The sequence below is a fragment of the Urtica dioica genome, chromosome 9 (genome assembly GCF_054948205.1).
Source record: "Urtica dioica subsp. dioica isolate 48M chromosome 9, U.dioica_male_clone48M_v1_H2, whole genome shotgun sequence".
Taxonomy (NCBI): domain Eukaryota; kingdom Viridiplantae; phylum Streptophyta; class Magnoliopsida; order Rosales; family Urticaceae; genus Urtica; species Urtica dioica.
Genome location: NC_142764.1, coordinates 5169011 through 5240729, shown reverse-complemented (window position 1 = coordinate 5240729; position 71719 = coordinate 5169011). Strand labels below are relative to the sequence as shown.

The 71719-nt window shown below is 39.7% G+C and overlaps 5 protein-coding genes and 2 long non-coding RNA genes across 8 annotated transcripts; 6 read left to right on the top strand and 1 right to left on the bottom strand.

Annotated features, from left to right (window-relative positions):
- Positions 1–27572: 27572 nt before the first annotated feature.
- On the top strand, positions 27573–27923 carry LOC149384667 (uncharacterized). The gene has a single exon (XM_089625410.1). It carries the CDS (start codon positions 27573–27575, stop codon positions 27921–27923), a length of 351 nt encoding a protein of 116 aa, XP_089481536.1.
- Positions 27924–30752: 2829 nt separating this feature from the next.
- Positions 30753–33493, top strand: LOC149384666 (uncharacterized). The gene is made up of 4 exons (XR_016301465.1): positions 30753–30980; positions 31668–31772; positions 32164–32273; positions 33238–33493. It is a non-coding gene; the product is annotated as an uncharacterized LOC149384666 (long non-coding RNA).
- Positions 33494–36054: 2561 nt separating this feature from the next.
- Positions 36055–36795, top strand: LOC149384665 (uncharacterized). The gene has a single exon (XM_089625409.1). It carries the CDS (start codon positions 36055–36057, stop codon positions 36793–36795), a length of 741 nt encoding a protein of 246 aa, XP_089481535.1.
- A 714-nt stretch (positions 36796–37509) lies between these two features.
- LOC149384664 (uncharacterized) lies at positions 37510–38127 on the top strand. Its single transcript, XM_089625408.1, has one exon. It carries the CDS (start codon positions 37510–37512, stop codon positions 38125–38127), a length of 618 nt encoding a protein of 205 aa, XP_089481534.1.
- A 620-nt stretch (positions 38128–38747) lies between these two features.
- On the top strand, positions 38748–41511 carry LOC149384663 (uncharacterized). The gene is made up of 4 exons (XR_016301462.1): positions 38748–38998; positions 39686–39790; positions 40182–40291; positions 41256–41511. It is a non-coding gene; the product is annotated as an uncharacterized LOC149384663 (long non-coding RNA).
- Positions 41512–47584: 6073 nt separating this feature from the next.
- Positions 47585–50301, top strand: IQD9 (IQ-domain 9). Of its 2 annotated transcripts, none has more exons than XM_089627106.1 (6): positions 47585–47704; positions 48397–48512; positions 48852–48983; positions 49085–49312; positions 49423–49536; positions 49614–50301. In XM_089627106.1, the coding sequence occupies exons 2-6, from the start codon at positions 48438–48440 to the stop codon at positions 49941–49943; spliced, it is 879 nt and encodes a 292-aa protein (XP_089483232.1). In that variant the 5' UTR covers positions 47585–47704; positions 48397–48437; the 3' UTR covers positions 49944–50301. The 2 variants fall into 2 exon arrangements, with proteins under 2 accessions (XP_089483232.1, XP_089483231.1); XM_089627105.1 differs by lacking the exon at positions 47585–47704 and adding an exon at positions 47820–48048.
- Positions 50302–51790: 1489 nt separating this feature from the next.
- LOC149384661 (uncharacterized) lies at positions 51791–53389 on the bottom strand. The gene is made up of 3 exons (XM_089626797.1): positions 53137–53389; positions 52230–52988; positions 51791–51818 (listed from the first exon to the last, which is right to left on the bottom strand). Exon 2 carries the CDS (start codon positions 52964–52966, stop codon positions 52451–52453), a length of 516 nt encoding a protein of 171 aa, XP_089482923.1. The 5' UTR covers positions 52967–52988; positions 53137–53389; the 3' UTR covers positions 51791–51818; positions 52230–52450.
- Positions 53390–71719: the final 18330 nt, after the last annotated feature.

Here is a 71719-nt window from a genome sequence, read left to right as displayed (position 1 = left end):
ACTTCTAGAGACAAGATAAGAACAAACCATTTAACCTCTTATATCTCGAAGTCACTACGTATGAATTGCATCGTGCTTACCTTAATCCTGAAATGAGACATGTCATTTCACACCTTAGTATTCTCATTTGAGAAAGTCAGAGTTCGGACTCACTATGTGATTTCGAACAAGGCCTATTGGTGAAGTACTAAGTTGTGAGAATGTCATGAGTAACTTTGTGAAGTTCTCATAGATATGGAATTCATGTACAAGATTGCTGAAATGCAATGTATATCACATCATGCTTTGTTCCTTGGAGTGTGAATAAATGAACTGGCCAGTGTCCAAATTAAGTCCTGACTCTTTTGGATTAAACAATGTGACTTGTTAGCTCCTCGTCAATACATTGTTTCTAACTTATTCACAAGCGACAAAGGAGTTGAGGAAATAACAGCTAGAAGGGTAAAATGGTAATTTTGTAAATCCCGACTAGCTGATGATATTCATGAAGGGTAAACACAGATAATATTCAGTGGATCCGCTCATCATAATTAGGTTAAATTCTTCAGTAGAAAATAAATTCATTTGAACCGACAGATTTTCAGTGTCAACTCTTTAGTGGAGTCAGTTGGCATTAAGCTAAACTTGGAAAAGGTTTGTGAACTTTTGAGTCGAAGTATTTAGCTCAAGCTTTGTTCATTTGGATCCATGAGGTCACTGTCACGAATCACATCGAATAGGAATAGTTAAACTGGAAGCTAAGTCAAAACAAGAACGAAAATTGTCAAAAGGGTATTTTTGTCTTTTGAGACATAGGATGAAATGAATGTCAATAAATTTTTTGACATGGTCATTTAATGACAAGTAACACTCGGCCATAATAATATTAATTGGGCCTTGTGGATTAATTTCATTTCATAAGAATTTTATTGAAAATTCTTAATGAGCCTTTTTCATGTTGTTATGAACAAATAGAAAAGCTTCTAGAAGACTTTTCTAGATGGTATAGGCGCTCAACATACCCAAATAAAGAGAGAATATTTTGTGCATGAATGTATGAAGATACTTGCCAAAAGAAAAAGAGGAAACAAATTTCCCCTAAGGGGAAACCAAGGTGGGCGCCCAAATGAGTCAAGAGAGAAGCAAATAAAAGAGGAAACAAATCCAAGGACTTGCTTGGCAAGTCTTGGCCGTGTGACTCTTTGAAGGAAAAGGGAAATTGGCTCATGAATATGTGATATTCTATAGAAGAGGAAACTACCTTATTGAAGGTGAGACCTCTCCTATAAATAGGAGCCTCATTCCACACTTTTCATTCATCCAAGTTTTAGAGATTTGAGAGCTTCTCTCTCTAGAACTTTGGCCGCCCCTCTCCTCTCTCTCTCTAGTCAATTTCGTTTTATTGTTTTGGCACCTAGGTCCTCATTTGACCTAGAGTTTAGCTCTGCGACTTCAAGACTCGTTCTTAAGTCGTAGTGTTTAAAAGTGCCCACTCGCTAATTCCTTTTATTTCGAGTGATTTAGTGATAGAAACCATCGTGGTTGCTCGAGTTGCCGAGGAAAGAAAGAGAGACGTGCTGCGAGGAGACGAGCGTTGCAAACTTTCCAAAAGCTTCTCAAAGTTCAAGCTTAAATAAAGGTTAGTAAACCTCATATACTCATAATAGTTTTTAATTACATGTACTTGCTCTTTGTCTAGGTTAGTAAAAAACCGTTTTCACTTGTAAAGAAAATTTTTAAAATTCCGCCGCTTTGCGAAGCGTTAAACTTTTTCTTAAACCCTAGATCAATTCCAACAAATGGTATCAGAGCTATGGTCAAAGATTAGCATGTACATGTTTTTAAAATTATGAGCTTGAAAATCGCTTTCGAAAGTTTACTAATTTTGTGACAAGTTAGAATTGTTATCTTAGATTTTTTTAATTTATTGCTCATGCCTTTAAATTAAAAATCATGTTGATTTTCTATGAGTTTGGGATGTTTTTAAAACACATTAGAATCAGTTCTAAAAGTTTTTAATTTTTTATATTGAAAAACGTGTTTTAAAGGTTTGAGAAATTTCGAGTAAAATTTTGTGACTAGTTTTATTATCTTGCTAGTTTCTTATTTTTACTTGAATCGTAATGCTTGTTGCTATTTCTTTTATATCATGTTATTACCTTGCTAATAAAACACAAATAAAAGCTTTGACAACTTCATAAAACGTTCCGTTACACTCGATTTTTTTTGGCACCTAAAAACGACCAAGCTTTAATTATTTCTTTTTCTTCGAGCTGGAGTAAAAGCCGCAGTAAAAGTGGCATAACTCTCTGCTCGGAAATCTAAATTTAATGATTCTTGAATCAAATTAAAGAACTGTCTGTCCTCTGTCCAATGCCACCGGTTTCAGGTCAAACAGACATTGGAGCCGCCAGTCATGGCGATTTTACTCCGAGGTGCGCGGCTGTTCCGAAACTCCAGTTTTTTAGAATTCCGGATTTTCAGCCCCACTACCATGAGTTATAGAACTCTAATGAGAAAAATTTCTTGAGCAAAATGTTTTTCATAAGATTATAAACATGATGTGTAAGATTAAAATGTTTTGATTTTTGAAAGTTTAATTGAAATTGAATTTTTACAAAACTAGTTTGAATTTTGAAAAACCGTTTTCACTTTCAAACTTGAAAAATATTTTGTCATCCAAATCAAATAAATTTTCAAAATGTTTTCAAAACTATATCTATATCACATATGTTCAAAATCTATATGCTCTTGAAAATTTGAGTGGGAGGTCTCCTTGTAGACAAGCCGAAAAATAAAAAGATGTGTAATCTCAAACTTTCAAGTGTTCGAGTGAGTTGAAGTTCACACTTCCCTCACGCAATTTCCCGAAATAGAAAATAGGAAAAGATCGAGTATGTCCCTTGTGCCTTTATGCACTAACACTGCTCTGAACATGTCGATCTAGGATTCTTTTCTAGTTGTCCGCTCTGTCGCTCTCTAACTAGGAAATCTGTTTCCGAACATAAAAGAGTCGATGAACCAACTCCAAAAACTAAGTGGGAGGGTTATACTTGTTGTTTGTAACCCACGATCTCCAACACTAATGAAAAGTGCAAGTGTCGCCAGACTAAGAGTCACCCTCGTGACCCTCTCTTAAATGAGAGTACTCAAGGGTGCTTTGCTCTGATCATTGCTCAATGAGCTAAGTCCGAGAGTGAGACGATGAGACAAGACCTCCCCTCGGCGGATTGTTTTTCAAAGTCGATCTCTTGGACTAAGTGGTTGGTTACACACTTAGACTCAATCCCTAGTAATCCTCCCTCGAGGCCCTGCGAAAGGATGTGAGTGATCAAACCAATTTACAAGGTGGCTAGTCAAAATATGGTGTATTGACATCTTGGCTAAGCATTAATGATGTGTCATTTACTTATAAATGGAGATTTTTTTGCGGCCTTCCCTCGAAGGAGTAAATTATCGTTTGGTTTATAACACCTTTGGATTTTATAAAAGTCTTAAATAAAACTTAAATCCTAAACCAAAGACTAAATCATAAACTTGTTTCAACTTTTATAGGCATAATGTCTCCCAACTCTCTCTCTTTCATCCTTTCCTCGAACAAACTCGAAAACGAAAACTACGTAGATTCGAAACTTAACCTCGACATAGTCCTTACTGTCGACAAGCACAAATGGGTTCTCACCACCCCCTGTCCTCAAACGAATGAAGATTCGATGCAAGAGGACAAAGACGCCTTGGCGGCCTGGCTCTGCTCCGATGAGATTATGAGGTGCTATAACTTAGCATCAATGAACAATATGTTGCAACAACAACATCTTGACATCGAGACTGCCGCCGACATGCTCACCAATCTCCATGAGATGTTTGGAGGACAAAGGCGTCAAGCAAGGCAAAAAGCAGTCCGACAATTTATGAGCTGTCGCATGAAGGCTAGGACTCCTATTGGAGACTTTATGATATTGATCAATAGTCATCTGAGTAAAATGGAAATCCTAGGATCTGAGATTGATGGGAAGAATGTCATAGATGTGATCTTAGAAACTCTCCCCGCATCTCTTGATACCTCCAAGATAAACTACTCCATTAACAAGCTAGAGTACACTGTTACCAAGCTTATGGAGGAACTTCACACTGCTGTAGGTCTCACTAAGAGAAAGAGGAATCAAGGAGAGGCACATGCTACTGAGCAAAAAGCCTCCACATCTGGAACTGTGAAGAGACCTTACAAGGCCGATAAAAAGAACTGTCTTGCCTATCTCAAAGCAAAGGAACATAGTATTGTACTAGTTACTGAAGCATGCTTAGTAGCTGATAATGTATCAACGTGGATTCTTCACTCCGCTGCTACTAACTATATTTGTTGTTCCTTGAATGGTTTCAAGAAAACCAAAAGCTTAGAGGAAGGCGAGTTCTGTTTCAAATGGGGTGATGGGAGCCTGGTGTCTGCAAAGGCTGTGGGATCCGTGACGTTTTCTTTTGAAGACTACACTTTAAACTTGAATAATGTTTATTTTGTTCCTACCTTTGGGAAGAACTTAATATCTGTTGCTCGTCTTCGTGAGCAAGATTATTGTTTAAAGTTCATTAAGAATGGAATTCGTATTTCGTTTCCTGATAATTCTTTTGTCACTGATGCATGTATGAAGAATGCTCTTTTCTACATCTATCCCACTCAACCTTCTCTTTTAGACACCGAAATAGATAATGATCTAATTAGGGAGCCAAAGAGGATCAAACTTTCTGAATCCTCCGATCTAACAAAATCAACACACCTATGGCACTTAAGACTTGGTCATATCAGTCTAGAAAGGATTAAGAGACTTGTGAGGGATGGTCCACTCCAAGCCTCTGCAATAGGTTCACTACCTACTTGTGAATCCTGCATAGAAGGAAAAATGACTAAGCGACCTTTCTCCGATAAGGGTCGAAGAGCCACTGAGTTGCTGGAACTAATACATTCTGATGTATATGGTCCGCTCAGCCAACAGGCACGTGGAGGATACGAATACTTCATTACCTTCACCGATGATTACTCGCGATATGGTTTTTTCTATTTGCTCAAACACAAATCCGAGACCTTTAACGTATTTAAGGTCTTTAGGGCTTTAGTGGAAAAGCAAACTGGCAAAGTGATCAAAACCCTTCGATCTGATCGAGGTGGTGAGTATATGTCTGGAGAGTTCGATGACTTTCTTAAAGAAGAAGGTATCACTTCTCAGCTTACCGCACCTGGCACACCTCAATAAAACGGAGTGTCAGAGAGAAGAAACCGAACTCTTATGGAGATGGTTAGATCAATGATGAGTTACTCATCACTCCCGCTTTCCTTTTGGGGATATGCCCTCGAAACAGCAGCTTATATTCTGAACCAAGTTCCATCTAAAACGGTTCCTGGTACTCCTTATGAAAGATGGACTGGCCGTAAAGTAAGTTTGGGCCACATCCGAATTTGGGGTTGCCCTGCACATGTGCTAAGGCAAAAGACTAGCAAGTTGGCTAGTAGGTCAGAATTGTGCCTGTTTGTGGGATATCCAAAGGAAACCAAAGGTTTCATTTTCTATAGTCCCGAGGACGATAAGACTTACGTTAGCACGAATGCTCGTTTCCTTGAGGAGGACTTTATGAAGGATGCAAAACCTAGAAACAAAATTATGCTTGAAGAAAAGTTGGGTGAGGAAGCTTCTACCTCATCTGTAAGAACTGTTCTTACCCCAACTGAAACACAACTTAACTCATCAGAATCTCGTCAAGTAGTACTTCGACGTAGCGGGAGGGCTACTCAAAAGCCTGACAGGTACATGTCCTATGGAGACTCTCTCGTAGCCGTCTCTGACATGGATGATCCTGTTTCCTATAGCCAAGCGATGGCTTGTTCTGAATCAAACATTTGGCTTGACGCCATGAAAGTTGAAATGCACTCGATGTATGTCAACAAAGTCTGGAAACTTGTAGACCTTCCTGAAAGGATTAAACCCGTAGGGTGTAAGTGGATATACAAGAAGAAAAGGGGTCCTGATGGGAACGTCGAGACGTTCAAAGCACGACTTGTGGCGAAGGTTTATACCCAACAAGAAGGGATTGACTATGAAGAAACCTTCTCGCCAGTCGCGATGCTTAAATCCATCCGCATACTCCTATCCATAGCTGCAGCTCTCGACTATGAGATCTGGCAAATGGATGTCAAGACAACCTTCCTGAATGGCAATCTTGACGAGCGCATTTACATGGCTCAACCAGACGGTTTCGTGGAAGAAGGTCAAGAGCCCAAGGTTTGTGAGTTACTTAAGTCCATTTATGGACTAAAGCAAGCATCTAGGTCATGGAATATTAGATTCGATGAAACTGTAAAGAGCTTTGGCTTTGAACAGTCAATAGATGAGCCTTGTGTTTACAAGTTAATACACGAAGGCAAAGTTGCGTTTCTGGTGCTATATGTCGATGATATACTACTCATTGGTAATGACGTGGGTAAGTTATCTGAGGTTAAGGTCTGGCTAGCAAAGCAATTCGATATGAAGGATCTAGGAGAAGCCGCGTACATTCTGGGAATCCAAATCTTTCGAGATAGGAAAAACCGGACCCTGTCGCTCTCTCAAGCATCTTATATTGATAAGGTAATGAATCGCTTCTCGATGCAAGACTCCAAGAAGGGCCAAACACCCTTTAGGCATGGAGTTTCACTCTCTAAGGACCAGTCTCCCAAGACTGCACAAGAGATTGAAGACATGAAGAAAATTCCTTACGCCTCTGCCGTAGGAAGCCTTATGTATGCTATGCTTTGCACTAGACCTGACATCTGTTTCACCGTTGGCGTAGTTAGCCGTTTCCAATCCAACACTGGACCCGAGCACTGGATTGTTGTTAAGCATGTTCTTAAGTATCTTCGAAGAACTAGGAACTTGATGCTTACATACTCAGGTACTGACCTGACTATGACGGGATATACCGACTCCGATTTTCAAGCGGATAAGGATTCCAGGAAATCCACTTCGGGATCTGTGTTCATCCTTAATGGTGGAGCTGTTGTGTGGAGGAGTATTAAGCAATCTTGCATTGCTAACTCCACAATGGAAGCAGAATATGTGGCTGCTTGTGAAGCATCCAAAGAGGCTGTATGGCTTAGAAAATTACTTAAGTATTTGGAAGTTGTTCCAAACGTCGACGAGCCCATGACCCTTTATTGTGATAATAGTGGGGCTGTCGCTAACTCAAAGGAACCTCGAAGCCATAAACGCTCTAAGCATATTGAGAGGAAATACCATTTGATTCGAAAGATCGTGCAGCGCGGAGACGTGGAAGTGAAGAAGATCTCAACGGTGGACAACCTAGCAGATCCATTCACAAAGGCCCTATCGAAAGAGGTCTTCGACCAACATCAAGAGGGATTAGGCATGAAAGACTACACACATCTTCTTTGAGTCAAGTGGGAGTTTGTCGTCAATGGTGCCCACAAGAAGAGTTGTAATCTTTATATTATACATTGAGGTAATAAAGTCTCATGAAGACTCTTGCTTGTAATTGCTTATTCATTAATAAAAAGTTGAAACGTTCATTCAATCTTCCTTGTTTGAAACTTTATGATAAAACCTTAGTCTTTAGTCCATAAACAAACTAAACAACTTACGAAGAGACAAATGTAGATTTGCATCAACAAACTCTTCGTAGTTTGCTTAAAACGATATATTCGCAATCTAACGGTCAAGGACTATTGACCTCAGTATGATTGTTAGAAGAATCTATGATGTCTGGTTATGAGGCATTGAGAGTTGGAGACTCTATAGTTCTTCTAGGTATCTTCCGAAGGTACTGAATTGACCAGTGCACTTCTAGAGACAAGATAAGAACAAACCATTTAACCTCTTATGTCTCGAAGTCACTACGTATGAATTGCATCGTGCTTACCTTAATCCTGAAATGAGACATGTCATTTCACACCTTAGTATTCTCATTTGAGAAAGTCAGAGTTCGGACTCACTATGTGATTCCGAACAAGGCCTATTGGTGAAGTACTAAGTTGTGAGAATGTCATGAGTAACTTTGTGAAGTTCTCATAGATATGGAATTCATGTACAAGATTGTTGAAATGCAATGTATATCACCTCATGCTTTGTTCCTTGGAGTGTGAATAAATGAACTGGCCAGTGTCCAAATTGAGGTCTGACTCTTTTGGATGAAACAATGTGACTTGTTAGCTCCTCGTCGATACATTGTTTCTAACTTATTCACAAGCGACAAAGGAGTTGAGGAAATAACAGCTAGAAGGGTAAAATGGTAATTTAGTAAATCCCGACTAGCTGATGATATTCATGAAGGGTAAACACAGATAATATTCAGTGGATCCGCTCATCATAATTAGGTTGAATTCTTGAGTAGAAAATAAATTCATTTGAACCGAGAGATTTTCAGTGTCAACTCTTTAGTGGAGTCAGTTGGCATTAAGCTAAACTTGGAAAAGGTTTGTGAACTTTTTAGTCCAAGTATTTAGCTCAAGCTTTGTTCATTTGGATCCATGAGGTCACTGTCACGAACCACATCGAATAGGAATAGTTAAACTGGAAGCTAAGTCAAAACAAGAACGAAAATTGTCAAAAGGGTATTTTTGTCTTTTGAGACATAGGATGAAATGAATGTCAATAAATTTTTTGACATGGTCATTTAATGACAAGTAACACTCGGCCATAATAAGATTAATTGGGCCTTGTGGATTAATTTCATTTCATAAGAATTTTATTGAAAATTCTTAATTGGCCTTTTTCATGTTGTTATGAACAAATGGAAAAGCTTCTAGAAGCCTTTTCTAGATGGTATAGGCGCCCAACATACCCAAATAAAGAGAGAATATTTTGTGCATGAATGTATGAAGATACTTGCTAAAAGAAAAAGAGGAAACAAATTTCCCCTAAGGGGAAACCAAGGTGGGCGCCCAAATGTGTCAAGAGAGAAGCAAATAAAAGAGGAAACAAATCCAAGGACTTGCTTGGCAAGTCTTGGCCGTGTGACTCTTTGAAGGAAAAGGGAAATTGGCTCATGAATATGTGATATTCTATAGAAGAGGAAACTACCTTATTGAAGGTGAGACCTCTCCTATAAATAGGAGCCTCATTCCACACTTTTCATTCATCCAAGTTTTAGAGATTTAAGAGCTTCTCTCTCTAGAACTTTGGCCGCCCCTCTCCTCTCTCCCTCTAGTCAATTTCGTTTTATTGTTTTGGCACCTAGATCCTCATTTGACCTAGAGTTTAGCTCTGCGACTTCAAGACTCGTTCTTAAGTCGTAGTGTTTAAAAGTGCCCACTCGCTAATTCCTTTTATTTCGAGTGATTTAGTGATAGAAACCATCGTGGTTGCTCGAGTTGCCGAGGAAAGAAAGAGAGACGTGCTGCGAGGAGACGAGCGTTGCAAACTTTCCAAAAGCTTCTCAAAGTTCAAGCTTCAAGAAAGGTTAGTAAACGTCATATACTCATAATAGTTTTTAATTACATGTACTTGCTCTTTGTCTAGGTTAGTAAAAAACCGTTTTTACTTGTAAAGAAAATTTTTAAAATTCCGCCGCTTTGCGAAGCGTTAAACTTTTTCTTAAACCCTAAATCAATTCCAACAATTACTGTGTTTTATTTGTGTGTTTGAGACTTCAGTCTTTGTTTGAGACTCGTTTGGTGTGTTTTATTTCATATATGTTTGAAACTTGATGTTATATGTTTAAGACTAGATTGGTTTGTTTTATTGATTGTAGAAATTTTAATTGAATGATCATTTTTAGTTGGAGAACAGGTTAAATATTGGAAAAAAAGTGAATGATTAGGTGGTAGAGTGCTTCTTCGCCGCGGCTAGGTACCTTTCTCGCCGCGGCGTGACTATTCTCGCAGTGGCACCGTATAGTCCCCGCCGCGGCGAGTGCTCTACACCGCGGCTAAAATATTACTTCGCCGCGGCGAGATTTTGATTTTTTTAATACCAAGAGTCTGTGTTTTTTAAGAACTTGTCTCGCCGCGGCGAGGTGATATTCCCGCCACGGCGAACTACCCTCGCCGCGGCATGGAATATACGTTGCCGCGGCGAGGTTTGTACAACGCTTGTTTAAGCGTTGTAGAAAGGTTCTCGCCGCGGCAGAATTTGTATACTGCCGCGGCGAGATTTTGATTTTTTGAATACCGAGAGTCTGTGGTTTTTAAGAACTTGTCTCGCCGCGGCGAGGTGATATTCCCGCCGCGGCGAACTACCCTCTTCGTGGCATGGAATATACGTTGCCGCGGCGAAGTTTCTACAACGCTTGTTTAAGCGTTGTAGAAAGGTTCTCGCAGCGGTAGAATTTGTATACTGCCGCGGTGAGATTTTGATTTTTTTAATACCGAGAGTCTGTGTTTTTTAAGAACTTGTCTCGCCGCGGCGTGGTGATATTCCCGCCGCGGCGAACTACCCTCGCCGCGGCATGGAATAAACGTTGCCGCGGCGAGGTTTCTACAACGCTTGTTTAAGCGTTGTAGAAAGGTTCTCGCCGCGGCAGGATTTGTATACTGCCGCGGCGAGATTATCCTGCCACGGCGAGAGTTGTACTCAGCTGCGGCGAAGTCGGAGAAATGTAATTTTAATGTAAATGACATTGTATAGAGAAATTTTGAATGAAAAATAACGTTGTCCACAGGAGAATAACATAAAATCCAAAATGAAAATACATTATCTAAATGTTCAATATCAAACAAAAATAGGATCTATATCCTAACGAAGTAGATGTGAAACATCGTCATCATCAAAATCATCCATCTCTTGATCAATTGGCGGTAATCCTGATGTGAACGGAGGAATGCTAGACATGTCTTCGTCTTCTTCTTCGTTACCGTTTCTCGCTTTCATATGAACCACTAACGATAACTCAGGATTTGCTGGATCCGAAACATAAAACACTTGACTTGCTTGCGAAGCCAAAATAAATGAATCATTCTCGTAGCCAATCCGTCTAAAGTCGAAAATTGTAACTCCTTCATTATCAACTTTAACGTGATTATTGTTTGCCCATTTGCACTTGAATAATGCGACTCGCAACCCGCAATAATCAAGTTCCCAAATATCTTCAATGTATCCGTAATACTTCATAAAAGCATGTTTTGGATTCTTATCTTTTGCCGACGAAACATGTAAAGCTTCGGCAAACAATGTAACACCACTATTTTGTACGGGATGCTTGTTGTCTCGTTCTCTTGTGTAAAATGTAAAACCATTAACAGACCAAGCAGTGTACCTTGTAACCATTGAGGAAGGCCCGCCAGATAGTTTACTCAACGTAGATGAATGTCCTGCCTCTTTAAATAACCCAATTTCGATAGAGGTTTAGATAGAGGTTTTGAATCAAAATTGGTATTCTTGGGTAACCCAATTTCGTCTGTTTTAGCTAAATACTCAGAACAAAACTCAACCGACTCTTCTGCTATGTAATTTTCAACTATGCTTCCTTCCGGCCTATTGTAGTTCTTCACGTAGCTTTTCAACACTTTCATATAACGTTCGATTGGATACATCCACCGTAAAAACACGGGCCCTCCTAATTTCACTTCACGTACCAAGTGGACGGTTAAGTGGATCATTATGTCGAAAAACGAAGGTGGAAAGATCTTTTCGAGCAAGCACAGAGTTTTCACCAATTCTGACTGCATTAAATCCAATCGAGTTGGATCGATGACCTTCGAGCAAATCGAGTTAAAGAATACACATATCTTTGATATTGCAAACCTCACATCTTTTGGCACAATTCCTCGCAAAGCAAGAGGCAACATTTGTTGTAGCAGCACATGACAGTCGTGCGTCTTCATTCCAATAAGTCTCAAATCTTTCAAAGACACGAACCTCTTATAGTTTGGCGAATGACCTTCGGGGACTTTAATAGAAGCAAACCAGTTACACAATTTCTTTTTCTCCTTTCGATCTAGAGTGTACTTTGCCGGTGGTAATTTTGTTTTTTTCCCACCCCCCTCCTCAGGATGCAAAATGCTTCTTATATTCATCTCTTTGAGATCCAATCGAGATTTTATTCCGTCTTTCGATTTATTTGGATGATCAAGAAGTGTACCAATAAGCGATTCGCAAACATTTTTCTCGATGTGCATAACATCCAGACAATGCCGGACGTAGTGTGTCTTCCAATAAGGAAGGTCGTAGAAAATCGATTTCTTCTTCCCAGGATTCTCTTTGAACGATTCTTTAGTACTAGCACTCCGCTTTCTTTTCCCAAGCACTTCATTGACGTTTTTAACCATCTCATTGACATCTTCACCAGAAAAAATTCTAGGAGGGGGTCGTTCTTCTGAATTTCCATCAAATGCTTGTTTCAATCTTCTATACGAGTGATCTCTTGGTGAGAATCTTCTATGACCCAGAAAAACAGTTTTCTTACCATGCTTCAAATGGATGGAAGATGTGTCTTTCATGCAAATCGGACAACCAATCGAGCATTTCACAGAGTATCCTGACAAGTTTCCATAGGCCGGAAAATCGTTAATAGTCCACATTAACATTGCCCTTAAGTTGAACGAATCTCCACGGTAAGCGTCTTTAACTTCCATCCCTTTCTCCCATAACATCTTCAAATCATCGACTAACGGTGCCAAATAGACATCAATATCATTTCCTGGTTGATTCGGTCCTAAAATCAAAAGCGTTAACATCAAGAACTTTCTCTTCATACATAGCTTTGGAGGGAGATTGTAGTTCACAAGTATAACCGGCCAAACACTGTATTTACTGCTCATCATGCTGAACGGGTTCATTCCATCAGAAGCTAGACCAAGGCGCAAATTTCGAATATCAACACTGAAATCCTTATACTCTAAATCGAAAGATTTCCACTGTGCAGCATCAGCAGGATGTCTCAACATACCATCATCGATACGCTTTTCGGAGTGCCAAACCATGTTCTTCGCGTGTTTGACACTATTAAACATTCGACAAAAGCGCGGCATTGGAGGAATGTACCATAACGACTGAAATATATTTAACGAAAATCAGTAATAAATAATGAATATGAGCTCCTAATCAAGTGATGAAAATGTACGTACCTTACCTGGAACTCCTTTGACCCCGTTACATGAAATTTTACCCTTCTTCCACCGTGACTCTTTGCACGTCGGACATTCATCTAGATCTTCATACTCGTGTCTATATAAAACACAATCATTTGGGCACGCATGGAATTTCTCGTACTTCATGCCTAATGTACCCAAAGTCTTCTTTGCTTCATACATACTTAAAGGTACTTTATTGTCTTTCGGAAATGCTTCTTTCAGTGTTTCCAACAATAGAGTAAAACTAGTGTTTGTCCAACCCCCCGACGCCTTCAAATGAAATAATGTAACTAAAAATGACAACTTCGAATAGCTTGTACACCCTTCATATAATGGTGTCTCCGCATCATTCATCATGGACTCAAACAATTCCGGTTGCTCAACAAAATCGTCCTCCAAATCATTCATCATTCCGCACATATCATCAATATCATCTTCAACATCATCCTCATTTGCCGTAGAACGAAAAACCTCACCATGGTAGAACCATCTTTGATACGAGGTCATTATTCCAAATGCAAACAAATGGGTCCGAACAACATCAATCGAAAAATGTCTATGATCTCCACATTTAATACAAGGACAACGAATAGATTTCACATCTACCATGTTCTCTCTAGCAAAATCACAAAACTCATCTACACCTTTCCGATATATCTCATTCAATCTATTCTCCCACATCCACTTTCTCATCTTCATAGAAAAACCCTAATTATACAAAAAAATTGCCCATTCTAATTAGTAAACTATCAAGAGAACAACAATTAGAACAAGTTAAAGAAGAACTTACAAGATTTGAATGTGTAGATGAGACTAGTAAACGAGGACGCTCTAGAATGAGTACGAAAGGTACTGGAAATTTTTTTTCGAGTGAGGTTATGAGAGAGTTCAAAGTGAAAAAGACCAGAAATGAGAATTTATATCACCAGTCTTGTGTCACTCGCCGCGGCGACATTTCTACTTCGCCGCGGCGAGAACATTCTACAATGCTTCCATAAGCGTTGTAGAATGTCCTCGCCGCGGCAAAAATATGCGTTCTCCGCAACGACAAAATCACGCCGCGGCGAGGTACAAATCTCGCCGCGGCATGAGTCCTGCGCCGCGGCGGGAACACATCGTCGCCGCGGCGAAAATCTTACCGAGAGCACCATGTTCCAGACATATAGTCTCGTCACGGCATCATACATTTTACGCCGCGGCGAATGTATTCCTCGCCGCGGCGACAATTCTCTTTCGCCGTGGCGAGGATTCTACAACGCTTGTTCAAGCGTTGTAGAAAGGTGTCGCCGCGGCGAAAATTGTATACTGCCGCGGCGAGGACATCTAGGGTTACCTCGCTGCGGCGATGACACATTTTCGCCGCGGCGAGAATTTTCTGGGTAACTCTCGTTGCAGCGAGAATTTGGTTTCGCCGCGGCGAGGCTCCTACAACGTTTATTTTAAGCGTTGTAGAAGTAGCTCGCCGCGGCGAGAAATATACATCGCCGCGGCGAGAAATATACATCGCCGCGGCGAGCTCCTACAACGCTTAGAATAAGCGTTGTAGGAGCGTTTTAAAATCTGAAAATTTCAAATTTTTTTAACTACCCGCCCATTTCATATTCTATACTTAGCGTTTTTTTTCAATTTTCCCTCATTCTCATTCCTTATTCTACTTCATTTCTTCTCATCTCTCTCTCCACTACTCATCTCTCTCTCCGCCACTCTCTTGCCGCCCCGCCCCTCTCTCGCCACCACTCTCTCTCTCTCGGCCCCTCTCTCTTCTCGCCGTCGCTCTACTCCTCTCTTATTCTACTTCTCTCTCTACTCCTCTTTCTCGCCGTCGCTCTCTCTCCGCCCCTCTCTCTTCTCGCCGTCGCTCTCTCTCCGGCCACCACCCTCTCTTCTCGCCGCCCCTCTCTCTCCGACCCTCATACTCTCTTTTCCCCGCCCCTCTCTCTCCGGTCCTCACCCTCACTCATTGCCTCCGCCTTGACCCCGCCCAGCCTCCACCTCGCCCCTGCCCCGTCTCCACATCGCCCAGCCCGGCCTCCACCTCGCCCAGCCCCGCCTCCACCTCGCCTCTCGCTCGCCACGTCCTCGCCTTCACCGGGTATGTTATTTCCCAACTTTTTTTTAATTTAATTTGATTTATGTTATTATTTAGTTAGAATTTGGTATTTATTTGAAGTTAGGAAGAATTTGTATTGGATTTTAGTATATTGGATTTGAATTCGTTGTATTTGAGTTTGATATTGATTTGAAGTTGTATTTAAGTTGGAATCGGATTGGATTTGAGTTAAAAATTGAGATTATGTTTTGAATTTTGTTTATTAGATTCAATGTCGTCCACTACTACTACTTCTAGCGATAGTGGTAAAAGAAAAATTAGAAGACAACTAGCACTAAATTCCGATGAAAAAGGAAAAAGAAGAAACACTCTTATGAGTCGGGTTAATAAGGCCAAAACTCTAGGTAAAAAAATTCCAGTACAATTTGATGAAAAGGGACAACCAATTGGTAAGGAGGGTGATGAGTTGTCGAGTTACTTTGGCGTGCTAGCTAGAGAATACGTTCCACTTTCGATGCGCGATTGGAGATCTAAAGAGAATAATCAAATTAAAGAACGGATTTGGAACGAAATGTTAGAAGGATTTACGATTCCTATTGAACAAAAGCACGACTGCCTTATGAGAGTCGGAGAAGCGGCAAGGTTATTTCGTCATGAGCTATACAACGATCTACTCAAAGATATCATCAACGATCCAATCGCCTTAAAGAGACCGGCTTGTGTTTTGAAATTCTACACAAGTGTCACCGAAGAAGATTGGATAGCATTTGTTGAGTATAGACGATCCGAAGTGTTCAAACAAGCATTGGAACATGGGAAAGCAAATACCGGAAAAAGTGTGTACAAATCTCGAACGGGCCGAAATGGATATCGAAAGCTTGATCAAGAAAAGGTTAGGTTCATTTATTTTTTTAGTTATTCCAAATATGCCATTGTTTATTAATTATTGTATAATTACTTCTTACTAGCACGAAGAAACGGGGGAATGGCCTACGAAAGAGGAACTTTGGATTGACTCGCGAATGAAAGACGTAGATAACTACAAGGATGAGAAAGACAAACTAATGGCAGAAAAAATCGTAAGTACTTTACATTTGTTATAACAATTAATCTTGTAATTTTATTTGAAAATAATTTTGTGTAGAAAACGTTATCACAACAAGCAACGCAAGGGACATGGGTGCCGGAATCGGGAAATAGCATTTTGCAAGAAGCTTTGGGAACGTCGCGAGTTTGCGGTCAATCCAAACACACTTCGCGTTTCAAGTACTTTGTTCCTCCAACGCCGAACGAAGAATTAATTAGGATGCGTCGGGAGATGAGCGAGTTGAAATCTTTGGTGATGAAAGCCTTCGGTGGAAATGGTAGCATTAATGTCGGAGATGCTAATATCGAGTCGCCTAGTGTCGAGCGTGTGGAAGAGAATCTCAAGGACAAGGTTGTTGATGATGAAGAGATGGCAAACGTTGAAGAACACGTTAATGACGCGGTCTCTTTAGGTATGTTCATTATTTTTTTTATCTATAAAGCTAACTATTTTGGTATTAAGATATTGATATATATTCGTGATTTGCTTAGAACACGACGATGTTGGCGATCGTCCGAAGATCGATCCTAACATCGTTGATGATTGTCCGAAGATCGATCATGTCGTTGTGGAAAAACCAAATAGTGTTCGTGCTAGTTGCTCTTTGAATCCAACCACGCCGGTGACACCGAGTTCGGATGAAAGCGTCGAGTGTCTTCTTTTCATTGATGATGTTGTGAAAGGAAGCACAATTCATGTTGCAAATGGGCGAGCGTACATGAATGGAGGCGTAGTTCATTTCTCACCTTTGGAGGAAGGAAATTTACGCGTGGTTGTTTTGGGGGTTTTGATTAAAAAAGCAAAATTGCCAATTCCCACCGAAGAAGCTCAAACCATTGAAGATGCTATAGGCGGGTTTGTCTCGTGGCCGAAGAGACTCATAGAAATGGACACGGGAATAGAGAGTCGCGGTCCGGTTGTCAAACAACTCTCAAAGCTCGGTTTTGAGAGTGAAGCTAGCATCGATGATGCAAAGAAGATTTCGTACAAGGTGATTAATCACAAGTATCGATTGCTCGCTCAACATGCCAACAAAGTAATGTTACCGGAAGGGGATGTGATTATGGTCAATGTTAGTCCAAGTCTCGCGGCTATCCCGATTCCGGTGTCATTTGAAGACGTTTCCGATTTTTTGCAATACTTGGAAATTGGCGCGGGGAGCATAACGGTTTATATGGAGTAAGAGTTTTCTTTATATGCGTTTTTTAATATCAATATTCAATATTTAGTGTTTTGATCAACTAAATATTTGTTTGTCATAGCTATCTACGCTCGAGGCTAGAAAAGGCGAAGAAGACTCGAAATTATTGTTTTATAAATCCGAGCTTAAGTTCGTACATCGAAAATGACGACGAGGAGGCTTATTTGTCAAAACGAGTAAAGGACGTTGGAAACGTGGTACGACATTGCAGATTTGGTGAACTAGTTTTGATGTCGTATAACAAAGGTGCACATTGGATGCTCGTTGTCCTCGACCTTTGGAGAAATAGCGCTATGTTCTTTGACCCGTTGAGAAATAAAATCCCAATCGATTTAAATCGATTGATACAAAGGTAATATTTTGATTTCTTAAATAATTTTTATTATAAATCGTTCTAGATGTTTTTTATCTTATAATCTCCGTGTTATATAGGGTTCTTGTTGATTTCAAGCTCGAGCATCAACACGCCCATAGTAACGGGCAATCAACGTACATCAAGGCTTGGGACGCTCCGAGACAAACGGGAAACACGGAATGCGGGTATTTTGTGATTTCTTATATGCGTGATATAGTCGTAGGAGGTGTAGGAAAATTAGAAAATAAGAAATCCTATACAAAGGAGGATTTAGAGAGAGTTAGGGAAGAATGAGTAAGTTATGTACAAACATTTATTAACTGTGATGATTAGCTAGTTTTTTTATTGAATTATGGATTGGTTGTAGATGTATATATTAGATTTTGAATGTTTTGAAGATGAGGATATTATTTTTGGTATTGAAGATTATTTTCAGGTGCTGGTATATCGTGTAAAAACAGATTTTGAATTGAAAAAAAAATACTCTCGCCGCGGCGAACTATACTTCTCGCCGCGGCAAGTAATTCGAGCCGCGGCGAGAAATATTATTCGCCGCGGCGAGAAAAGATACCGAGAGCAGGCAAATTAGAAATCTTAGTCTCGCCGCGGCGAGATTTTTTCTTCGCCACGGCGAGTTTTTAAAAAAAAATTCACCACCTTCCTACAACGCATAATTATCGGTTGTAGAATCATGTCGCCGCGGCTAAGATTTGACGTCGCCGCGGCGACGTGTAATATTTGCCGCGGCGAGTTGATTCTACAACGGATATAATATCCGTTGTATAAAAATCTCGCCGCGGCGAAAATTATATGTCGCCGCGGCGGGGATTTTTTAATTATTTAGAAATTTCACAATGGATGTATACCGTTGTAGGAGGTTCCACAACGCTTAGATATCCGTTGTAGAAAGTTGAATTCTACAACGGATATTTAAGCGTTGTAGAAACCTCTTGGATTCTACAACAGATATTGAAGCGTTGCAGAAGCCCCTTGGATTCTACAATGGATATTTAAGCGTTGTAGAAGCTTCTACAACGCAGGATTCTACAACGCTTGACAAGCGTTGTAGAATCATTCCACAACGGTTTTTAAGCGTTGTAGAATCCTTGTTTTGTAGTAGTGATACTTTGATCTGTCTATATCGACTCTCTTGTACACCGTGTCGACTAACTCCGTGTACATTGTCTCTTTCGAACTTCAAGCGGAAATGTTCTCGCGTTTTTGAACACGTATAAGTGTCCATTTCTCTCTCACGTGTCGTTAACCATCAATAAAACTGCAAGAAATATAACAAAAATACATTATATTACATTAAACTTCGATCTTTCCCAACTCATCGGAATTGGTCGGAGAGGTCGGAAACTGTCGGAACGGTCGGAATCCATCGGATTCGATCGGAAACTGTCGGAACGGTCAGACTGGTCGGAATCTTTCGGAATCTGTCGGAATTGGTCGGAATTTATGCTTAAATTTCATAGGAATTTTTACATGAATTTCATCCGAAAAGGTCGGATTTCATCGGAAATAACGTCAAATTCCAAAAAATTTAACCTACATCTACCAACTTTATTTATTCTACACAAACTATATGACTAAAGCTATAAGTCGGAATATGTCGGAATTGGTCAGAATTTCTGCTTGAATTTCATCGGAATTTTTACATGAATTTCATCCGAAAAGGTCGGATTTCATCGAAAATAACGTCAAATTCCGAAAAGTTTAACCTACATCTACCAACTTTATTTAATCTACACAAACTATATGACTAAAGCTATAAAAGATTAATAAAGAAGCATACTTACCCATTTTGAAGGAATTCAACTAATTGGATACGCGAAATGATGAGAAAATGAGAGAAAATGAGAGATTTTGAATAAGTAGAGAATGATTTTTTTTAGTAGTGCTATATGGTCTTGCAAGAGTATTTTCGTTCAAAATTGGTACGAAAGTCCAATTTTGAATATTTTTAAAGTAGCGGGTTTAATTGAGTTATTTTTATTACTTTCGGGTTTAGATAATGAAATTTATCGCGAGAGAGAGAGGATAACTGAGTGTCTTTAGAGATTTCGAACTCAAATTGTGTACGATAACCGAGTCAACACTTCGTTACTTATAGCCACACATAAAACGTGTTTAGGTATCTTTTGATTCATCAAGTATTGAGTAAGAAATTACACATTACTATGGCCGAAATCCATATTCTCTTATTGAGTCACACCACCAAAAATTTTAATCATGTGAAATGAATTGAACCAATGAGAATTAAACACACCTTTTACTCATTTTAATTTTTATTAAGAAAAATCAACAAAATGACATGTGTCTTTTATTTCTTTTGACCAAAATCACAATGCCATATATGGTAGGCACGAACAACCTTGATCATTGTGATGTGTTCAACAACCCTATCACAATTTTATATTTCATCTAATTTATTAGTTCTAGCGACTAATAGGAAAATGTGTGAAATCAAAGATTAAACTTGCATTTACGTTATTAAATAGAGACATATATAATATAAATTTATACCTATGCTATTAATTGTCATCGCACGAAAATGAACAACGATTTAAAGCTTTGAGTGGTTCGACCAAAAGTCGAACCAAGTGATCGCACTCGAGTCAAATGTGGGAACTCGAAAGTCTCGAGTTGTGGTTCCCCCAGTCGGAGGCGTTCTCTGAGGAGAGAAGGGGTGAACGACTACGCTTCTTATGAGCTGTCTACGTACCCGAGCAAATCAGAATCAAATCATAACGTAGTTCAATGCGTGTCTATATGCTATTTGAGGCGCGGAGCCTGAAGGGTTTACTCGACAGAGGAAACGGATTTCTAAATAAATATAAAAAAACGCACATATGCGTTCTTGAAAGAGAAAAACACGGAGTAGCACTGACTGTTTGTTGCGTTGTTGAAATAATTTTTTTTAAGAGAGTGAGAGAAAGAGGTTAGATTTTTTATTTTCGGCATTAATTTACATAATATCATATAATACATATAATAAATAAATAAAATAAATCATTTTGGTGGTAGTTATACAATCATTATAAATATCATATAATACAATATCCTGAAAATGATGACTATGTAACAGTAAACAGTCTACTCATACTTTTAACTATATTTATTTGACGATATATAATTACAGTGAGATACTGATGATTGAGATGACCTAGTTTGCTGAGTCGTTGGGATCAATCTTGGTGTAGTCTAGAGTCTTCTTGCCTTCAAGCTTGTTTCACTACTACAAACTGGGGATTCCACAACGGTACAGAACCGTTGTGGAAAGCTTCCACAACGGTTCTGTACCGTTGTGGAATTCTCCGATGTGGAATGTTTCCACAACGGTCCCGTTGTGGAAATGTCCATGATTTCACAACGGGACAGTCCCGTTGTGAAAAAATTTAACAGATTTTAACACTTCGCCGCGGCAACGTGTATAGATCGCCGCGGCGAATCTTTCCAGAACGGTACAATCGTACCGTTGTGTAAAGTTTCGCCGCGGCGAAATATACACGTTGCCGCGGCGAAATTGTTCCTGAGAGTTATTTTTACAGTTTTCTAATTAAAAAAACCTGAAATGAAATTATATATCCAAAACCAAATATCCATAACATCCAAAACATATCCATTACATCCAAAACCAAATATATATCCAAAAACACCAAAACAAATATATATATCATCCAAAATCAAACTAATATTCTCATTCTATAAAAGTTTGTACGTAAAATACCCACTCCTCTTGAACGTTTTCTAAGTTATCTGGTGTATATGACTTCTTCAATTGTACGTAAAGTTTGGTTGACGTTACTTCGAGCTCCTTGGTTGTCAAGCTTGAAATCCGAAAAAAAAAAATCCTTAACGCACAACAACAAAAAACATTAGAAAACAAATATTCGCGTAAATGAAATACTTCAAATAACATGTAATTAATTTACCTTTTTATCAACTTCCTTGGTTGTAGTAGACATAATCTATGAAAAAACAAAATTAAATATAATCTCAATTCAAACCAATTCCAATACAACTCAAACCGAAATTCAATTTCAATTCAAACTAATTCCGACATAAACTTAAACCGAAATTCAATTTTAATTCAAAACAATTCCAACACAAACTCAAACCGAAATTCAATCTAATATTCTAACTCAATTCCAACTCAAACTCAAGGTAATCAAATATTCTAATTAGAATCGAACATAAACTCAAACCAAAATTCAATTCAACACTCATTTTCTACATAAATATCAAATTCAATATTCAATTTCAATATAATTTAGACATAAATAAACAATTCTAACCTAATTTCAACATAAAAATACAAATTAAATAAAAAAAATACTTACCCGGAGTGAAGACGATGAGCATGGGGCGTGGTGAGTCAATGAAGTTGTCGGAGATGTGGGTTGTGGTCGGAGGCAAGGTTTTTGTTATTGTCTACTACAACAACAAAAAAACATTAGAAAACAAATATTCGTGTAAATGAAATACTTCAAATAACATGTAATTAATTTACCTTTTTATCATCTTCCTTGGTTGTAGTAGACATAATCTATGAAAAAACAAAATTAAACATAATCTCAATTCAAACCAATTCCAATACAAACTCAAACCAAAATTCAATTTCAATTCAAACTAATTCCGACATAAACTTAAACCGAAATTCAATTTCAATTCAAAACAATTCCAACACAAACTAAAACCGAAATTCAATCTAATATTCTAACTCAATTCCAACTCAAACTCAAGGTAATCAAATATTCTAACTCAAATACAACATAAACTCAAACCAAAATTCAATTCCAAACTCATTTTCTACATAAATATCAAATTCAATATCCAATATCTATCTAATTTAGACACAAATAAACAATTCTAACCTAATTTCAACATAAAAATACAAATTAAATAAAAAAATACTTACCTGGAGTGAAGACGACGAGCATGGGGCGTGGTGAGTCAATGAAGTTGTCGGAGATGTGGGTTGCGGTCGGAGGCAAGGTTTGTGGGTTTGTGTGGGGGTGGGTCGGAATGTTTGGTGGGTTTGTGAAGAGTGTGTTTGGTGGGTTTGGAAGAAGGAGAGGCGGAGAAGAAGAAGGAGGGCAGAGAAGAAGAAGGGGGCGGAGAAGAAAATGGAGGACGGTGGAGAAGAAATGGGCGGAGAAGAAAAAGGAGGCCGGGGAAGAAGAAGAAGGGCGGAAAAGAAGGAGAGGGTTGCGGGGAAGAAGAAGGGCGGGGAAAAAAAGGTGAGAAGAAGAGAAGGGCGGAGGAAGAAGAGAGAAGAGAGAGAGAGAGGGCGGCGACGGCGGCGGAGGAAGAAGGAGGGGCAGCGAGTGGGCGTGGGTTGGAGAGAGAGAGAGAGATAGTGGGGTTGGGTCGGGGAGAGAGAGAGAGAGAGAGAGAAGAAGAAGAGAATGAAATTTTTGAAATTTTTGAAAAAAAAAATCGAGAGGGAAGTTTTTAAGTTCAAGTCTGCGACATTTCGTCGCGGCCAAATGTTTCCACAACGGGTTATTGTACCGTTGTGGAAATATTTCGCCGCGGCCAAGGCTTAAGCTCGCCGCGGTGAAATGTTTGGTTTTACAGTTCTCCCACAACGGTACACTGTACCGTTGTGGAAGAGTTTGGCCGCGGCGAGTTTATGCCTTGGCCGCGGCGAGATTCAACAACGGGTCACCATCCCGTTGTTTAAACCTTAATTTTTTTTTGAATTCCACAACGGGACAACTGTCCCGTTGTGGAATCATCAAGATTCCACAACGGGACAGTTGTCCCGTTGTGGAAACATCAAGATTCCACAACGGGACTCTTGTCCCGTTGTGGAAACGTCATGATTCCACAACGGGACAGCGTTTCGTTGTGGAATCTAACATTTGTAGTAGTGTTTGCGAAATAGTGCTTGTCATATAACACATAACGAGTCTTTTGTTTTTTTTTTTTTGGCATTAATTTATATAATATCATATAATACATTATACGAAATAAATAAAATAAATAAATTTGGTGGTGGTTACGAGTGCCATCTTTTTCAATGATTTAGAAGCGCTTGATTTATGAATGCATTTTTTTGGTATGTTAATGTTTTGGTGGCAGTTTGAATATAATTGCCACGAAATATATAAAATAGATGGCAATCTTTCAACAAAACACCACCTTTCAAGTGCCACTAAATAGCATTTATCTAGTAGTGAAAGACTCTTGAATCGGGTGACCCAAGAGAGAATGTTTGTTTTCTCTTGGAGATGAGGGAGATTCTCAGTGGAGAATCTCGAACGCAGTCGTGCGCGGGGGATTAAGCGTTCGATCAGAAGAAATTGTGCGTAGAAAGTCTCCGGCAGCGTTTCAGAACTCTGAGAGCGAGTAATCTTGAGGAGGAATAAATGTGTCTCTAACCCTCTCTGAGAAAGGGTATTGTTAATGGATGTGGAGGCCTATGATGACGTCTGGACACACATCGTGGAGCGCACCACGGATTTGGAGCGCATGGGCGCGCCACACCTAGCGTATGGCACGGCGCACTATGTCCCTTGCGCGCCACGCGCGTGCCTGTTTCTTTTGAGGAGCGTCTGGTGCTCTTGAGCGGGCGCATGGTGCGTGGGTGAGCTCTACTTCGTTTGTGAGCTTGGGCTCGGACTTTTGGGCCATTTTGCATGAGCCTTAACCTTTGTGAGCTTTTTAGTGGCCGGCCCATTGGCTTTAGAATATCATAATTCGACGTAAGTCGCGTGGAATTTAATGTTTCGGGTTTTCTGAGAACGACCGACAATATTAACCCCCAAGTTCGTCGCTCGAGGGCCCGGGGGATGAACTTTAGTCATTTTACTCTGGGTGTTTGAGGAAAACTTCAGTTGTTATTTTTTAAACATCGTGTTTTTATGTTAAATTTACTTATAAGTTGATGATATTTTGTTTTATGTTATATATTATGTTATATTACAAAAAGTTAAATGAATTATTGTTATTAAGGTTTTAGTTATGAGATCTCTTTAGTTATTGTAGGAAAAATATGAGATTAATCTTGTTGTTATTTGTTTGTTTGTTTGTTTAATTGTATTAATATTTCATGATAATACAATACTAATCGTGTTTTAGGACAAATTGACGTTTCTATGCGACCACGACTTTGCGGGTCGAATCACATATGGTGATTCTGGATATTTGAAGGCGGTGAAAGAAAAATTCACCGTTCTTAGTCTACTTCAACGGGTCGCGGAGACTCCGTTCACCCAATTCTTCAAGGGCAGTACTATAAATTTTTCTACGGTACTTCTACACTCTCTTCTTCTCCGTAAGATCGACCCAATGAAATGGGGGGAGATTCATTTCGGAATAGGAAATAAATGCATGAGATTCGGAATACGCGTTGATAACCGGATTGAGCATGGAAGATGGTCCGTCGAAGGAGGAGCAGAACGAGCGGAGGAGCGATGGGCTCATCACAGATTACTTGAACGGCGTGTTAAATGCTAGGTTCGACATCTTGGTCAACGCGTTCAAGACATGTCAAGATCTGAACGACGCGTACAAGCTTGGTTTATGCGTGTTTGTCTTGGGATATATCCTCGGACTAGAACACAACAGAACAATCAACGACAAGTACCTCTACATGGTTGAGGACTTGTCGTTCTTCTATTCTCTGCCATGGGGGAACATCTTGTGGGCTGAGACTATGTCGTCAATCTGGGTAAATTTGTCGCGCTACTACAAACGAGTAAAGGACAAATCCGCGAAAGAGAATGTCCTACAGAAGGAGGCGAAGTATTCCTTATCCGGGAATTTGCACGCGGTGCAATATTGGGCGTTTGAGGCGATCCCGGAGATTGGTCAGCAGTTCAGGAATAATGCCGGTGTTCGAGTACCAAGGATGCATTCTTGATTAAGCACTCGAGTGGTCACACGCAAGGACGTCGAGAAGATTTTGCTAAAAAAATGGCAATTTATAATTTTTAATTTTTAAAAATATTTATAACTACACTTATCTAACTTATAAATATTCATAAATTTTGTTGTCTTGTAGCTCGGCGTTTTTCAGATGTTGAGACCACGGACCGAAGAGCGCGAGTTCTTCGAGCTACTAGATGTTTCTAACTTATTCACAAGCGACAAAGGAGTTGAGGAAATAACAGCTAGAAGGGTAAAATGGTAATTTTGTAAATCTCGACTAGCTGATGATATTCATGAAGGGTAAACATAGATAATATTCAGTGGATCCACTCATCACAATTTAGTTGAATTCTTGAGTAGAAAATAAATTCATTTGAACCGAGAGATTCTCAGTGTCAACTCTTTAGTGTAGTCAGTTGACATTAAGCTAAACTTGGAAAAGGTTTGTGAACTTTTGAGTCCATGTTTTTAGCTCAAGCTTTGTTCATTTGGATCCATGAGGTCACTGTCACAAATCATATCGAGTAGGAATAGTTAAACTAGAAGCTAAGTCAAAACAAGAACAAGACAAGTTTTACGAAAATTGTCAAAAGGGTATTTTTGTCTTTTTGGACATAGGACGAAATGAATGTCAATAAATTTTTTGACATTGTCATATGATGACAAATGAAACTTAAACCACTCGGCCATGAAGAAATTATTGGGTCTTGAGGATTAATTTCATTTCATGGAATTTTACTTGAAAATTCTTAATGGGCTTTTCTTATGTGGTCATGAACGAATAAAGAAACATCTAGAAGCATGTTTTAGAGTGCCCAAACCATCCAACCCAAGGAAAGAGAGAAGAATTATTTTGTGCATTAATGTATGAAGATACTTGCCAAAAGAAAAAGAGGAAACGAATTTTCTTCCAGAAGCAAGTATAATTTCGGCCAACTAAGGAGCAAGTAAATGAGGAAACAAATCCAAGGTGACATGTGAACATCTTGGACGTGCAACATAGTGGGAAAAGAGGAAATAACATTTTCTCATGAATATGTGATATTCTATAGAAAAGAGGAAACTACATTTTGAAGGTAATTCTCCTCCTATAAATACCCAACCTTATTCTCATTGTTTCTCATTCCACATAAGTTAGAGATTGAGAGCTTCTCTCTCTGGACCTTGTGGCCGCCAACTCCACACTATCTCTCTCTAAGTTTTCTTTCATTTTTGTTTTGGCACCTAGGTCTACATTTGACCTAGTGTTTTAGCTCTTCGACTTTGAGACTTGTTCTTGAGTCGTCGTGTTTAAAAGTGCCCACACACTAATTCCTTACGTTCTCGAGTGATTATTGTGATAGAAACTTTCGTGGTTGCTCGAGTTTCCGAGGAAAGAAGAGAGACGTGCTGCGTGGGGAGACGAACGTTTCAACCTTCCTAAGGTTTCTCAACGTTCAAGCTTCTAAAAGGTTAGTAAACATATAATGCTCATTTATAGTTTTAATTTATATGTACTTGCTCTTTGTCTAGGTTAGTAAAAATGTTTTACTTGTTTTAAAGAAAATTTATAAATTTCGCCGCTTGCTCAAAGCGTTAAATCTTTTCTTAACCCTAGATCAATTCCAACAGCCGTATAATCTCTGACCGTGAAACTCCTAAGATTGGGGTACTTTTTGCCTACTTTGAAAAAGGACGCGCACGAGTGCGCCAAAAAGTGCGATAAATGTTAAAGGTTTGCCCACGTCCCGCGCCAGGAACCCGCTCCGCTGTACCTGATCATCGTGCCTCGACCCTTTGCGAAGTGGGGGATCGACCTTATAGGCGAGTTACCCATGGCCCCGCATCAATACATGCATGCAATCGTCGCAATTGATTATTTCACCAAATGGGGGGAGGTGGAACCATTGGCAAAGATCACAAAGGCAAACATGACCAATTTCATATGAAAAACATCATTTCTGCTTTGGGATTCCCGCATCGATCATGATCGACAACGACAAGCAATTTGACAACGCGCGTGTCCGTGAGATATGCGAGCAGTTGAAGATAAGCAAGACATTCTCCTCCACTAAGCATCCGCATGCCAATGGCCAAGTGGAGACGGTGAATAGAACGATCAAAGAAAATATGAAGAAGAAGTTGGAGGAGAAGAAGGGAGAATGGGGTGACGAGCTTCCGTTGGTGTTATGGGCATACTGGGAAACCGAGCTAAATGCGACCGAGGAAACCCCATTCACCCTTGCATATGGCGTTGAGGTCGTGGTCCCAATCGAGACCAAACTCCCTACTTTCCTCGTCGAAGCTTTCGAGGAAGACAACATTAATGAGCGATAAGGCTAGAGCTCGACCTCATAGACGAAAATAGGACATACGCACTGGCTCGCCTTGCCGTACAAAATAGGAAGGTTGAGAGATACTATAACTCAAAGGTCAAGTTACGAAGGTTCGCTGGCGGAAGCCTCGTTCTCAAAAGGGTGTTCCAAAACACCAAAGTGAAAGGAGCTGAAGTCTTGGCCCCCACTTGGGAGGATCCGTATCGTGTGCGCAGAGCCAGACACGATGGCACCTAAGAGCTCGAAAACATGGAAGGCCTCGTGTTCACGCACCTGTTGAATGCCAAACACCTAAGCCAATATTATCAATGAAGCTTGCCGCATCCCTCCGCATCCTTTTTACTTCTAAGTCTTTAAATTTTATTCTTATCATGTAACAACGCCAATGGCAAAAAAAGTGTAACTTTGAGATTAAAGCAATATAAGCTCCATTTGTGCTTCATCCTTTGCCTTTCATGTTTACGGTTTTTAGGTTCTTCTACGAATACCTAAAAAACTCCCGTGGGGGGGGGGGGGGGGGGGGGGGGGGGGGGGGTTAATAGGGAAAGGACACCCGCAATTTGAAAAAATAAGACAAAATTTATTCTCAAAACTCCGCATGACGCATTCCCATGTAGAAAAAGGCAGTCAACGTGACCCGAAAAGCGAGTCCTGAAACAATAGACAAAACCCAATACGTGACACACGCACTGCTAGGTGCCACACTCGCTGGGAACCAAGTCTACGCCAGGCCCATCCCAACACACAATGTTTGCACTGACAGGCGTCACGTTCATCGGAAAAGTGGCCCCGCTTGCCGTCCAACACGTACGCCGACAAGTGACGAATCACGTTGGGTTCAACGGCTTGCATTTGCAAGATGAATAAATGGTTTGGCCAGCTTCCACGGAAAACCAAGTCACTCAACATGACACCACGGCCCCACGACGCTCGAGCTATGCAAATCGGTCAGACCTCAATCGGTAAATCGAGAAAATAAGACACACGGCAACAAAAACAAACCTGATAAGGTGGAATGCAACTCAAATAGATTCAAACAAAATACAGAGAAAAAGAATAAAAGAGAATGACCACCGAAGGTTCAAAAATGAAAAGTCAAGAAGAAGTCGCAAGCACTAAACAATGGCGCTGAAACTAAAACATAACGCAAGTGCCAAACATTGGCATAAAATAAAAGAGAGAAGGGGCGTGCTCTCGCGGAACAAGCCTGCATAGACGAAGGCCACTAGAAATTACTCGGAGCTGTAGTTGATCTTTTCCTCTTGGACGCCAATAATGGGATCGTTGGATTGGACAACCTCGTTGCCCCCGCGGGGATGGCAGGCCGGCTAAGAAATCTCGCTAACAGGTGTGGCAGGAGACATTGTTAGAATCTCGCCTGGATGTCCCCCGCCACTGGGTGGCTGGCCAGATGGCTTTTCTAGACCGGCCGAGGCCGACCCAGTCTTCGGCGAGCTCGGCAAACTGGTCGCGCCGGTCCCGGTTAGGATGGACGGGCTTCGTCGGCTGTCGGAATCCGCTGAAGGGATGGTCACTTGGCCGCTCGTCTCCACGTACACCGCTGGAATGTCGCCGACGCTGTCAAGAAGCCATCCTTGACGGTGTTCAAATCTTCCTCTCTGAAATCCATTATTTTTTATCGGGACACGCCAAAACAGAGTGGTAGGAGAATATTTGGAGAAGTAAAAGAAGAAATTTGAAGAATGGAGGGATGGTTCCACACATCCTCCATATTTGTACACGGAGTGGCAATAAGTATAGGTAATCATCAACGTGGTTATCGCAAGTGGACCCACCAAAGATGAACGTGTCGGAGGGGTCCATGAACGCATGGCAGAAGTGAAGAAACATGGAAAATAATAAAATATATAATAATGACGGCGATCGCACCACAATAAAAATACATTTCTTACGACGCCTTGGACCTTCTCGAGAAGCGTGCATGTCGAAGAAATTAGTCATGATTGGGTCCTCTGCCACACACCAAATTGGGTAACAATCATCTTGAGTTTCCACTCGACCTACGCTCGACATGAAACTCTAGGAGCTAATGTTATCCATTGATTTCGAGCTTCCGACTCGAGAGACGAATCTATCTAAAGTGGACCCACTCGGGAGGACATCGATCGAGCAACTGGGCTAAGCGACGATGCGCCACGATCGCCCAGTGACACGACTAGCCGGCCTCAGACATAGTCGATCGGCCTTCTAACGGCACAACTAACTTGTAAAGGATAAACTTTTGAATCTCGCCGTTTGTAATTTACGGTTAATAAATGAGCTTTCGTGTGTTACAAGTAAGTTCTTGAATGAATTATGGACGTTGAAGTTTATCGAGTTAATTTAAATTATCTTAAGGTGATGGAAAATCTCGGAATAAATAAAGGATTTATCGAGTTCGTCTCGAATAATAAATTATTTTCCGAGGAAATATGCCGGAATTTAATTTAAGAAATAAATTCTCAAGGACGAGAATTATTTCCGAGAAACCTTAAATATATTTAAATTAATCAAGAACGAACGAGGAAAGTCTCGGTTTGAATAACTTAATTAAAAGTTCGAGTGAGTACGGGTTTTAGTCACAAAATTTTGTGACAAGGACGTGATTGTAACATTTTTGGAGCTATTTGAAAATAAAAATGTGAGTTTGGGGGTTGATTTAAGAAGATGCAGGAAAAAATGGGTTTGATGAATAAATTCATTTTCTTTCTTCTTATCCCCTCTTTCTCTTATCTTCTTCTCCTTCTACTATGTTCTTCACGTCGCTTCTTTTTTCTTCTTCCCCTTTACTCGTGCGCGATTCTGCAGAAAACAAGAAAGGAAAAAAAAAATTCAATCGCCGCCGCTCACCACCAGCCGCGCCACTCAGCCACCACCACCTCGTCCTTCCTTCTTTCTTCCTCGTCTTCCTCTCCTTCGTCGCTCTGCCTCTCGCGCAACTCACAGCCACCGCGCGCGCGCCTCGCCGAGGAGAAGAGTCGCCGTGGCCGCTGACCGAGGAAGGACACCGAAAATCAAGTGAGAACGTGCCGAGGAGATCGATTTCATAGCAAGCAAGGTGAGGAAATTTCTTCTCCGAACTCAATTTTGAAGTTTAGGGATTTGGAATTTGATTTGGGGATTTCGAGTGCTAAGGGGATTCTTGAGGAATTTTATGTGATTTATGGATGTTTGAGCTTGATTGGTGATGTTGATAATTTGAATTGGAGTATTGAACTCGAATATCTTGGATTTAGTTTGAATTTTTGGCCGAATTTCATGGATTGGTTTGGAGATTTGAATTGTTGGGGCTCTTGAATTTCTGGAGTTGTTTGATGATTATAAGACATTTCTGTGATTGTTAAATGTTTGGGTAAGAAGTTAAAGTCATGTATTGATGTGGTTTGATTTGGAATTTGATGATGGCCGTGTGGTTCTTTGTTGTGGCCGTGAGTTTACTTGGCCGTGAGACTTGTTTTGGGTATGTGATTCATTTTGATTATCGTGATTTGATTTGGAATTGATGAAAGGGATTTGAGATGTGATATATGTAGGCTCGGTTTTTATGAGTGGTTTTTGATATAGAAATGTGAAGTTTATGTCAACTAAAGTGTTTTGTTGACAAGTTATATGGTTTATTGACATGTTTGAGAATTTATGACAAGTTGGAAATGTTGTGACGTTGAGGTTTGAGTTAGATGTTCGTTTCGAGTCGGGAACTTGATTTTGGGAATTGATCGCGATGTTTGTTTTCTGAATTTCACAGCTCAGTCACAGATCGGATAGAATCGAGCGAGAGCCGGCAGAACTGAACGCGTCGAAGCCGAAGTATAGTGAATTCAGAAAAAGTTTTTAAAGCTCGATCTCACTCGTGAGTCGTTTATCGCTTTATAGCGTTAGACTCGAGTCTTAATTTTGGATTTGAGATTTGTACTCTAGGATTATTAATTATTTATTAAGAGATGTTTGAGAATTTAATTTTTGGTTAATTCATTTAGAATTCTCGATTCGTACTATTTTCGGATTATTTCTTTAATTTATTTAAGACTCGTTAAAATAAGGATTTTGATTTTATTTCGTACTCATTCTCTGGTACGAATTCGTATGAGTCTTGAATAAGTTTAGATTCCGAAAAGCCGAGAAATAAGTGAATTAAATTCTCGAACCCCTGAACCGACTCGCAGTGAATCCCGATAACGAACCTTAAGCTTGTCATCACCTTTCGGATCATTGACTGATGAGATTTCAACTTTGGGTTTTAGTTTCTCGACGCTTCAGAACGTGTTAACGCTCCAGGACGTGTAGAGTCTCGGGAAGCGTGAAAAGCAAGGAAACTCCGGAAGTCAACCAATTTTCAGACGATCTTTTCCGGGTAAGTGTGGAGACTTAAGTCAACTACATACCAAGGGAATAACCCTGTTTACGTGCATTATTGCTTGTTAGTTAACAAGAATAGGAAAAGCTTTAAAATCGAATAATCTAAAAGATTAAGGCTTCGGCCGCTTTTCCTGAAAACTTAGCGTGAGTTCGCTCAATAAGTTCAAACGTAAGATTTGTGAAACCCAGCCTTTGATATGTGATATAATCTTTCTTTAGGATTTGTGATTGACCCGTTAGAACGGGGGAGACAGGAGAGCCATGTTTAACTCTCGAATTCAAATCGAGGGTAGAAGTACCGGGAGTCACATCCCGAGTCTTCAACCTAAAACACTAACGAGCATAAAAGGGAAATGAAATATCTTTCAGGATTTATCCTGAGTCGCTCTCCTGTAAGTAGCATAGGTGTGTACTCTGAGTGCAGCAGAGTACCCGAACCTTAAAGAATTGTTGTGTCGATGGTACCAAAATGAAATGGACCCTGAAGGGCTATGAGGGCCTGGGGGATGGCGCTGAGTACTCATTTATCGGGAAGTCGACCAAGAGTCGCACCCGATCTTGTTACCAGGTTATGAAGACCTGAAGAATGCACCTTGACGGGCTATGAGGGCCTGGGGGTTGCGCCGACGTCGAATGAAGTGGTACCATTAGTGGATCCCAGACTAACATTAAAACTCTTAGGCCGCCGGACGACTGCTGCTCGAAGTCTAAGGCTGGTCTCTTGTCGTTCTAGAGGTTATAGCGGGGGATGTGTGTAACCTTAAAGACGACAAGTACTAGTTAGAGTGTGCACACATTAGTCATGCTCTAGAACTTGTTAGATTTGCATCCATGCATTCTTATGTGCTTGTTTGCACGTCACATGATATCACATGGCATTTAGTCGCTTTATTTTTCTAAGTTAGACTCCTACTTGCTGAGTCAATCGACTCATAGTTTTATGACCCTTGGTAATGTAGAGAAGGGCAAGACGGCGATGTGAGCAAGGAAATGAAGACGAAGATCGGACGTGTATCTCTTGACCTTTGGGCTAGTGGAGACTCACCTGGGATCAACCTCTTCTATAGTTATAACTATATTCTGTTGAACCCCTTCCGTAAACTAAGCTCCTAAAACTATCTCTTGTAATTATTACGTAAACCCAGGAGCGGTTATGTAAATATTTAGAGTCGTAGTGAGACTCAAAGTTTGAATTGAGAAAAACGAAAAATTTACCCAGGTTTTTATATAACGACTTATAATACTTATATGATATCGTATTACGTTTAACATAAGTATTATGATTATTATGTTGATTTGATTCTGTTTTTGTTGATATGAGATATAGTATTATATTGATGCTGTGACTTGTGACGTAACCCACCGTCGCGGCTCGTGAACCGGCGACGAGAGGTCGCGGGTCGTGACAGGTTTTGTGGTATCAGAGCCCAGGTTTAACCTTTCCTGTAGACTTGAGATACACGTTTCCGGTACGGATTGCGGGATCATGCTGAGCTTACTGTTGCCTTCTTTGTTGATAGGACGCGGATAGTTAGTAAGTAGCGACATGATTACCCGTTTTGGAACCCGTCTGACTAAGCCTCGGGAAATGCTAGTCTCTTTCTGGGAGTCTATAGATTTGTGTAGATAGCGATAGTTGCCATGTGACGTGTAAATAGTAAAGGCATGAATGCAGGTTGTATATATCTTTTTGACTTGATGTAGATATGAGAAATGTTTATGAGATCTCGTTTTGAGTTAGGATCGTGTGTTGATATGTTTTCTTTTCTCGCATTCTCGATGTTGTGACTTGGATTTTAGCCATGCCCTCTTCCATGTGTAGAATTGAGCAGGCATGGGGCCTAGACGAGAGCCGTCTAATGCCGAGAATGTTACAGCAGCGGATCTCACAGAGATGAGACGCGCGCTGGAGAGACAAGCTGCTGACGCGACCCATAGACATGAGATGAATCGGAGGTTCGCGCAGCACCTAGATGAGCAGAACCGCACGATCGCAGAACTCTTAACGAGGTTGGACGCGCCGCCTCAACAGCACCCAGCGCCTCCAGTTCCAGGAGTACGACTAGAGAATCCACCGCCAGTGCTTGTGGATCCTCCTGAGGAGCTAAACTTCCAGATTGCTGACGTCGTTCCTCCTGTGAGCAAGCCGGTATATGAGAGGTTTCGAAAGCAGAAGCCTCTGATGTTTGACGGTCATGGGGATCCAGCTGCAGTGGAGAATTGGGTGAAGAAAATGCAGCAGATCCTCAACTACATGCAGCTGTCCGATACCGAGAGAGTGGCTTGCGCTGTGAATCAACTGGAGGATGAGGCTAGGGGCTTGTGGGAGGTGATGGCGTCGAGTGAGGATGTTCACTCAATGATGTGGGTTCATTTTCTCAATCTCTTTCACGGGAAGTACCTGAGTGAAGCTAACCTGTCGAACAAGGTACGTGAATTCATGAGCCTACGACAAGGTTCAATGTCGGTATCAGGATATACGACAAAGTTCGACACGTTAGCCAGGTTCGCTCCTTCCCTAGTCCCTACTGATCAGGCTAGAAAGATGAAATACATGCACGGGCTCAATGTGGATATCGTGAGCCAAGTGGATAGCGGCAATGATGGACCTCGCTCTTACGCTAACGCTGTGCAGAGAGCTTTGCGGATTTTCGGTTGGAGCGAGAGTGATCGGAGTCCTGCACCGAAACCAATTGCTGCGACACCTTCTGAAGCTGCGGGCCTAAAGCAGAGCGAATCGAGAAAAAGATTCAGATCCCCATCAAGATGGGAGAGTCGGCCACAGCGAGGAGACGGAATGAGGTCCCAGCAAGGCTTGAGTTATCGACCTCAGGGAAGTTCTGGAAACCGATCACAGTCGCTAAACCAGAGCAGAGGACGTGAAGATAGCGGACGTTCAGGGCCGCCTAGTAAAAAGCCTAGGACCTCTGGAAGCAATCAGTCACTGGTGTGCCGAAGGTGTGGCAGATCGCACGAGGGAGAGTGTTATGCTCGTGCGCTGGTGTGTTTCAGATGCGGGAAAGAGGGTCATCTGTCTCGGGTATGTGAGAATCCAGAAGTAAAGACCCCTGCACCCAAAGAGCAGCCGAAAGCCAATGCCAGAGTCTTCTCCATCCGTGAAGAAGAAGTTCGAGCAGGGTCGCCCACCGCTGTCACAGGTCATATTTTTGTGGATTCCTTCTCTGCATATGCATTGATAGATTCAGGAGCCACATATTCATTCATCGCATCTAGGAAGTCTGATCAGTTAGGTGAGCATCAGAAGGAATTCTCGTACCCGTTCGTTACGGCTACGCCTTCTAGAGAAAAGTACCAGTCGTTATGCTGGTATAGAGATGTGCCTATCCGAGTTCATGATCGGATAATGAAAGCAGACTTGATAGAATTGGAAATGGTAGAATATGACGTAATCCTTGGAATGGATTGGTTAAGTACCCACCATGCAATCATAGATTGCCGAAAGAAGTCGGTTCTATTCCAGAACCCAGGACTTGGACCGCTGTAGTTCCAAGGTTCCTCTCGGAAATCGAGTTTTCCGATCGTATCGGCGCTAAAGGCTGTGAAGATGATGCATCAGGGATACACTAGTTACCTTGCAAGCGTGGTAGACGTCACGAAGACAGTCAAGCCACAGCCGCATAAGACTCTAGTTGCTAGAGATTTCCTTGATATTTTTTTTCCCTGAAGATCTTCCAGGTCTACCTCCTGATCGAGAAGTTGAGTTCAACATAGAGCTCATTCCAAGAACAGCTCCGATATCGAAAGCTCCATATCGTATGGCTCCAGCGAAATTGAAAGAACTCAAAACGCAGCTACAAGAGTTGCTTGACGAAGGGTTCATACGACCAAGCCATTCGCCTTGGGGAGCGCCAGTCTTGTTCGTTAAGAAGGCAGATGGTTCCCTATGGCTCTGTATTGATTACCGTGGGTTGAACCAGGTGACGATCAAGAATAAGTATCTGTTGCCACAGATTGACGATCTTTTTGATCAACTGTCAGGAGCGACGGTGCTCTCAAAGATTAACTTGCGTTGTGGATACCAACAGCTGAAGGATTACGAGACCTGGTATACTACCCATGATCTAGAGCTTGCTGCAATAGTGTTTGCGCTCGAGATATGGCGACATTACCTGTATGGAGTCCATTGCGACATCTATACAGACCATAAGACGTTGAAGTATCTTTTCACTCAAAAGGAGTTGAACATGCGCCAAGGACGTTGGATGGAACTCCTGAACGACTACGACTTCGATCTGCACTATCACCCTGGTAAGGCCAGTAAAGTAGCAGATGTTCTTAGTCGTAAGTCTGTAGCGTCCTTAGCAAGTCTTGTAGAAACGTCTCTCGATCTGAAGGATGAGGTGCAGCAGCTTGAGCTTCAGCTAATCACAAGCAGGTTAGCCGCTCTTAGCTTACGTCCACTACTGCTTGAGCAGATCAAGGATGGTCAATACACAGAAGAATATCTTCTTGGGAAGATGTTTGAGGCTCAAAACGGTAAAGAGGGTGGACTTTAAGTTGGACGAGAACGAGGTTCTAAGGTGCAACGGATGAGTTTGTGTGTTGTCCAACGAAGAAATCAAGAAGCAGTCGATGAAAGAAGCTCACGGGACACCGTATTCGGTACATCCAGGTGTGACAAAGATGTATCAAGACTTGAAAAAGGTATATTGGTGGCCAGGAATGAAGAGAGATGTAGCTGAGTTTGTTCAGAAGTGCCTAACTTGTCAACAAGTTAAGGCAGAGCATCAAAAACCAGCTGGACTACTGCAACCACTTGAGATTCCACAGTGGAAGTGGGAGCAGATAACGATGGATATTGTGTCAGGATTGCCAAAAACCACAGCTGGACACGACTCAGTTTGGGTTATTGTTGACAGATTGACCAAGTCAGCTCATTTCCTGCCCATCAAAACCACTCACACCGTGGATAAGCTCGCTGAACTCTACATAAAGGAGAATGTACGTCTCCATGGGGTTCCTAGCTCGATTGTTTCTGACCGTGATGCTCGCTTCACATCCAGGTTCTGGAAGAGATTGCAAGAGAACCTGGGAACTCACTTGAAGTTTAGTACTGCTTTTCACCACCAAACCGATGGTCAAAGCGAACAAACGATCCAAGTATTGGAGAACATGCTTCGAGCTTGTGTTTAGAATTCCAAGGCTCGTGGAGTCGTTACCTTCCGCTAGTTGAGTTCTCGTACAACAATAGTTATCAGGCGACAATTGATATGGCGTCGTATGAAGCTTTGTATGGGCGGAAGTGTCGCTTTCCAGTTCATTGGGATGAAGCTGGTGAGAACAAATTTGTCGGACCTGAGATGCTAGAGCAGACCACAAAAGCGGTTAAGAAGATCCAAGCTCGAATGAAGACGTCACAAAGTCGTCAGAAAAACTACGCTGACAGCGTAGAAGGCCTCTTGAGTTTAGAAGCAGGAGAGAATGTTTTTCTGAAGATCTCACCCTTGCGAGGAGTTATGAGGTTTGGAAAGAAAGGAAAGCTCAGTCCAAGGTATGTTGGACCTTTTGAGATCATTGAGCGTGTAGGCAAGATAGCTTATCGCTTGGCCTTGCCGCCGTCTATGTCCAACCTTTATAATGTATTCCACGTGTCCATGTTACAGAAGTATGTGTTTGACCCTTCGCATGTTCTACAAGAGCAAGAGGTTGAGATCTCTCCTGAAGTCAGATATGAAGAGCCATCTGTAGCGATTCTTGATCGCAAGGATAAAGTTTTAAGGAATAAGACCATTCCTTTGGTCAAGGTTTTGTGGAAGAGGCATGCTGTGGAAGAAGCTACATGGGAGCTCGAGAGTGAGATGCAAAAGAAGTACCCTACTCTATTTTAAGTTTCGAGGACGAAACTCTTTAAAGGGGGTAGGGATTGTAAAGGATAAACTTTTGAATCTCGCCGTTTGTAATTTACGGTTAATAAATGAGCTTTCGTGTGTTACAAGTAAGTTCTTGAATGAATTATGGACGTTGAAGTTTATCGAGTTAATTTAAATTATCTTAAGGTGATGGAAAATCTCGGAATAAATAAAGGATTTATCGAGTTCGTCTCGAATAATAAATTATTTTCCGAGGAAATATGCCGGAATTTAATTTAAGAAATAAATTCTCAAGGACGAGAATTATTTCCGAGAAACCTTAAATATATTTAAATTAATCAAGAACGAACGAGGAAAGTCTCGGTTTGAATAACTTAATTAAAAGTTCGAGTGAGTACGGGTTTTAGTCACAAAATTTTGTGACAAGGACGTGATTGTAACATTTTTGGAGCTATTTGAAAATAAAAATGTGAGTTTGGGGGTTGATTTAAGAAGATGCAGGAAAAAATGGGTTTGATGAATAAATTCATTTTCTTTCTTCTTATCCCCTCTTTCTCTTATCTTCTTCTCCTTCTACTATGTTCTTCACGTCGCTTCTTTTTTCTTCTTCCCCTCTACTCGTGCGCGATTCTGCAGAAAACAAGAAAGGAAAAAAAAAAAAATTCAATCGCCGCCGCTCACCACCAGCCGCGCCACTCAGCCACCACCACCTCGTCCTTCCTTCTTTCTTCCTCGTCTTCCTCTCCTTCGTCGCTCTGCCTCTCGCGCAACTCACAGCCACCGCGCGCGCGCCTCGCCGAGGAGAAGAGTCGCCGTGGCCGCTGACCGAGGAAGGACACCGAAAATCAAGTGAGAACGTGCCGAGGAGATCGATTTCATAGCAAGCAAGGTGAGGAAATTTCTTCTCCGAACTCAATTTTGAAGTTTAGGGATTTGGAATTTGATTTGGGGATTTCGAGTGCTAAGGGGATTCTTGAGGAATTTTATGTGATTTATGGATGTTTGAGCTTGATTGGTGATGTTGATAATTTGAATTGGAGTATTGAACTCGAATATCTTGGATTTAGTTTGAATTTTTGACCGAATTTCATGGATTGGTTTGGAGATTTGAATTGTTGGGGCTCTTGAATTTCTGGAGTTGTTTGATGATTATAAGACATTTCTGTGATTGTTAAATGTTTGGGTAAGAAGTTAAAGTCATGTATTGATGTGGTTTGATTTGGAATTTGATGATGGCCGTGTGGTTCTTTGTTGTGGCCGTGAGTTTACTTGGCCGTGAGACTTGTTTTGGGTATGTGATTCATTTTGATTATCGTGATTTGATTTGGAATTGATGAAAGGGATTTGAGATGTGATATATGTAGGCTCGGTTTTTATGAGTGGTTTTTGATATAGAAATGTGAAGTTTATGTCAACTAAAGTGTTTTGTTGACAAGTTATATGGTTTATTGACATGTTTGAGAATTTATGACAAGTTGGAAATGTTGTGACGTTGAGGTTTGAGTTAGATGTTCGTTTCGAGTCGGGAACTTGATTTTGGGAATTGATCGCGATGTTTGTTTTCTGAATTTCACAGCTCAGTCACAGATCGGATAGAATCGAGCGAGAGCCGGCAGAACTGAACGCGTCGAAGCCGAAGTATAGTGAATTCAGAAAAAGTTTTTAAAGCTCGATCTCACTCGTGAGTCGTTTATCGCTTTATAGCGTTAGACTCGAGTCTTAATTTTGGATTTGAGATTTGTACTCTAGGATTATTAATTATTTATTAAGAGATGTTTGAGAATTTAATTTTTGGTTAATTCATTTAGAATTCTCGATTCGTACTATTTTCGGATTATTTCTTTAATTTATTTAAGACTCGTTAAAATAAGGATTTTGATTTTATTTCGTACTCATTCTCTGGTACGAATTCGTATGAGTCTTGAATAAGTTTAGATTCCGAAAAGCCGAGAAATAAGTGAATTAAATTCTCGAACCCCTGAACCGACTCGCAGTGAATCCCGATAACGAACCTTAAGCTTGTCATCACCTTTCGGATCATTGACTGATGAGATTTCAACTTTGGGTTTTAGTTTCTCGACGCTTCAGAACGTGTTAACGCTCCAGGACGTGTAGAGTCTCGGGAAGCGTGAAAAGCAAGGAAACTCCGGAAGTCAACCAATTTTCAGACGATCTTTTCCGGGTAAGTGTGGAGACTTAAGTCAACTACATACCAAGGGAATAACCCTGTTTACGTGCATTATTGCTTGTTAGTTAACAAGAATAGGAAAAGCTTTAAAATCGAATAATCTAAAAGATTAAGGCTTCGGCCGCTTTTCCTGAAAACTTAGCGTGAGTTCGCTCAATAAGTTCAAACGTAAGATTTGTGAAACCCAGCCTTTGATATGTGATATAATCTTTCTTTAGGATTTGTGATTGACCCGTTAGAACGGGGGAGACAGGAGAGCCATGTTTAACTCTCGAATTCAAATCGAGGGTAGAAGTACCGGGAGTCACATCCCGAGTCTTCAACCTAAAACACTAACGAGCATAAAAGGGAAATGAAATATCTTTCAGGATTTATCCTGAGTCGCTCTCCTGTAAGTAGCATAGGTGTGAACTCTGAGTGCAGCAGAGTACCCGAACCTTAAAGAATTGTTGTGTCGATGGTACCAAAATGAAATGGACCCTGATGGGCTATGAGGGCCTGGGGGATGGCGCTGAGTACTCATTTATCGGGAAGTCGACCAAGAGTCGCACCCGATCTTGTTACCAGGTTATGAAGACCTGAAGAATGCACCTTGACGGGCTATGAGGGCCTGGGGGTTGCGCCGACGTCGAATGAAGTGGTACCATTAGTGGATCCCAGACTAACATTAAAACTCTTAGGCCGCCGGACGACTGCTGCTCGAAGTCTAAGGCTGGTCTCTTGTCGTTCTAGAGGTTATAGCGGGGGATGTGTGTAACCTTAAAGACGACAAGTACTAGTTAGAGTGTGCACACATTAGTCATGCTCTAGAACTTGTTAGATTTGCATCCATGCATTCTTATGTGCTTGTTTGCACGTCACATGATATCACATGGTATTTAGTCGCTTTATTTTTCTAAGTTAGACTCCCACTTGCTGAGTCAATCGACTCATAGTTTTATGACCCTTGGTAATGTAGAGAAGGGCAAGACGGCGATGTGAGCAAGGAAATGAAGACGAAGATCGGACGTGTATCTCTTGACCTTTGGGCTAGTGGAGACTCACCTGGGATCAACCTCTTCTATAGTTATAACTATATTCTGTTGAACCCCTTCCGTAAACTAAGCTCCTAAAACTATCTCTTGTAATTATTACGTAAACCCAGGAGCGGTTATGTAAATATTTAGAGTCGTAGTGAGACTCAAAGTTTGAATTGAGAAAAACGAAAAATTTACCCAGGTTTTTATATAACGACTTATAATACTTATATGATATCGTATTACGTTTAACATAAGTATTATGATTATTATGTTGATTTGATTCTGTTTTTGTTGATATGAGATATAGTATTATATTGATGCTGTGACTTGTGACGTAACCCACCGTCGCGGCTCGTGAACCGGCGATGAGAGGTCGCGGGTCGTGACATAACTGGTCTCACAAGAGCACCGGCCTCAGACACAGCTGGTCGACCTTTGATGACACAATCCATCGACCCTCTGAGGACACAATCGGTCGGCCTTAAGGCTCAGTCGGATGCCCGCACGCTGGCTCGACCGGTCACGCAGTGCCCCAGTCAGACGATCGAGCAAGGGACCGACCGGTCAAGGCCGGACAGTCGAGAGAGGACCGACTTATCACGGCCGGACGGCCATACAAGTGACCTAGCCGTCTAGCCTCCTTGCTCCGCAAACGCGATGCTTCGCCAATAAATAAGAGACCCCAGCTCTATTTCCAAGGTAATTGGAATTTGAGTTCTGAAACACTGTCAAACCTCTTAGTCACTCGTTTCACTAATCTTTTGCCTCTAAACACCTTTCTTCCACCTCAATCCTCCTAATGTTGAGCGTCAGAGAGGTAAACAGAGGCAACCCCTCTGTTTCCAATTTGTAGTTCACCTTTCCTTCTATTTCAGAATACCTCGGAGGACGTGGAAGGTCATTCACAGCTAGGGACGAGCTCGGGACACCGAGTTCAGGACGCTCAAGCTTGAACGCAACTACTTGGTCCGACATTGGGTCGAACCGTTCTGAGCTTCTCCATTGTTGTCCGAAAATGAGCGACAACATTATTTAAAAAGTACACTAATTCATTTTTGACTTTCACAGAGGCTCCCTACTGCTTTGATGCTCAGACCTCTCGCGGCTTGGGTAACGGACTACGCGTGCTGCTGAAAAGATCTATGTAAGTTTAATTTTATTTTCATTAACATTTCACGTTCCAATTACTATAATTAATTTTGTAATTATTGTACGGAAGCTCGGATCATAGATCAGCTAGCTGATATACGACGCCAAGCTCAAGAGCGAGGGGAACCCCCGAGCAAAGACACTATGGAGCAGGTTGTAACGTCTATTGTTCTCGACCTGCGACATGACTAGGCTTCATGGATAAGTCCATTAAGACCTCGTTTGGATCTGGTAGAAGCCCAAGCTCACGACATCGAGACTGGACCTTCATTAGCCCAAGTCAAGGAATATCTCGTGTGGGACGCAATGATGTCATTGCCATGAGGAGCAGTGAGAGACCTAGTTGGTGCATATGACGCCTTGTCTAGGGGAACGCTTAACCTGGAGCTTATGCCCATGGAGATCGAGAATGTGAGCCGCTGCAGGTTGCCGTCATCGAGCTCCCCGCGTATATCCGAGCGCACCAATGAGCCACAGCGACGATCGCTCGAGGATCCTTCATCTTCATTGGCTCAAGCTAGTAGAGGACGACATGGCCCCGACCCTGATGAGCTTGGATATGGACTAGCTGGAAGATGTGGTGGACGCAGAGAAGCTCCCAATGTTGACCGCGGTTATTATTAGTCTTTTCATTCACACTTTTTATTATCTTCATAATATTTTTTCGTTTTATTTTATTCAAACATTTGATTAGATAAATTCTATGTACTTTGTTATAAATGAAAGTTTTGATTTTATATTTTTGAAACTTAAATTAAATGAAATCTGCGAATTTTAATTAGAATTCGAAAAGTGTATTATATATAAAAAAAAAAAAGAATAATAAATAGCGACATTAGAAGCGACAATCTACTTCTAATGTCACTTCTAAATATTTTCTGTAAAATGGTGGGAAAAGATTAGAAGCGACATTCCGCTTTTAATGTTGCCTCTAAATTGTTCAGCTATTTTTGGCACCAAAAAATTCGACTTATAAGCGACGGTTGAGGTGACTAGTTGTTCCTAAATATGTAGAAGCGATGGACTTTTAGAAGCGAACGTTTATAAATGAAGTTTTTGCTTCTAAAGGCAGAATATAAGTAAATTTTTTGCCTTTAGAGGCAAAAATTGTCGCTTCTAAATGCTTTTTTTTTGTAGTAGTGTGAGCTTCAAAGAAGGAGTGAACCCCTTATTCTCGAATTCTCTTCCATGCTCACTACGGATGGCCATGATATGTTCACCACTGATCTCCTTTTCTCTTTGAAGCTTTGTACATAGAGTAGTGAGCAATTTGATAACATCTGATTTTTCCCTAAGAAAGTTTACCCAAGAATAGCGAGAAAGATCATCAACATACATGAAAACACTGACAACCAATACTTTCAATTTACATGGAACTCATTAGGTCCACGTGTAGAAGCTCTAGAGGTCTCCTAGCATTGATATGTGTGGTGCTTCTGTGAACTGCCTTTGTTTATTTTTCCATATGACAATCTCCATAAACAAAGCTGAGATCTTCATGGAGTGTAGGAAGTCTTCTGACAAGCTATCATGAGCAACTTTCTTCATGGTTCTCATGTTGTGGTGCCCCATTCTCTTGTGAAAAAGAACCATCTCATTGGACTTGCTAAACTGATAAGTTTTTCGAGAAGTTGTTTGACCAACTCATAGAAGATAGCAGTCATTTGTTGAACTATTTCCTTCGAGGAGGTATCGATTCTTCTAGTCGAACAATTGTAGTTTTTCTTAGTGCATACCACATGGTGGTCTCCGTCACACAGCTGGCTTACACTGATTAAGTTGGCTTTCAAACCATCAACGAGATAAGCCTTCCATCTGGAGAGTAACTTTCCAAACAATTCTTCCGTTTTCATCATCTCCAGATTTTACATTCATAGTCTTGCATGACCTCATGTTGATAAGGTAGTTTCTGTCACTGGTCATATGCCCTGAACATCTGCTATCAAATTACCACCCGCTCTCTTGTAGGCCACAAAACATGTATGCTGTTTCACTCTCCATTCTTGCTTCCTTACTCTGGGTATTCCGAGATCTTCGAAATACTTGAAAGAACAAGATTTGATATGGTAAGCTTTATTACAATAGTAACAAACCAACTTCTTCTTTTGCCTGCTAGTTGTCGGAGTGACATGTTTCTTTAGTTTCTTGAACATCTTCTTAGAAACTTCATTCTTCATGTGCTCTCTAGCTTTCACAAATTTGGTCTCCCCTCATGATGATTCCCATGAAAACCAAACCATGTATTGCTCCACTTTTTCCCTGTGATTCAAGGATGGTATCAAGATTGCTAGAGCCTGAGTTGAACTTCTTCACATTCTTCTTCAGTTGGCTTAATTCTTCTGAGGATTATGAGTAAGCTTTCTCAGTAATCATATCAGCTATTTTTTTTTCTCAAGAGAATTTTTCTTAAATTTCAGAATTGTAATGTTATGGTTTAGCTTTTTGTTGTTATTGATGACTATGACCCACTTGTCGTGTAGCAGAGCGTAGATCCTAATGACGTCTTACTTAGTCACTTAAATTTTTTTATCACTACTCCAATCATCAGGAAATGGTTCATGCAACTTCTGGTTTGTTCCTATGACAATATTAAAGGCCAGATAATTAGAGGTTTCTTCATCCCGTCTGCTTCCGTCAGAGTCGTCATCACTCCAGTTAGCTATTGGAAAAAGTAAGTATCAGACACAAATAATCACTCTGATACCACTTGCTGGTGATGCACATAGGGTATCGGATACGAACAACCGTTTCAATACCATTTGCTGGTTAATCACGGTTGGGTATCGGACACGAACAATCGCTCCGACACCATTTGTTTAGTGACCAAGCGGGTATGAGACACGAACAATTGTTCTCAAAACACTTGTATAGTGATGTGCTCACCTTGATAACCATATAAGTTGTGGACTTAATTAATTACAATAACAAGAGTCACATTGATTCATCCAAAAGAGTCATGACTCAATTTGGACACTGGCCAGTTCATTTATTCACATTCCAAGGAACAAAGCACCAGGTGATATACATTGCATTTCAGCAATCTTGTACATGAATTCCATACCTATGAATCTTCACAAAGTTACTCATGACATCTTCATAACTTAGTACTTCACCATTCATTAGAAAAAAAACAACTAATTATTAGTATGTTGTTCATAATTAAAAAAAACAACTACTCATTAATTAGAAAAAAACAACTAATTATTAGTATATTTTGTTCATAAATAAAAAAATAACTCTTTTATTTATCTTAAATTATTAAAAAAAAAAATTCAAGCACGTCGGAACTCGTCGGAACGTGTCGGAATTGGTCGGAGTCGGAAATTTCCGATGAAGACCATCGGAATCCATTGGATTCGGTCGGATCCGACCGAATCCGATGGATTCCGATGGTCTTCATCGGAATTTCCAGTTTTTTTTTTTTTTTTAAATCTATTTCATCTCCAAATCTCATTCAAATCAACCTAAAATAACTAATAAGTACTAAAATCTTGTATCCTATCAATCCTACACTAATCAAACCATGGGAAAAAAAAACTAACCTTTTTTTGTCATTTTTTAGGTATGGAAGTTTGAGAGCTTGAGATCTTGGTGGAGGTCGGATTTGTGGTGGTTTCGGTCGGATTTCGTGTCGTGGGCGTCGGAGGAGGTCGGATTTGGTGTGGTTGGGCGTCGGAATGTGGCGTCCGTCGGATTTGGTGTGGAGAGCAAGTGAGAGAAAGTGAGAGAGTGAGAGTGAAAGAGATGGATTTGAGATGGAGAGGGTTTATTTTGAATTGAGGGTATTTTCGTCCAAAATTGATACAAAAGTCCAATTTTTGATATTTTTAAATAGTGAGTCTAATTGAGATATTTTCATCCCTTTCGGGTCTAGAAAATGAAATCTCTCTCTCTCTCTCTCTCTCTCTCTCTATTTTAGGCAATGGACACAAATTATAGACACATTTCTTTGAGTTTATTTGTATGGTGACTTGAGCACTCAAATCAAGACGGTGGTGAGTTGTTAGTAATCATAACCCAAAAGCTTCTACAAAGATCAAGCACGCTTCAAGAGATCGGTGTCTTGTTCATTTATTATTTTAAATATTATATGCATCATTTTTTTAGATGTATTCAATCCTGTTTGAGAAAATGGAAATTTTTCTTATCAATTGTTCATATTTGTTATATCAAATCTTTTTCCAACCCCTAAATACTATTTTATGGCCATGATAAATTATCATGCTAGTTTAGCTTATTCTTAGCAAGTGGTCCAAAGTTTTCGGGAGAAAGTCATAATACCATTTCTCCTCCTACGGTTAAGACGCGAAATCGAATGCCGCGGGCGGCATTGCCCATATTCATTTAATTATAGTGCGTGTGGTAATACAATAGATTTTCGAATTTATCTACCATATATTTATATACTCCTGTATCAATGGTTAAAAATGCCCTCCTAGAAAGAAAAAAAAAATAGTATTAGCAAGTTTGGGACTCATTTAAATATAAATTGATAACATTTGCTATTATTATATGATTTTTTGATAAATTAACATGCAAAAACTTAACCATAATTTTAAGTGAGAGATAAATTTAATAAACTAATAAAATATATGATTAATTTTACAATAAACAAATAAATGAACGTATTTTGAGAAAAAGTAAATAAATAAATGAAGGTATGGTTGAGATCCATTTTAAAGTGCAAGGATGGCACCAATTTAATATAATCAAGAGATAAATATGGTGTTTTCTCTAATATATGTAAATAATTATATTATTTTTCTACCGTCCAACTCGAATATTATAAGAATAAAAAAAATAAAATATCAATAAAAAGAATCTCACACCAATAATCTAAAAACAATCTTGGTTTTTAGAATAATTTTGTAAGTAATTTCACATCAACTATTGGTAATGTCTTTCAAAAAAAAAAAAAAAAAAAAATCTAAAAACAATCTCTAAAAAAAATGAGAAAATAAAAATGTGACAGCATTAACTGATAAAGAATAAGGAAAAAGAAAAAGGCATTTCAATCAGAGAGAAAGAGAGACAGGGTTTGTTCGGCTGTCGCTTTAGCCTGCTTTGGTTGAACAATCTTCAACTCTCTCTTAACTTCTAAGTGCAACCCCACAAACACAAACCCCACATAATACACATTGATATACATTCATACATTATCTGTGTGTATTACTAATTGCAGCAACAACCGTATATATGAGTTGTAAGTTAGTGAGCGTTGGTTGGGCCTTTGATTGAGGTCAGTAATACATTCCAAACGCAAGAAAGAATCTCCTTGCTTTTATTTTATTTTTTATTTTTATTATTTAAGTTTTTCCATTTGTTTGGTGTACTATTTTAACATAAGATATGATTATGGTATATTTTTTGGTTGAATATTTGGGCCGTGGAAAAGGAAAATCCACATTTCACATATATCTCTCTTACCTCTCTCTACGCTTCTTCTTCACTCTTTGTGCCATTACGAAGAAAAAAATAACAAGCAGTTGATTGATCGACAATCGTTTCTCCCCCAATTACCAATCTGGGCTCTTTTTTTCTCTTTTTTTTATATAATCTTTGACATGTCGTCGTCGTTCTCAGGTATGTCTTTGAGTTTATGAGTTAAAGACAATATGATATTGTATTGATATATAAATACCCATTGCTTATTTAAGAGAAAGAAAGGTAAATAGATCTTGTTGTGTGATTGATTTCAATAGCGAATTTAGTTAATCTGAATTTGTCCAAGCTTATTTTTTAGTCAAAGGTCAATGGGCTAACCTTGGTTTGCTTGCTTCTGAAACTTTCTGGTGTTATAAGGAGATATAGACTGTATTTGTTTGATAATCCAATAATTGCTTCCAATTTATAGCATTATGACCTTTGTTTTATTTCTAATTTTTTGCTATTATTTTGGTTTTAATACTAACTGTTATGATTTTACTCCAGGGTTATGTTAAGTTGAAGAGAGACGATAATACGAATCGAAAATGAATTCTGGGAAGTGGATTAAGTCAGTTTTTAGATTGAAGAAATTGAAGAAAGGTGGTCGAAAACGAGCCAAGGTATAATTTAATAGGTTGAGCTGTTTTATTTTGCGTAAGCTTCAAAAATTGCTCAGATATGAGTGGCATGGAAAGTTCCTTGCTTTTTGTAAAGGAGATATACAAGTGTATTTTCATTTGGATTTAAAAAATAAATAAACAGATATTCAAACTTGATTGGGCTTAAACCAGAAAAAGACAGAAAAGTGATAGTTTTTTTATATCGCGTATTCCGAATTTCAACATGCTAATATGTAACGAGTTATGATGATGAATCGCTTATGCTCTCCTTCATTAGTATTTGGTTGAAATTTATATTCCTATGAGAATGCTGATTTATTTTTGGCGTCTTCGGAGCAGGAATCTTCGGTTTGTGGGAAGGGGAATAATAGTTTGCGTAAAGGGTCTAATACTTTGATAAATGGATCGCTGGGCGTCCCAATTGAGAACGTCGCCGCAACTCGGATTCAAACCGCGTTCCGAGGATATAAAGTAAGAAATATGAATTCTTACTACGTTTGTGAGAAGGCTATCCAGAACAGCTATTCATGATCACATTCACTGTTTTATGATGATATTTATTTTATTGACAGGCTAGAAAAGCATTGCGTCGCTTGAAGGGGGCGCTGAGATTACAGAGAGCGATCCAACTTTACCCGGCTCAAAGGCAATCCACGAGCACATTGGGCCATCTTCACTCTTGGTGCAATATTCAAAGTCAAGTCAGAGCTCGCAGGCTTTGCATGGTGACCGAAGGCCGGACCAAACAGAAGAAGCTCGAGAGCCAACAGAAACTTGAGGCAAAGCTTCAGAATCTAGAGGTACGTGAGACGAACCACGGTTGACTTCTAAAAAAGTTTATGACTTTTAATGGAAAATATATATATATATATATATATATATATATATATATATATATTATTTGGTTCAGGTGGAATGGAGTGGCGGGGCTGAGACGATGGACGGAATCCTTGCGAAGATATACCAGAGAGAAGAAGCTTCCGTGAAGCGAGAGCGAGCGATGGCATACGCGTTTTCTCATCAAGTATGCTCTTCTTCTTCTCACGTTTTTTTTATCGTTTTCGAAACAAGGAAACTTGACAAACAAGGCACGTGTTGCAGTGGCGAGCCAACTGTAGTCAGAGCCAAGGTTTGGGGAGTGACGAGCTCGGGAAATCTAATTGGGGTTGGAGTTGGAAGGAGCGGTGGATCGCTGCTCGCCCATGGGAAACCCGTGTGAGCCCAAAGAAAGATCAGAGCAAGAAGACCAGTAACAAGTCAACGAAGACACCCAAAACCCCGGTCTCGGTCAAAATCCCGGTGTCGGTCAAAACCCCAGTGTCCTCGATCAAAACTCCGTCGTCAAAGGCGCGGAGATTGTCTTTTCCATCTTCCGAGAAAATGCTGCCAAATAATGATAGCCCCAAAGTGAAAGAAGAGTTGGTCTCCTAGTTTTCAAGGTCAACAGTACGAATCCCGGATAAATGCCAGGTTCGTTTTTTTACTAAAAAAAAAAAAAAAAAAAAAAAAGGTGTGCGGTCGATGTAATTGCAAAGTGTTGCGAGAAGAGACGTTTTACATTATTTATTGTTTTGTTTCTGTTTTCCAAAAAAATTTCTTGTACATGGAGTGGTGTGGAAGTCGTCATAATTTTTTGGTTGCCCAAAGAATAATTTGATCTTGTTATCCTTCTCCTTTTTTTTCCTTTGTAGATCTCTTGGAAGGAGGAATTATTTTATTTGTAATGTAAATAGTTTGGTTTTCTAAATTGTTTCATTGTGAAAAGATGTTTGAGAAATGTTTCCTTAAATTTCTTGATCTGGTATGGCTCTGATAGTTGATGAATCTCTTGAAACCGGTGCTTCAAAGCCTGTCATGGAATTTTCGGTTGCCAGAGAGAGAGAGTCGGTAATAATGGAATCAAGGGTTAAACTTTCTCTGTTTCTATAATTAGAGAAGCTGGTTTTGGAGCTACGGTATATTAAGCAGCGTCAAATGAAAGGTTAAATTCTTTTGCCGCAAATAGTCCATGGACTTTTATGAATGTACTGTTTTGGTCCTCTTAACATTCTTTTTTGGCATTTTATCCCTACTCTGTTGATTTTGTAGCATTTCTGGTCCTTATAAAAAAATGGATTTTTAATTTTTAATTTATTAACGAAATTCAACACCTCAACTTCAAACATATTTACAAATTCAGATAACTTTAAATTAGAATTTTCCAAGCCAGAGCTCGTAATAATTTTTATGATTTGATTAACCCAATATTTCATTTACAAATATAATAAAGGTTCAACTACTCACAATTTCATCAATATTGCGTCGATTTTATTCTCAGACGAAAATCAAATTTTAAAGCATTTCTTTTAGTCATAATGGCAATCAAAACCGTTTACATTGACTTAAAGAATGTTCTCCAATATTTGTGGGTCCTAATTAGTAAAATATATGTCTGTCGGCAATATGAAGATGTTAAAACTTCACACAACCTATCCTAATATTTCATTTTACAAATATATTAAGGTCCAACTACTTGAAATTTCATAAATATTGCATTGAATTTACTTGAACGAAAATAAAATTTTAAAGACATTTATCTTATTCATTAATGGCAATCGCAACCGTTTACAGTAACTGAAAGATAGTTCTTCAATACTTATGACTTCTAATTGGTAAATTTTATGTCACTCAACAATGTGAAGATGTTAAAAGTTCAAATATTTGTCAAAATAACTTTAAATTGGAGATTTTGTAGCTCAAAATGTCAGAAGACTCATTTTTTCACGAGCTCGTAGTGATTTTTGTGATTTGATTTTTAGTGACAAATAAAATCTTATCAATTTTATAAAAGAAACTAACTACATTATATCTTGACTCTAAATATACTACATTAAAAAAAATTAAACTGTTAGAGCATTATTTGATTTAAATAAATCAAGTATTTATTGCAACTAACAAACCATCTACCTCATTTTAAGGATCTATCTAAAATTTCATTTTATTAGAAAAATTGTCCAACAGACCGAAGTAAATTAATTAATATAAGTTAGGTTAATTTTTTTACTTCGACCTGTTGGGCTATTTTTCGAAGTAAATAAATCAACATGACTGGTTAATCAATTTACTTCGACCTAATCGATCATTTTCTTAATAAAATGAAACTTTTGTTATTTAAAAAAAATGGTAAATTATTGGGCTACTGGGCTAATCGCCCTTTTAAATAAATACTGAGCCTATTATTATAGTATTAATTCAAGGCATTTACCGTTTTGAATATTTATTTTGTTTGCTAAATCTAGTTCGCAAAGACAAGATGTGATAAGAGATCTAAAGGTTGTGTTTGGTAGTTAACTCAAAAAGTTTTTTGTTTTCTGTTTTCTAATTTTTGTAGTTGTATTGAAAAACTGTTTTGTAGTTGTTTTCAAAAAGATGTTTGGTACAGTTTTCATTTTTGTTTTTGAGAAAGTGAAAAAACTGAAAAAAGTGTTTGGTATAGTTTTCATTTTTGTTTTTAAAAGAATGAAAAGAGAAGATGAGGAGAAAGATGAGAGAAGAGAATAATTTTTTTTTCAAAAACACCTTTTATTTGTTTTCAGTTTTCTTTACTTTTTTCCAAAACAAATTCAAAAATTTTTGAAATTTTTTTCCAAAAACACCTAACCAAACATGTTTTCAATTTTGGTTTTCAATTTTTTCAATCCAAAAACTAGAAAACAGTTTTTGAGTGAAGAAACAAACATTTACTCTCTCTTTCCCTGGTGTGATAGTAAATGCAATGGAAGCAAAGTATTAGCAGTTTAAAACAACTCAACATATTTTCGTACAAACATTAATCTAGTAAGGTACAATTATGCCAACAAAACAGCTTGAATAATAAAAAATACATTCTTGGATCATCCAAACTAGATTTGGAGACCGCTATTCGATACTGTCTAAACATACCATAGCGTCACAACCAACTAATACCTGAGGAACCCACCTGCGGAAAATCCTTGGGTAGAGAGTCCATCGGAATCAGCAGGGACACGAATGAGAGGATTAGTTGATTCGAGAAGTGAGAGAAAGCTAGTGGACTGAAGGGTCTTGTCTGAATCGATGAGCTGTTGAGAGAAGCCAAAATCAGGACTCGGATCTCTGAGACTGAAACCGTACAGATCTTGTGGAGCTTGGCTTACGAGGACAATGGCTTCGATGGCCGATCTGGCGTTGAGGATGAGCCAGTCGATGGCCTTGCTGGGCTGGTCGTAGCCGAGGCGGTCCTGAATGTCGAACAACTCAATCGCCGTTGGAGCCGAGAGCCTCACTCGCCGGTCTCTCAGGCCCTTCGAAGTCGACACTTTGTTGTGCCTCGTTCTCGATGATCTCTCGGGGATTGAATCGCCGCAACAAGTGCTCTCTGAGAATGACCGTTTCTTACCATGTTCGCTGCTCTGCCGAGTCTCTTCTTTCTCTCTGTCTACTAAATACCTCCACATCTTTCGAATTCCTTAACCTAATCTTTTTTTTTTTTTTTTTTTTTATAAAAATCATTATATATATATATATATATATATATATATATATATATATATATATATAAAGAGATCAGAATTCACAACCCAAACAACACAAATGGAACATCACAAGTATAGTAATAAAGGATCACCTTTGTTGAGAGCTGGGCTTGACAATAGGGACTCGTGGGAATTTGTTTCTCATGGAGTGGTGTAACTGTGGAGAAGAGTGAGAGTTTCAAGGGAGAGACAAAAAAGGGAAGAAGCAGTGGAAATGGAAGTAGTGACTGTTGCTGAGTGAGTGAATGATTGTGAATGTGTGGGAAATAATAAGAAAGATTCCTCAAAATGAAAAAGACAGTTTGGGTTGAGTTCAATAATGTTGGACAAAAGTGTTCCTGTCGCATGCTTCCCTCAATCCCATCGACCAAAGTCTCATCGCTTTTCACTTGGGACCCCCCTCGCCTATATATAAATAAGTTCTATCAATATGCTTTCAAATAACCTACTTCATTAGCTTTCTTTTAAGTTCTAATATAAGTTCCTAGCACTAAAAACACTCATTCATTACACCCAGAAACGTGAAAAGTAATCTAATTATAATCATCGACATTGCTTTTTCTATTGTAATCTGGTTTTGCAATCTTTTTTTTTTTTTTTTAAATCTGAGGTTTTATTATTCAGAGTCATCTTTATATAGGTATAAGAAAGCACTTCATATAATCACTGTGAATTTAGTCGATTTCACTGCAGTGAGACTCCCTTTTATAGTCATGAGTCGTCACTCGTGGCTAAGGAAAAAGCTTAGATCTATTGCAAATATGATATTATGTTATATTTAACCTATATAAAAGGGGGATTTTATTTCTTTTTAGACCACATGCTTGTAAAATTTCATAATTAAACTTCATAGTGGCCAACTTATAAAATTTGACTTTTGCCACGTTTTTATACATGAATGCAATATCTTTATTTTTAGCCATATAAATATTATCGGTAGTCATCGGAATTCATCGGATTCCATCTTAACTCATCAGATTCAGATTTTTAAGAGTTAAAATTAAAGGGGAAACAACAGTACTCCAAAATGAGTTGTTGTCCTTAAATAGCATCAGATGAAATTCGATTAAATCAGATGCAATCTGATTAAATTCGATGAAATTCGATTAAATCAGATGCAATCTGATTAAATTCGATGAAATCCAATTAAATGTTCTTAATAATAGACTAATATTTTATCCAAAAACATGTCAAAAGTCATGTTCTGAGACAGAGGATTGAGAGAATGAGAGAGTAAGAGAGTTAGAGAGGGAGAAGTGGTAGAACAAAAGATAATTAGGTTAGGAATGATTTATTATGTTTAGAGGGATATTTTTGTAATTTTTCATAGTTACTAGATCTAGAAAATGAAATTTCTTTTTCAAAACGTTGATGTCATCGATGTCGTTCAGTTATCTTCCATTCGTTGGAAGCTCACACACGACGTGCTTTTGTACAATACTAATTTTGAATCAATGGTGTCTTGAGGTATCATCATTCGATATTAAAAAATATATGATACTTGTACTAATAATTGTTATACCCTCTTTCTAATTAAAAAACGCCGTACAAGTTTATCCTATATGTATTTACACATATATTCTAGTTGTAACATATTAAGGATTTTTTTTTAAAAGCTCATTATATAATCGGTAAAAATGGGTGCAAATTTTATTAATTTATTTCATTCTGTAACAACTCAATCTACCATGTGAAGTATGAATTCATTGGTGCCCCTAATGATATAGTAAAAGTATGTGTTATCGATCATTTTAAAAAATATTAATTTTTTGTGATTTGTAAGGAATTTCATGTCAAAGCCCAAATGAGGCTCACAAAAAAGCTCGATCCAGGCCCACAAAGGCAAAAAGGCAAAAAGAAACAAGCAGTCACACGAGCACGCAGCAACTGCGCGCGCCGCGTAGGCTCGTGCACGCGTCACGCGCAAGCCTCTGTGCGACACGCGGACCAACGCACGCGCATGGGATCGTAGTGCACGCGCGAGAGGCCTCTCGGGCGTGCCTTGTCTTCTCCAATTTCAAATTTTTGAGCTCTTTTCAACCCTCCAACTATAAACTTCACCCAAGGGGAAAAAAAAGTAATCAATTATAAACACTCTCTACTCGATTCTGGAGTCTTGAAACGTTGTCGAGGACCCTGCACACTAGATTTCACTCTAATCGAACAAGAGTCTCTAATACTCTTAAATAATAACAGTGCTCCCACTTCACTCATAGGAATTAGACTAGTGGTGTTGAGCGTCGGAGCGCACGACAGAGGCACCGCCTCTGCGCCTTTCTAGATCATCTTCTTCTTCTTATTGTCAAATCTCCGCGACAAGCGAAGAGCGTTCTTGAGTTAGAGGATCGACACTTGAGACTTTCGAGTTCCGCACACTCGGCTCGGACACCGCCACATGATCCGGCATTGGGTTGACCGGCTCGAGTCAAATTTCAGCGACAATTTTATACTTTACTTGTTATTTGAAGTCTTTGTATGGTGTATTTTGTTGGAATTAAACATGTGTATGGCTGATTTGTGGCAACATTTTGAGTGGGCTCCATTCATCGGAATTTAATAATTCCAAGTGATACGGATTCCTCGTAACGAGGGTGCCAAAAGTGAATATTTCTTTGCCAAAATCGGACCTAAGGTGAATGAGAAAGTGACGAGCTGGACGAAGTGACGAGGTCGACTGGACGAAGTGACTAAGTCATTCCAGCTCGACTGCGCGAGGTCGACTGGACGAAGTGACGAAGTCATTCCAGCTCGACTGGACGAGATCGACTGGACGAAGTGACGAAGTCATTCCAGTTCGACTAGGCTAGGTCGACTGGACGAAGTGACGAAGTCATTCCAGCTCGACTGGACGAGCTCGACTTGACGAGCTCGACCGGACGAAGTGACGAAGTGTACGTTTGAGAATTAAAGCCAATGGGTTGTATGCTTCAATTCAATGGTTTTTGAGCTTTAAGTGCGCATTATGGCTGTGTAATAATGCCATTAAGGCTGAAAACGTTGGACTGTTCGCATGGTTTTGAATTCAAAACGGTGTGTTAAATGGCTGGGTGTAATAACCTGCGTTAATGCCTTTATGGCTGGACGTTTTTGAACTTCAAACCGACGTAGCCTTGGCCTATATAAAGAGGCTTCAACTCATTCAGGAAAAAAACGAATTCCATAGTTCTCCCACTGTTCCCGAGTATCTCTCCTTCCCCAGAAATTTTTCTTTTGTTTTGGTCGTGGTGATAGTTTTTGCACTGGTTCCAGTTCGCCGAGAGTCAAGTCTTTTGGTGCGAAGCTTGCCTCTGCTAGTCGTTGTATCCTGGGAGGCTTTCGCTCATTTATTCCAGCATCCGTGGGAGGGCGATAAAAAGCTTCAAGGAAACCGTCCAACGGGCCTCGACTATTTTTTTCCCGTTTTTGGGTTTTCCGGTTCTAAGGTTTACCTGGTTATTTGTAATTGTTTTACGTGTATATTTTCTTTCCATGCAAAGTGTCTTATGTTATTTACGTCAATATTAATACAATATTGCTAACAATCTTGAAGCTTTTTACATTTAAGGCAGGTTGCGAGGAAGGAAAATAAGTGAATTTTTTCACTATTTTTCGGATTTGTTTTGAAGATTCTAATTTGTGGATTTCTTTTGTAGAAATATGACTAACGTGAACGACTCGATGAACGTGAATGTTGAGGGGAACGTCAATGACAATCCCTCCTTGGTGAACAACCCGCCGAACTTGATCAACATTGGCCAAATCCCTGTGGCTTTGGGACAAGGCACGATGGGGGCTACGGCCGAGAACGGACCCGCGGGTCTCGTTCAAACCGATGGCGGGTTTGGGCCTAGATGCTCCAAACATGGGTGTGGCTCGTGGGCCTCCCTCGGTGATGCCGGCCGAGTGACCGGGGAAGTTTGACGGGCTCAACTTCAAACGATGGCAACAAAAGATGGTCTTTTTCTTGACGACCATAGGACTTGCTCGGTTTTTGACCGAAGATCCTCCGGCCACTCCTCGTGAGGGTGAAGCCGACCCACAAGTGCTTCGGGCCTATGTGGGGTGGAACGAATCCGACTACCTTTGTCGAAACCACGTGTTAAATTGTCTCGCCGACTCTTTATACAACGTGTATAGCTCAAAAGCCTCGTCTAAGGAGCTTTGGGATTCGTTGGATCGAAAGTACAAAACCGAGGATGCGGGCTCTAAGAAGTACATTGTGGGTCGCTTCCTAGAGTACAAAATGGTGGACACGAAGACTATTGTGAGTCAAGTGCAAGAGCTTCAACTCATTTTCCATGAGGTTCAAGCCGAGGGAATGACCATTAGCGAGTCTTTCCAAGTTGCCTCCGTGATAGAGAAATTACCACCGGGGTGGAAGGAGTTCAAGAACTACCTCAAGCACAAGCGAAAGGAGATGAGTCTTGAAGACTTGGTTGTTCGCCTCCGAATCGAGGAAGACAACCGTGGCTCCGATAAAAGACTGAGAACCATCTCCGAGCGAGCCAATGTCGTTGAACATGGCGAGAACTCGAAGGGGAAGAAGCACGCCCACAAGCTTGGAGTCAAGGGAGGGACGTTCAAGAAGAAGTACCAACAAAAGATTGTTGGTAAATGCTATAATTGCGACAAAGTCGGTCACCGAGCTGCCGATTGTAGAAAGCCAAAGAAGAAGAAGGAGGCCAATGTCGTGGAGGATGATAATGACCTCCTCGTCGCTGTGGTCTCCGAGGTCAACATGATTGACTCGAACCCGAAGGAGTGGTGGCTGGACACTGGAGCAACCCGCCACATCTGCGCTGACAAGAACTCCTTCTCCACCCTTGAGCTGCTAGGAGATGGAGAAAAGTTGTTCATGGGCAACTCTGCTACCTCTGAAGTCAAGGGGGAAGGTGAAGTCTTCTTGAAGATGACCTCTGGGAAGGAGATGAAGCTCACCAAAGTTCTCTACGTGCCTGATATGCGGAAGAATCTTATTTCTGGGACTGTGCTGGATAACCATGGATTGAGAATGGTTTTAGAGTCTCAAAAACTTGTATTGTCTAAAAATGGTATGTATGTGGGCAAGGGCTATGTCAAGAATGGCATGGTCAAGATGAATGTAATGGCCATCAAGGCAAAAGAAATGAATAAAACTTCTTCTTCCGCTTATATGATTGAGTCGTCTAATCTATGGCATGGTAGACTAGGTCATGTAAATTATGACACACTGAGGAAATTGATTAATTTGGAATGTATTCCAAAGTTTAATATTGACTCAAATCATAAATGTGAAATTTGTGTTGAAGCAAAACTAACGAGAACATCCTTTCATAGTGTTGAAAGAAGTAATGAATCTCTCGATTTAATCCATACTGATTTATGTGATTTAAAGTTCATGCCCACGAGAGGTGGTAATAAATATTTTGTGACTTTTATTGATGATTGTACAAAATATTGTTACGTATATTTGCTTAAAAGCAAAGATGAAGCAATTGAGAAATTTGTCATATAGAAATTGGAAGTTGAGAATCAAGTTAATAAGAAGATTAAGAAAGTACGAAGTGATCGAGAAGGTGAATATGTTGAACCATTTGGTGCTTTTTGTGCACAACATGGAATTATTCACGAAGTAACTCCACCTTATTCTCCTCAATCAAACGGCGTGGCCGAACGTAAGAATCGTACTCTCAAGGAGATGATGAATGCGATGTTGTTAAGTTCTGGGTTACCCCAAGAAATGTGGGGGGAAGCGATCTTGTCTGCAAATTACCTTATGAACAAGATACCCCGGAAAAAGGAGGATAAGTCTCCGTCTGAGCTATTTATAGGAAAGAGACCTTCCTATAAATACTTGCGAATGTGGGGGTGCTTGGCCAAAGTAATGGCTCCCGCTCCAAAGAAAATGAAGATAGGACCAAAAACTGTAGATAGTATCTTCATTGGGTACTCACACCATAGTAATGCATATAGATTCCTTGTGTATGACTCGGAAAACCCCGATATACACAATGATTCGATTATGGAATCTAAAAATGCTTCATTCTTTGAACATGTATTTCCTTTTAAGTCTAAGGAAGTTGAACCGAGTTCATTAAACCAATTTCTTGAGGATATTGAGGAAATAACTCAAGATAATGATGAAGAGTCCGAAGAAGAGATAGAGTCTGAGGGACTTAGACGAAGCAAGCGAGCAAGGGTAGAAAAATCTTTTGGTTCTGATTTTTTCACCTATATGTTGGAGGCTCCACCTCTAAATTATAAAGAGGCGGTGAACTCCGTTGAGGGTCACTTATGGAAAGAAGCCATAAGAAGTGAAATAGACTCTATCATGAAAAACCACACGTGGGAGTTGGTTGATCTTCCTCCTGGAAGTAAAACACTTGGATCTAAGTGGATCTTTACGAGGAAGATGAAAGTCGATGGCTCAATTGATAAATATAAGGCACGACTTGTAATCAAAGGGTATAAACAACAAGAGGGTGTTGATTACTTTGATACTTATTCTCCCGTGACGAGAATAACTTCTATTAGATTGATAATTGCAGTTGCTGCATTACGCAATCTTGAAATTCATCAAATGGATGTAAAAACAGCCTTTCTTAATGGAGATCTCGAAGAAGAGATCTATATGAATCAACCTGAGGGTTGTATTGCACCTGGACAAGCAAAGAAAGTCTGTAAACTAGTCAAGTCGCTTTATGGCCTTAAACAAGCCCCAAAGCAATGACATGAGAAATTCGACAACGTTATGATGTCAAATGCATTTAAGATCAACGAGTGTGACAAATGTGTGTACATTAAAACCACTGAACATGGATATGTGATTCTGTGTTTATATGTAGATGACATGCTCATAGTGGGGAGTAATGATCGTATGGTCCAATCCACAAAAGATATATTGAACTCAAGGTTCGATATGAAAGATCTGGGAATTGCTGATGTAATTTTGGAGATCAAGATTACCCGAACACCCAATGGGATTGTATTGGATCAAACACACTATGTTGATAAAATTCTAGACAAGTTTGAAAAGGACAATTCTGGAGTCTCGAGAACTCCCATAGACATTAGTCAACACTTGTCTAAGAATAAAGGTGAAAGCATCTCTCAAATTGAATATGCTAGAGTGATAGGCAGTCTCATGTACTTGATGAGTTGCACGAGACCGGATTTAGCCTACACCGTGAGTAGACTAGCTCGATATACGAGTAATCCAAGTGCTGAACACTGGAAAGCAATCGTAAGAGTAATGAGGTATCTACGATTCACTCATGATTATAGTCTACACTACACGAGATATCCTGAAGTTATTGAAGGGTACACTGATGTGAGTTGGATATCTGATATTCAAGATTCGAAAGCCACGAGTGGATATGTATTCACTCTGGGAGGTGCGACCATATCTTGGAAATCCTCCAAACAAACTGTGATAACGAGATCCACGATGGAATCTGAGTTTGTTGCATTGGATAAATGTGGAGAAGAAGCTGAATGGCTACGGAACTTTGTGGAGGATATTCCTAATTGGACAAAACCTATGCCTGCAATATGTGTATATTGTGATAACCAATCAGCTATTGGTAGGGCACATAATGTGATGTATAATGGTAAAGTCTAGACATATCCGTCGACGACATAATACCATTCGACAACTTCTCTCATCTGGAGTCATTAGTATTGACTATGTTAGGTCCAAAGAGAATATTGCGGATCCGCTAACCAAAGGATTAAATAGGGACCAAGTAGAGAAGACATCCAAAGGAATGGGGCTAAAGCCCATGGCAAATAAAGCCAAGGCAAAGGAAACCCAACCATGATGACTGGAGATCCCAAGATCTTGGTTCAAAGGGACAACCTAATTGTCAAAGGCTATGTGAGGTCACTGTGGGGGAAAACCCCAAGTCCTATTCCTATATTAAAACAGTGACTCTCGTACGAGGTTATGCTAAGAGCTTTTAATGATTCTGTGAAATCGGATTGTTGAGATTCCGAATGAGTAATGCAGGATTACTCTTGATAAAAGAATCACCTATGTGAGAGAGAAGTGGGACCGCTTCGAAAGATAATTAATTGGGCTTAATTCTTTAGAAACTCTTGCAGAACCAGGCGGATGTTCAGGGCCAAAATGAACATAACCATGAGAACTGAACCTCTGTCAGGGAGATATCAGTGGGGGATATGTTTATCGTTTATACAAAATGACTAACAGTTCAAGGACAACGTGTCTACTGAGTAGTCAGTAAAGATGGCATATCTTTCCGAGGGAAGGTTCAAAGGCTCTGCCTACCTATCCTATACTGGTATTGACCGTAGAATCTATCACCACATCGAGTCGTGTCTTTATAATTGTCGTCTCAATTTCATTCATGTGGGGGATTGTTGGAATTAAACATGTGTATGGCTAATTTGTGGCAACATTTTGAGTGGGCTCCACTCATCGGAATTTAATAATTCCAAGTGATACGGATTCCTCGTAACAAGGGTGCCAAAAGTGAATATTTGTTTGCCAAAATCGGACCTAAGGTGAATGAGAAAGTGACGAGCTGGACGAAGTGACGAGGTCGACTGGACGAAGTGACGAGGTCGACTGGACGAAGTGACGAGGTCGACTGGACGAAGTGACTAAGTCATTCCAGCTCGACTGGGCGAGGTCGACTGGACGAAGTGACGAAGTCATTCCAGCTCGACTGGACGAGGTCGACTGGACGAAGTGACGAAGTCATTCCAGTTCGACTGGGCTAGGTCGACTGGACGAAGTGACGAAGTCATTCCAGCTCGACTGGACGAGCTCGACCGGACGAAGTGTACGTTTGAGAATTAAAGCCAACGGGTTGTATGCTTCAATTCAATGGTTTTTGAGCTTTAAGTGCGCATTATGGCTGTGTAATAATGCCATTAAGGCTGAAAACGTTGGACTGTTCGCATGGTTTTGAATTCAAAACGGTGTGTTAAATGGCTGGGTGTAATAACCTACGTTAATGCCTTTATGGCTGGACTTTTTTGAACTTCAAACCGACGTAGCCTTGGCCTATATAAAGAGGCTTCAACTCATTCAGGAAAAAAACGAATTCCATAGTTCTCCCACTGTTCCCGAGTATCTCTCCTTCCCCAGAAATTTTTCTTTTGTTTTGGTCGTGGTGATAGTTTTCGCACAGGTTCCAGTTCGCCGAGAGTCAAGTCTTTTGGTGCGAAGCTTGCCTCTGCTAGTCGTTGTATCCTGGGAGGCTTTCGCTCATTTATTCCAGCATCCGTGGGAGGGCGATAAAAAGCTTCAAGGAAACCGTCCAACGGGCCTCGACTATTTTTTTTTTCCCGTTTTTGGGTTTTCCGGTTCTAAGGTTTACCTGGTTATTTGTAATTGTTTTACGTGTATATTTTCTTTCCATGCAAAGTGTCTTTTGTTATTTACGTCAATATTAATACAATATTGCTAACATATTTAAGCATGAGACTGAGAAAATAAGGTAATTTATGTGTGATAAATTTGGAGAATATAAAATTAATAACACACATAATATGTGGTTTCTATAAACTAATTGAGGAGGTTATTATATTATAGCCATACGGGGAAGGATACAAAATTGTTAGTAGACGGCCATATACAATAATTGTTTGTCACAAGTTTTTTTTTGTACAACAATTTGTGTTTTTTAATCTATACATCATAAGTTAACCAATTTTGATGTACAAGAAAATAATCAAATAATTAGCTCCAATTAAAACTATTGCCGAACTATCCAAATATTAATAAAATAGTTCAACTTAGGTCTACGTGGTCATAGTGTGGCATATTTCTCTTTTGATAATTTAACTAAAATTTTAACTTAAGAAATGTAGATGTGTTATATATCTAACCCACCAATTCTTGTCGGATTTCTCTTTTGTGTACTAGAACCATAAATCACCCGAATTTTACACCATAACACTCTATTCTTCCCAGGAGAAATTTACACATATACTAGTGTTTGATAACTCATTTCCCATTTTGAACCAAAATATTAATCTGGACATTTCTATTAGTCAATCCAGTGTGCAATAACAAAAATACCCTTGATTCCCCTCTCTCACCCGCTCTTCGACTCTGCTGCCACTGAACTTTGTCTAGTCCTCGATGACTGTCCTGTATCGAAGGTACTTAAGCTCCAAGCTTGAATCCGATTACCATCCGCACCGTGCCGCTTCTCGCTCTTCCGCGATGGGGTCGGTGGATCGCCGTCCGGTTCTTCGACTCTTTGGAGCCGGTTCGGTGTCGTTTTGCTTCTCTCTCTTAGTCTGTTTTCCTTTTGTTCTTGTTTGATTTTTCACGACTCTTTTTTCTTTCTCAGTCTTGTAATTCTATCTATTATATAGACTTTAACGATAATTTAATATGCTTCAACTAAAGTCCAGCTTTTTATTTGCTTATGTGAATTGCATCATATTTGTCGGGTAGACTTCGACCCTCCTTAGTAAAATGTTATTGGGCCGCAAAAATAATCAATGAAGCCCATTCAATAAACAACTTGTGAAGTAACCAGAACGACATGGAGTTCTTGTCGTTTATTGGGTATTGTTGTGTGTATCTAAAGATTTACTTGGGCCTCACAAACGTTCCGTTATGAACTCTGTCTACTTTCGCAACGGATCGCCACAAAGTCAAAATCATAGGAGAGGCAATCTTGCCTTGAAATCGGAAAAGTTGACGACTTCTACCGAGCTAATTCAAATATGGAAGCGACGTGGCAGCAGGATAGGCAATGAAGGACGAAGTCGCCAGCACGTGTCTCCGGAGATGTTGCACCTCGTAGTAGTATAAATCCATTTCTTCCGTGAAGAAATGCATGTTCTTTTTTTTTTATAATCGCTTACATCTCACTCTTTCTCCTTGTCTCCGTTGTATTCTTGAGTTCGTCATATGCATTCATACTGATCGAGCTCGAATTTTGTAATTGAGATCAAATTTTTAATAAACTCATTCGTATTCCCGTTTAATCTTCACATTTTTTTTATTATAATAATTAATTCTCGTTTCTACACGACGCTTTTTTGAGATCCACAAATAAATATAAATCGAATCAAACACCAAATTTCCATTAGTTTTCTGCATGATTGTTGAGGCTCGAAAACAACATCAACAATATTTATTTCAATTTTTATGGAAAAATTATAGGAACGAGAATGGATTGTTTTATGCATTGGATCTGGGAGGAACGAATTTACGAGTGTTGTTAGTGAAATTGGGAGGGAAAGAAAAGCGCGTAATTGCACGGAATTTCGATTCCTCAGGATCTTATGTTTGTCACCTCTTAGGTCAGTTGTCCTCTTTTATTTTTGGGGGTGATTAATGGAATAAAATGTAATGCGATAAGAGTTACTATTGAAACTATCAATGATTTGTCCTTCAATTTTCTTTTATTTTATTTATTTTTTTTTTTTGCAGCAACTTTTCGATTTAATTGCTTATGGTTTGGTCAAATTTGCACAAAAGGAAGGAGAGAAGTTTCGCTTGGAATGTGGTAGAACGAGAGACGTCGGGTTCACATTTTCGTTCCTGGTCAAGAAATTGTCCATCGACTCGGGCGTGTTGATCAAGTGGACCAAGGGCTTCGCAGTATATCCGGAATGGTAATTTCCTCACTCTTTCTCATTCAAACAAGAACAAAGATGTATAAAAATTGGCTTGCTAGGATTTTTTGAGGAGGAGGAGAAGAAGATTGGAGGGAAGGTGAAGAAGATCAAGAGTTGTTGTTAAGGGGTTTTATGATTTTGCTCAAACCGGGATTTTGACCAAGTATGTGTCTTTTTGGCATATAAATTTAATTTTAATTGTAGTTTACCATGCCTGTTTCTTTGGTTGTTTATGTTAGATTATTATTATTACAAACTTGCAAGTCACTTGATTATGTAAAAACTTTTGATGCTGAAACATTGAGAAAGAGCTTATCAAGAGTATTTCTTTCTCTATGTTTCAAGTTGCTGAATCTTATTTTTCTGTTTTTATTGAATAGTTGGTTGAGGCCAAGAGAGATTGAGAGAATAGAGACTTGGATCCCAGGAAGTAGTATATTAGAATGGTTTTGAAGACATCATCATAGCTTTGTAAGACAAAAACTCTTATCTTATTTTTGTTTATTTTTCTACGAGTAGACTTGTAGAGACACGTGTCATGTCGAGTGTTGACATATATACCAACAAATTGTATCAATTATTGACATATATGTCAACAAATAATGTCATTTGTTGACTATATATCAACAAATCATGTCAACAAATCGTGTCATTTATTGACATATACATCAACAAATTATGTCATTTGTTGACATGTTAACAAATTGTGTCATTTGCTGACATCTATGTCAATAAATAAAAAAACTTTACATTGTTGTCATTTGTTAACATATATGTGTCAACAAATTGTGTCATTTGTTGACATATATATGTCAATAATCGTCAAACAAACCCATATTTCTTGACATATGCGAGACTCTGAGAAAAAAAATTTAGAAAAAAGTAAAGAAAAAAAAGATAGTAAAAATGGACACAAAATATTATCTCTTCTCTTATTACTAATAGAATTGTCAAAATTAGTGCTTTGGTTGAGAATGAAAAATCAACTTTCAAACATTAGTGGATGCCATGAGTCAATCTGTTATCAAACATTAGTAGATGTGTCAATTTATCTTCAATATTTGAGATTAAAAGAGTACATACTTTTAAATAGAGATTATTCCAAAACTATAACCTAAAAAGTTTTTTTTTTCTATCAAAATCTTATTATTCCAAAACTATAACTAAATTTGTTAATAAACAGATTTATTTATTGATAAATTTGTCAATATATGATTATAGATTTGGAATAATAAGCAATTATTGTAGTTTAGTAAAAAAAAAATGGTCATAATTTTGTAATAGAAGGTAATTCCTTGACATAAATATTTAACATAAACCTCTTTTTGCATTTAGAAGGTTCTGCGAGAATTTAAGTACGCACATCTAGCACTTTTGTTTTTCAGTTTTACAATTTTTTTTTCATTTTTTTAGTAAAAAGATATCATAAAAATCCCTCAACCTAATGATTCATTAAACCTCTTTTTCATACTCAACTTTTTACTTATGATTTAAAAACTCTTATGTTTACTTTTATGCATAAATTTTTCTAGAATGAACAAAACAAATCTTGGAGATGCATATTGTTTTAGTCCGAGTTCTAACAAGTAAAATATTATACTTAAAATGAATGTCAGTTAAAAATAAAAAATAAAATAAAATAAAATAAAAAGTGGTTTCCAATGAAAATACCGTCGAAATTATAAAAGAATTTTTAAGGAGATTTTTTTTTTTTTTTTTTTGCAGAAAATGTTTACATAGATTTTTTTTTAAAAAAAATTGCTGAAAATATGTTTAATACAAATTAACAATTGATAAATTACATAAAATAAGTTAATCATAAACTAATCAAACATAATTCAAATATTCTATTTTATTTTAAAAACTGTTTATCCTATATTATTTATTGACACTACCAAATGTGTAAAAATACATTTTAAATTAGCAAAATTATCGAATGCTGCATAACTGGACCTAATAGTAGATAAAGTCCGCCGATGCATAACTGGACCTAATAGTAGATCAAGTCCGCCGATTATAGATGCTCCCTAAAAAAGTTAGCAAAGCACCGAAACTCATAATGAATTTTACAAAATTAAAGTTGGAGATAGCAATTCCTTGAATAGCTTAATTTTGAATATTTTAAGGAAATTGACACTAATAATACCAAATGGATGATACTTATCAAATATAGTCCAAAACCCGAAATTTGACACAAGTAGTACTTGAAGTAGGTAAGAGAATTAATTATTCATCAACTACCCTCGGTCAAAATTTTCGCCAACAAAGTTTCTCTTTCTTGGCTTCTTCCTTGCTCCAAACGCACTTCCCTCTTTCTGCATTTTTCATTCTGCAGCTCGTCGGAATCCTTCTTCACGAGGCTCACCGGAATCCTTCTTCACGAGGCTCGTCGAAATCCTTCTTGACAAGGCTTGCCGAAATCCAAACGTACGTCCCTCTTTCTGCAATTTTCAGGTTTGAATGCTAAACCCAATTTAAATGTCCAAACTTGAAATAAATATTCTCATCTTCTTCGTTGGTCATTGTCTCGGCGTGGGTCAGAGTTGGGCTCCTCTTCTTCCTCACTGTGGAGCTTTGGGTCGTCTTCTTCATTGCTCACGAAGTTTAGGTCGAGATCCAAAAACATTTCCTATATATTTTGGTTAGTTCGTCGTCTTTTTAACAAATAAGAACAAGTTTAAGTGATATTATTCAATTTGAAAGTCGTTCCAATGCATTTCTGAGTGATTACTTCACCAAAAATGGAGTTTTTGTTTGATTTCCACGTGTCACGAAGTGGAAGCATTTCGTGACACTTGTATCACGAACTGGATGCACTTCGTTCACTTGTGTCACAAACTGGATGCACTTCGTTCACTTGTGTCACGAACTGGATGCACTTCGTTCACTTGTGTCACGAACTGGATGCACTTCGTTCACTTGTGTCACGAACTGGATGCACTACGTTCATTTGTGTCACGAACTGGATGTATTTCGATGTTAACAAGCTTGTTTTAATACTTATATCTAATGTGACCAGTTGTATACCAATATGGCGGAAATATGTTTATATGCTAAGCATAGCAGGAAATGGGTAAAACTAGGCGTATACCAAGAGAGTGGTACTCTTACACTTTTACTGCATACCAACTTGAATTACATAAGCATGATGCAAACATTGTACGCTCGATTGAACATGACCCCTACAACGAATTCAGTCGGCGTCAAACACGAAGCTGACGGGCTCATACCGCCAACCATAGACGACAATGAAAGTTTGCGATGTTATTTGCATTTGAGGAAGAACGAACCGAACCGGACGAAGTTGAATCTTGTACTTGAGATTAATCAAGTGCCATTTGAGGATAAAAAAATGGATGAGACCTCTTCTCTACGCGTTGGATCCAATCCAACACCAAAAACAAGCAACAGTGGATATGCTGGCAATCGAACCAGGATCATTCCAAATATGTCGAGTCCTATATCCGAGTCACGTGAATGGGACTTATTGTTGGAATTGATCTAGGGTTTAAGAAAAAGTTTAACGCTTCGGTAAGCGGCGGAATTTTAAAAATTTTCTTTTAACTAGTAAAACGTTTTTACTAACCTAGACAAAGAGCAAGCACATGTAAATAAAAATTAATATGAGCATTAAAGATTACTAACCTTCTAAGAAGCTTGAACGTTGAGAAGCTTTTGGAAAAGGTTGAACGTTCGTCTCCCCTCGCAGCACGTCTCTCTTCCTTCCTCGGCAACTCGAGCAACCACGAAAGTTTCTATCACTAAATCACTCGAGAAAGAAAGGAATTAGTGTGTGGGCACTTTTAAACACTACGACTTAAGAACGAGTCTTGAAGTCGAAGAGCTAAACACTAGGTCAAATGAGGACCTAGGTGCCAAAACAATAAAACGAAATTGAATAGAGAGAGAGAGAAGAGGGGCGGCCAAGTCTAGAGAGAGAAGCTCTCAATCTCTAAAACTTTGGATGAATGAAATGTGTGGAATGAGGCTCCTATTTATAGGAGAGGCTTTACCTTCAATAAGGTAGTTTCCTCTTCTATAGAATATCACATATTCATGAGCAAATATTGCCTCTTTCCCACTTAAGTCACACGGCCAAGGCAGCCTTCTAGAAGGCTTGGATTTGTTTCCTTTTTCGTTCCTTGCCTTGCCTTGACTCTACTTGGCCGAAATTCCTATTGCCTTGTATAGGAAATTTGTTTCCTCTTTTCCTTTTGGCAAGTATCTTGATACATTTATGCACAGAATATTCTCTCTTTCTCTTGGGTATTTGGGCGCCCAACATGCTCTCTAGAAGGAGCTTCTAGAAGCTTCTTCATTTGTTCATGACAACATGAGAAAGGCCCATTAAGAATTTTCAATAAAATTCTTATGAAATGAAATTAATCCACAAGGCCCAATTAATCTAATTTGGCCGCGTGACATTAAGTCATCAAATGCCCTTGTCAAAAAAATTATTGACATTCATTTCATCCTATGTCTCAAAAGACAAAAATACCCTTTTGACAATTTTCGTTCTCGTTTTGACTTAGCTTCTAGTTTAACTATTCCTACTCGATGTGATTCGTGACAGTGACCTCATGGATCCAAATGAACAAAGCTTGAGCTAAACACTTAGACTCAAAAGTTCACAAACCTTTTCCAAGTTTAGCTTAATGTCAACTGACTCCACTATAGAGTTGACACTGAAAATCTCTCGGTTCAAATGAATTTATTTTCTACTCAAGAATTCAACCTAATTGTAATGAGTGGATCCACAGAATATTATCAGTGTTTACCCTTCATGAATATCATCAGCTAGTCGGGATTTACAAAATTACCATTTTACCCTTCTAGCTATTATTTCCTCAACTCCTTTGTCGCTTGTGAATAAGTTAGAAACAATGTATTGACGAGGAGCTAACAAGTCACATTGTTTCATCCAAAAGAGTCAGGACTCAATTTGGACACTGGCCAGTTCATTTATTCACACTCCAAGGGACAAAGCATGAGGTGATATACATTGCATTTCAGCAATCCTGTATATGAATTCCATATCTATGAGAACTTCACAAAGTTACTCATGACATTCTCACAACTTAGTACTTCACCAATAGGCCCTGTTCGGAATCACATAGTGAGTCCGAACTCTGACTTTCTCAAATGAGAATACGTAAGGTGTGAAATGGCATGTCTCATTTCAGGATTAAGGTAAGCATGATGCAATTCATACGTAGTGACTTCGAGACATAAGAGGTTAAATGGTTTGTTCTTATCTTGTCTCTAGAAGTGCACTGGTCAATTCAGTACCTTCGGAAGATACCTAGAAGAACTATAGAGTCTCCAACTCTCAATGCCCCATAACCAGACATCATAGATTCTCCTAACAATCGTACTGAGGTCAATAGTCCTTTGACCCTTAGATTGCGAATATATCGTTTTAAGCAAACTACGAAGAGTTTGTTCATGCAAATCTACATTTGTCTCTTCATAAGTTGTTATGTTTGTTTATGGACTAAAGACTAAGTTTTATCATAAAGCGTGAAACAGACAAAGAAGAATGAATGAACGTTTCAACTTTTTAATGAATAAGCAATTACAAGCAAGAGTCTTCGTGAGACTTTATTACATCAAAGGTATAAAATAAACACTACAACTCTTCTTATGGGCACCATTGGCAACACTTATCAAGTCCGGAGGCTTTCATCAATGATAATGTTGGGTTGGATGACATCAATACTTTTTCTAGGCGACACCGATATCCCAACCCAAAGGGCCTGCGCCACCGATTATTTTGTCGATAGAGGCTCCACCACAGCCCTCTCTTCCGCCACAGTCGTCCATTCGATCCCAAAGAAAAGTGAAGGTAATGAGTCAAGACAATGATGGGTGTTCGTGTATGGCTCTAGAATCAGATATGTTGTCGGTCATTTTCGGAAAACCCGGAACACCAGAAAGATGCACCGGTCAAAGGGCCGATGGTTAGGCCGGAGGTCCTGAAGAGTGGCAAGCCTTCCGTCACGAGTCGCTAGCAAGTCCTCGTGCCGAAACTTTCAGCTCCTCGAGTAGAGTCACTCTACCCGAGTCGAGCCTCGCCCCTCGAGTCGAGTCATTCCCCTCGAGTCGAGCCGTTCTCCTCGAGTCGAGCCTCGCTCCTCGAGTCGAGTCGCCCTCCATGAGTAGAGACTTTTATGTTTCACGCGACCTGCGTGATATCCTGAGCTTGGAATATGCAACAGGCCAAACAAGACAAAAGCCACAGAGGCCCACAAAAATCCAACCAGGCGCGTGCCGCGCAAAACACGCCGTGCGCCGCGCCTGACTGGATGCGCACCGCACGCTACGCGTAGCATCCTGTGCGTCGCGCCTAGCAGACCGCACGCCACGCAGGGCAGTCTACGCCGCTCGCACGCTGCGCTCCTCCTCTTGGCGGGGCGCGCGCCCCCAGTCCCACATGGACGAGAAAGAAGCCTCTTAAGGCCCTCAAACTACTATAAATACCGCCTCTCATTGAGGGGGAAGCCATCCTATACATTCCTATTGATTCTCTCGAATACTCGCTCTATTCTGCTTCTCTTGCTGCACTCTCCATAAGTTTCTCTCGTTCTCAAAGGTTCCGAAGCACTCTCGGGGAATCCCGGACGTCGCTCCCTCTTATCGAAAGCCGAGTCTAGTGCCTAGGCACACTCCTAGGGTTTTCCACTAAAAATCCCCTATGCGTCTAGCACACTAGACGCGTCCGCGATTTCCGACAGAAAATCGACTACGCATCCTACGCGTCCCACGAAGTTCCGAGACGTCGCCGAGGACTCCTCCGCGCTCCAACTCCTTCATCGAGAACGCACCCAGGCTCCGCGCCCCACTCTGCATTACATACGCCTTGAACTACATTCTGACCTAATCCCACACACGGGTACGTAGGCAGCCTACACCAAAAGGGCACGGTCACTCCTCCTCCTCACCTATTATCTCCTCTGAGAAGCGCGTTGATCAGAAAAAACCCAGCTCGAGACTTTTGAGTTCACACCTTTTCGTGCGACAACATTTTGGCGCTAGAAGGAGGGGACTTCCCGACTTGTTCAGCCCGAAATCCCTTCTGTCCATCTTCTTCTTTTCTCTTGAAGACTC

Excerpts from the sequence above, each read along its gene's own strand:
- IQD9 (XM_089627106.1), top strand. The coding sequence starts at position 48,438 with ATGAATTCTGGGAAGTGGATTAAGTCAGTTTTTAGATTGAAGAAATTG. Across the intron at positions 48,513-48,851 it reads GTGGTCGAAAACGAGCCAAG|GAATCTTCGGTTTGTGGGAA; the intron begins GTATAATTTAAT and ends TCTTCGGAGCAG. Across the intron at positions 48,984-49,084 it reads CCGCGTTCCGAGGATATAAA|GCTAGAAAAGCATTGCGTCG; the intron begins GTAAGAAATATG and ends TTTTATTGACAG.
- LOC149384661 (XM_089626797.1), bottom strand. The coding sequence starts at position 52,966 with ATGTGGAGGTATTTAGTAGACAGAGAGAAAGAAGAGACTCGGCAGAGC.
- LOC149384667 (XM_089625410.1), top strand. The coding sequence starts at position 27,573 with ATGATCGACAACGACAAGCAATTTGACAACGCGCGTGTCCGTGAGATA.
- LOC149384665 (XM_089625409.1), top strand. The coding sequence starts at position 36,055 with ATGGCTCCAGCGAAATTGAAAGAACTCAAAACGCAGCTACAAGAGTTG.
- LOC149384664 (XM_089625408.1), top strand. The coding sequence starts at position 37,510 with ATGGCGTCGTATGAAGCTTTGTATGGGCGGAAGTGTCGCTTTCCAGTT.